We start from the raw sequence: 72,089 nt of genomic DNA on the forward strand, positions 1-72,089 counted from the left end.
TTTATTCTCTCTTTTCTTTTATATATTCCAATATTGAATTATCATTATTCTTATTAATAATAATATTGCTATGCTCATTATCATTACTAAGTTTTTTATTAGTATTATTATTATTATTATTATTATTATTATTATTATTATTATTATTATTATTATTGTTATTATTATTATTGTTATTGTTATTATTATTATTGTTATTATTATTATTGTTATTGTTATTATTATTATTATTATTATCATTATTATTATTATCATTATTATTACTATTATTATTATTATTATTTTCATTATTATTATTATCATTATTATTATTATCATTATTATTATTATCATTATCATTATTATTATTATCATTATTATTATTATCATTATTATTATAGTCTTTTTTTTAAATTAATGTTATTATTATCATCACTATTACTATTAATTTTATAACTATTATTATTTTATATTTTAGTCGCCTCTATTCTTTGTTTGTAAAACCTTATTTATTATATTTTATTCTATCCAATGATAGCCTACCCTTTAATCTTTTCATAATCCCATTTCATACCATCGTAATATAACCTAACACATTATGTTTCCAAATCAAATCAACTATGATTAAGTGTAATTGTGTTAACTAAATCGATTTCCATCCAATCATCCTCAGCTTCGAAACTTATTCTAGTTAAAATAAACTTAAACTAGATGATACCCCATTCCATAGATAGATCTCTTTTCCTATCTATTCTAGTTTAGCTATTCCATATCTTACCAGAAAAAATACCCCCAATTAATACTGAAAGCATACGTCAAAATCAATATTAATAGTCGCTTTACTTTTGTGTACGAATTCTCATCTATACACCAAATTCAAATGCCATTATATCATATTTAAATACCAAAGAGCATAGGAAGAACATAAGAGCTGCTGAATACTTGGGGCCATTAGAAAATCTGGTTTTAATTGAAAGCATCTTCAATTTATAGCTTTTGGCTGGCGAAAATCAAACTGAAGTAGAAATTACAAAAAAAAAAAAAAAACCAAAAATAAAGGACAAAGCGCAGCTGAGCACAACGAGTGGTAAATTGTGATTGAATACGACGGGAATTGTTGTTATCAACGGTTGCCAAAGTCCCATACTTGAAAATCTAAAGCCGAACCAAAAACCAAATGGCAAAGCAATCGAGCGAGTCGCTTAAAAACCGGCTGAAATATCCGCTGGGCACAAAAGCTAGCTAAAGCACTCCAATTAGAGCAGCAAAGCGGCGCAGGCGGCAAGGGGGGCGGCTTGGGCAGGGGACACATATGTGAAGGGGGCGTGTGTGTGGCTTAGCAGAAGCAAAAAGCTAAGAAGACAAAAAAAAAAAAACAAACAACTTAACTATTCTCCAACGAATGCTTAATACTCTTGCGGGTATCTCATAAGATAGATATATATACATATATATATATTAGAAAATGATATAAAATCCTTTAGAAGTTTGAAAAACTCGCAAATGCCAAGATATCTTGTGAATTAAATTATCTTAAAGGAAATATCGCAAAAATAGCTGAAATGACATGCGAATCGAACCAGCGTTTTCTACAAAAATGGTTTGGTTTAGAACACAAAACTCTCAAGCCCCAGTCAATGTCTCTATTCTAAGCACAAATGTATGTTAGCAAAGCAAAAAGGTAGCTGGTTCAAAGCGTTAAACTGAAAAACGCATCGAACCAGCGTTTTCTACAAAGCTGGTTTTGTTTAGAACACAAAACTCTCCAGCCACAAGGCTAACTGAGGCAGCAGCACAAGTTCATGTAGGAAAAAAAAGCAAAGAAAGAGGTTGCTGGTTCAAACCGTAAAAAGCCAAATCACTAACAATATTATATGGGCAAGACAATGGATATATTTGATGTGTTCTTCTTCGATGTCTTTTGCTAGACGTTACGCACTTTATGACAAACTTATGATACCCTGTGCAAGGCTGTGCAAAATGGATGCTGTGCTCGGGGCAGACAAAGCAAATAAAAATATGACAGAGTTGAATGTTACACAAGGCTGACAGACACACACACACACGCACGCACGCACAGCTCATGCATATGCAAGTGTGTGTGTGTGTGTGTGTGATTGCAAGTGTGACAATTGCGCGCCGCTGGCTATGACTGCTCATTTACACTTTTGCGCACATGTCCTGCGTTCCCGAACTGCCGAGTCCAGTGTACAAAATCAGCAGAAAGCTGACAGGGACGCAAAAAAAAAACGAGAAAGAAAGGCTATCTTCGGCACGCCGAGGATCTAATACCCTTGCAGACCCAACCTTTTCATAATGCTTTTAGTGCCTTGCCCGTATCTAAAAAGCACAGGGAAAATAGTTAATGCCGAGTTTGGGCAAGATATCTTGATAAGCAAAATGTTTTCCATACAACAACTTAATTTTCGACTGACCGTTCCTATAGCAGCTATATGATATAGTGGTCCGATCTTAATAGGATTTTGCATATATATGAGGAGTATAGTAAAACTAATTAATGCCGAGTTTGGTCAAGATATCGTGAAAAACAAAAAAGTTTTCCATACAACAACTTAATTTTCGACCGATCGTTCCTATGGCAGCTATATGATATAGTGTTCCGCTCCAGCTGGTTTTGACACATGTGCTGTGTGCAACAGAAAGAGGGACTTCTGCAAAGTTTCATTAAGATAGCTTTAAGACTGAGACTCGGCTGTTGATGCTAATCAAGAATATATATACTTTATGGGGTCGGAGATGTCTCCTTCTATGCGTTACACATTTCACGACAAAATTAGAATACCCTCTGCAAGGGTCTTAAAATGAAGGGCGGCAACTGTAGCTATGGAGTCTATTATATTTATATATGTATAAGCACTGTGTGTGACAAAGTTTGTGTGTGTGTGTGCGGGTGTGTGTGCGGCTAAACAAATACAGTTAGTAGACGTTTGCCAACTTTTGCTGACCAAAAAAAAATGTACTATGCGAAATGTCCACACGAAAAATAAATAGGAAAAAAATATGTATCTAAATAAAATAAAGGCGTGGCAGCAGCCCCCAAGATACATATATGTAGGTGGGTGGTGTTGGAAGGGGAGAGGAGTGGGGGGGGGAGGGGCGGTTGGCAGGCCGCGGGGTGCAGCACGTTTTCAACATTCGATTGGCCCGTTGTCATTTAGTTGACTTCTAAGCCGGCTTTCCCCTCCCCAACCCTCTCTCTACACTCCTCTATCCACCTCTCTTTCTCCCCCTCTCTCCCTCCCTCTGTCCGCTCAGTCTTTCACTGTTTCCATCTCTGTGTTTAATTTAGTTTACTTTCAAGCAAAACTTCTCCCGCATTCCCAAGTGTGTAATTTTAAATGTCAGCAACAATAAACACACATGCCAATAAACACACACACACACACACACGCACACACACACACACACACACACACACACACGCACACACACACGCACACACACACACGCACACACACACATGTTTTAAGCTGCTTGACAATTTTCCTTTGGTCCTTTCGACCAACTTATTTACTTTAAGTTGCAGACAGAAACAGAAACAAAAGTCTGAAGGCAAAACAAAATTGAGAAAAAAATTGCACGAACCGGTTCACGAACTGTGGTTCAAAATGTGTGCGCGCTTAGGCTAACAAATTTTAAGTTTTTAAAGCTAAAAGTCTTTATTCGTTTTGCCTGCGCGTCTGCCCATACGTATTCAAGCTAACGCACCGGTTCAAAAGTGGTTCAAAGTCAGAAAACAGTTAATAGAAAGAAAGTTCTACCAGCTTAAATATAATGAACTAGTTGAAAAGCAGTAAGTGGATGAAGTGAACCGGTTCAAAAGCAAGCTAAACCGGTTCGCTTAAGAATCCATAAGACAACGCACTGGTTCGCGCCGTGAACCGAAACAGCTATATTTATTATTGAGGTTTCTGCCCTGGTTCACATTTAGTTGCCTTTTATCAAAGTGGTTCACAGTTAAGTCTGAACCGGTTCAAGTTGGGCGTGAACTTACACTTACTTATCTTTCGCTTAAACTGGTTTCCCCTCTTCAGGTTCGGTTCAAAATGGGATATCCAAAAGGTTCAAAAGTGCTTTTCATGAATTTAATTAAAGTCATTCAAGGTCTTTAAGCTTTTCGAAAAATGTTCTTTGCATAGAAAAGTGCTTTGAATTCCATTTACTCGTCTATTCGTAGGTTAATTTCGTGACGTAACGGCAACAAATAAATGGAATTCATAATTGCAGCTGGCAAGTGAATTTGATGTGTCAAGAATTTCAAATATGCAAATTCATAATTTAATTCAGACAGCAGAAAAAAACAAGTAAGAGGTTCTAGTCGGGAGCTCCCGACTAGGGGATACCCTGAACCCTGAACCCTCTTCTTCCAACATCAAATGCATATATATATTCTATTCTAGAAGCTATTTGTCAAGTTTGGTGACTCTAGCTCTTATTATTTACCAAAATTGCCCAAAAAACAGGATATCAATATCGATATTTTTATCGATTGCTTGGAAACGGAGTAAGTTATCGATTATCGGAAACAAACTCGATCTGCGCGGGAACTAGGAGCACTAGGAGCCCGCAGGTGTCTAGCTCTTATAGGTTTTGAGATCCTTTCGACAGACAGACGGACATGGCTAGATCGACTCGGCTATAGATGCTGATCAAGAATATATATATACTTTATGGGGTCGGAGATGCTTCCTTCTGCCTGTTACATACATTTGCATTTTGCACAAATACAATATACCCTTTTTACCCATTTTTAATGGGTTCAGGGTATAAAAATGCAAATATTTGGCCAACAACTCGTCTTTAAGAGTTACAAGTACGAGAAACGCACGAAATACCTTTAACATGCCTGCATTTGAATTTCATTTAGTTGCTTCTCAATTAAAAATGCAACATTCTATTTAGTTTTTATTCGCAAGCAGCACGTAGTTCGTCTGTCTCAATTGCATTTCAATTAGCTTTTCAGCCACGGCCTGAAATGACTGCGAATTGACAACAACTTAAAGTCCAACACCATGTTTAACGTATGGTTGACCCCAGAAGAAAAGTCGTTGGTTCGACTTGCCAACTACTTGCCTTGAGGTTCGATTTGGTTCGGTTCGTTCACCTGGCTTTCGGCATGAACTTGAACTTTAGATAGGATACACCTTGAAAATACGTCAAAGCGGTATATTGGTTTTGTGCTACGGTATGTAACAGGCAGAAGGAAACAACTGCGACTCCTTAAAGTATATATATGCTTGATCCGTCCGTCCAGCCGAATGTCCATCATAGGAGCTCGAGAAATTTTGAACGCAGCTGCAAGTTTCCTTTCGATAATCGATAGCTTGCCTCGTTTTCAAGCAATCGATAAAAATCGATACATGAAAATTCTGTTTATAGAGCAAATCTCTTAGGTTTTAGGAACTAGAGTCACCAAATTTGAGACGTAACTTCTAGAAAAGTATATACAGATTAAGTATCTTTCATTTTTTAGCTATTCGAATCGGTTCAAGATACGTTAAATATATCGATAAATTGAGTTGAGTTGAGCTTAAAGCTTATTTTGATCCGTGATTTGCCATCACGCGTGTGCTCGAAAGTAACATGGATTACTGTAGGTCGTTTTACATTCCCTTGCTCAGAGGGCGCATCAAGTTTTAGCTTATTTGACTATTTGATTAGCTTTTGGAAAGAGCTGACCCTTTGCTGAAAGTAAATAGACAACCACTCGACTAAGTAGTCGCGTCTTGCGTAATCCGTGTCGTAATGTTAATGTATTGAAAGAGCTGTGCCAGTGCCAAAAAGCAAACCAGGACACAATTATGACACACGAAAAAAAAAATGCAACTATGTATGCTGTAAGCGGGTGTAATCGACTAGCAGATACCCTGAGACCAGCAACAACAAAAATTTTGAACTGTGCTTTCACTTGCCTTGGCCTCAGACTTAAGGCAAGGCTTTCTTGAAGAACTTCGGTGCTTAGAGTCCGATCTTGTGTTGTGAACTTTTCAGCACATAAATATGGCATGCAAGGTTCTGAGCATGAGAAAGCAGAAGAAAAGGCTTTAGCATGTGCAATAATTACTCAATTAAGATAAGCATAATAATGTTATTTGACATACGATATATTATGGAATCATGTATATCGATTATTTATCGAAATGCAGCTATTAACATAGGAGGAAACCTGAATAAAATAGAATCGATGAATACAAGAGAGAATAATAGAAGCTCATACACAAAACCAAATACATACATATCAAGCTCGTCAAATTTTCAAGTTTTGCCTGTGGAAAGCATGTAATAAAATCGATTTTTATCGATATTTTTATTATTTTTTATATTTTGATTTGCTTTATAATATATTCAATTGATATATAGTTTATAACAGCAAAACCCTCATACCCTTGCAGCCCATTGTCAATGGACTGAGGGTAAAGCAAGCATGTGCCTAAAAAAAGTAGATGTGTAGATCGAGACGAAAATACGTTGGATTTGAACCAATATTCAAGTGCACACAAAGGACACGTTCTGATGTAAATGATGACGGGTTGGGGAGTGCTGCAAGTTGGTTTAGTTAGCTTTTCGAATGGATGCGATAGATAGGACACGTATCTAATAAAATGGCTAGCACGCGTGTGTCCCTTGTCCTTTACACACACACACACACACACACACGTAGTCTAATGTGGCACAAACTTCGATCTGGCACTTGCAGAGCTTGCACACGGACGCAAATATTTGGCCAAGTTGGCAGCGCTCGCTTTGTGAGCTCATTAAATTTTGTTAAATGTAAATATGTGTGCGTGTGTGTGTGTGTGTAGGGGGAGGGGGTTGGGGCAGCGTGCAACACGTAGCTGGCATTGGCATTGTCGCAGCCAAAGGACAGCCGGGCAAATGCACTTCCTAGCACACTTCCTGTTGCCAATCGCCCCAGATCCTGTTCGTCCTGCTCGTCCTTGCGAATTTATTACGTGCAAATGTAAATAGCGGCACGTGCAGGCAGCCCATAGTCAGACGCGGAGCCCGACTCGCAGCCATTCCCAAGATGAATGCGCGACCGCGTCCTCTGCTGGCAATAAAAATGTTGTCGTCGCCAAACAAAGGCGAGGCACACACAGCGAGAGAGAGAGGGAGAGAGAGAGACGCTTTGTCAATAGATAAACCATCTACAAGTTACAGATACTTTGCCACAATATGCAATATTTGGTTTATTTGCTTGCCAATACTCCTTTTCAGCTTGGCTGGCATTCACTTTATTTTTTAGCCGACAGCAAATTTGACAGCTCAATGCAAGCAGTAAAAAACGTAGACCTGATGCGCTTCAATTTGTCGCATTAGCTCAAACAGGCTGGCTGGCCCAATAAAAGCCAAATGAATGCATTTGCAAATATCAAGTACTCAATTGCATACTGAATCATTTGAATACTACAACAAATACAATGAGTACCTTAACAGTTAGTCGCAAAAGCAAATACCTATTCGATAATAATGAATGAATGCAAGTATTCACAATCAATTTATCGACTCGATACGAGTGCAGCTTTCGGCAAATACAAGCAATGAGTACATTTATACCCTGTTGAAAACCCTAACATATATCGATATACATATTGTTACATATGGGAATATATCGATACATGTATCGATAAAAATAGCAATCCTTCAGTCCTACAAAGATCATCAATATTATAGACTATTTGAAGAGCAGCGTAGAGCTAACCCAAAACACAGGGAAAGCGCCAAGTCTTTTAGTCTCAATCATTTTGAAGTCAATCAAGTATTTAAGATTTAAAGAGATTATGTATCGATAGAGTGCCGATAGGCAGCTGAATGAATCGAACAATTTCTAAACAAGAAAGTCACAACTGGTAACATTAGCATAACTCAATTCTTCACTTAACCAATTCACAGCGGCCAGTGAGGAGAGTCGAGCGACGAGTCATCATCATCAAACGCGTAAAGCAATGCTAATGGGAACTAAAACAGGCTTATGATGACGATGATGATGATGATGATGATGGCCCAACAAAACGGCGACCAAAGCGCCAACAGCATTCGCAATCGCAGCAAACTGTATCGCAGCGAAAACTTCAAGTTCCACAATATCAGCAGTTGGATGCCGAGAGTGGGACGACGGGTAGAGCGACAGCGACAGCGACAATTAGAGACCATTAGCCAGAGGCAGACCAATCAATCCATATTCAGACAGAAGCTGGCGCATTTTCAATTTGCAGGCACGGGCGTGGGCGTGGCCAATGGAGGCGGACGATTGCAGATGTTGCTGTTGCTATTGATTTGCAATTGCATTGGTAAGTGCAAAGTGCAGTAAGTTTTTGATAAATAACCAGTTATCGATAATTATTCTTGTTATCGAGCTATCGATAATTGTCACATCACGTTTATCGAACTAGCTATAACTATCGTTAATATATATTTAACAATAATTTCAAAATTTGTATGAGTTTGAGCTTGTTAAATATCGATCATTTTTGTTGTTATCGAGTTATCGATATCGTTTATATATATTTAACAAAAAACTCTAACGAATGGTTTATCAACAATTGTATGCATTGCGCAAAATGTTTAGCTTGATAAATAATCAATTATCGAAATTTATTATTGTTATCGAGCTATCGATAGTTGTCACATAACGTTTATCGAACTAGCTGTAACTATAGTTTATATATTATATCAATAATTGCATTCAATTAATTGTTATCGATATTTGTCGATATTTATCGATCGATAACAAGACGCTTTGCTTTGTTCTTGCGTTAACTATATTTGATTGCGCTGCACTATCGATAACATACCCAAAGACAATCGGAAATCGATAACGCTTGCTTGGTTTATTTTATAGCCTGCCGTATTAATCGATATACGTACGATTTTTGTTTCGATAACTGTACATTTTGGTTCAGACTGCCGATATGACAAGATATATACATAAATATTTTTAATCAAAAAAATTCGTTAACTGTTCAATCAATGTTTTTCTCTTCATGGCAATTAACCATTGAAATGAAGATATTTCCGTTTCAAACAAAATCTCCTCAGTGGGCGCCTTCGAGCCGGACTTTGTGATCCCATTGGAAAATGTGACCGTTGCCCAGGGCCGGGACGCGACATTTACCTGTGTGGTCAACAATTTGGGCGGTCATCGGGTGAGTGGTGACGGTGCGTCAGTTCCAGCCAAGGTATGTATCGGTTTTGAAAACGCAGCGTTTCAATTTATTACCAATCGTTTATCGTTTCATTTCTCGATACGTTTCGTTTTCGTTCACGATTCGCACCAGTTTCACAGTTGAAAGTGCACAGTATTTTTTTTTTTTCAGTATATTCATTTTGAATCCGATAATAAATAATAATACTGCACAACAATCACGATTATTATGTTAACTCTTAAGCGCACCTACCTACTACATATATCAATATATTATATTTAAGTAAATATATCATACTATATATTATAAAAATAAAAATATATATATATATATAAATATATATTAATAGCACTTTGCATATTTCAAGCACCAAATGCACTAAAAACAAATCAGAAAAAAAAAATCCTACAATAACATAAATTGCAACAAAATACCCATTATTTCGACTAATAATACCAACAAAAGATATATAAGAGAAAGTAAATACCAGAAAATGCCATAAATACCAATTGGTTCAATGGAATATACAAAAACAATAAAATAAACCTATCTGTACATATGCATAGCCTTATATTGTTTTTATCATCGTATTATTATTAGAACCCGCCTTTAATTTACAACAAGCCAGCGGAGAGAAAGAGAAGGCAATACATCGCGAGAAAGAGATAGCCAACTGTATATATCGATATATTTACGCATATTAAAGTACACGAGAATTATTCGCAATTGTTGTTAAGAGCAATAAACAATTGCATGCAAATAAATTTAAAACAACAACAAAAAATACAGACATTAAAATAAACAAAATTACGTAAAAAATTATACAAAATAAAGAAGCCGCAGCACAACAATGAAAACGAGTTAAATAAAGGAAAAAATAACACAAAACGTTGCGCAAATATAAGAAGAAGACCACGCGGCGATTAAAATTACGTTTATTTAAAACGAGAAAGAAAGGCTATCTTCGGCACGCCGAAAATCTAATACCCTTGCAGACCCAACCTTTTCATAATGCTTTTAGTGCCTTGCCCGTATCTAAGAAGCACAGGGAAAATAGTTAATGCCGAGTTTGGGCAAGATATCTTGATAAACAAAATGTTTTTTCATACAACAACTTAATTTTCGACCGATCGTTCCTATGACAGCTATATGATATAGTAGTCCGATCTTAATAGGATGTTGCATATATATGAGGAGTATAGTAAAACTAATAAATGCCGAGTTTGGTCAAGATATCGTGAAAAACAAAAAAGTTTTCCATACAACAACTTAATTTTCGATTGATCGTTCCTATGGCAGCTATATAATATAGTGGTCCGATCCAGCTGGTTTTGACATATGTGCTGCGTGCAACAGAAAGAGGGACTTCTGCAAAGTTTCATTAAGATAGCTTTAAGACTGAGACTCGGCTGTTGATGCTGATCAAGAATATATATACTTTATGGGGTCGGAGATGTCTCCTTCTATTCACGACAAAATTAGAATACCCTCTGCAAGGGTATACAAAAATAAATATACGATTTATCCTTTTATCCTCGTAACCCGTGAATCAACAAGATTATGAGACAATAGCGCCAGAAATATTACAATAAATGAAATTCAACGAACCGAAGCTAGATGGAAACATGACTTCCTGTTTCTATCGGTATCGATATCGATAACAAATTTGATACTGAGAGTAAAAATATGCGATTTATTCTTGAAATATTATAGAAATTAATGAGTACAACGATCTGAAGCTAGATGGGCATATGACTTCTTGTTTAAGGACTTCGTGTGTTTCTATCGGTATCGATATCGATAACAAATTTATATCAAGAAAAAATATACATTTATTCTTGAAATATTATTGCATTAAATGAAGCTAGTTGGGCACATCACTTTCTATCGACATCGATCGCAATTTGTGTTCAAAAAATCGAGGCTTTATCTTTATAATAATATTGCAATAAATGAAGTACTACGAAGCTAACTGGTTGGTAGACTTCCTGCTGAGGGAACTACTACATCTACTATTGATATCGATGTCAAATTCACATTGAAAAGAAATCTAAGAATTATTCTTGTCGCATGATTTCCTGTTAATGAACGTTTTTATTTTCCATCGGTATCGATAACGATAGCAAAATTATATCGAACGCCTTATCCTTACAGTAATATACAATTACATGCTGTATATATTTATTATTATGACTGGGAAAGATTGGAGAAGGCGCTCTTCTCGTTTACAATAGTCAATAGCAATAGTTGGACACAAGTCAATGGCATGTTTGAAATTTGAATCTTTTAGAGTTTGCCAAGAAACAAGCAAACATCTAGTGTTGGAAATCGTGTGAGGTGTGTAATTTAACAATACTGCCCTTTGCCAGTCAAAGAGCACGAAGTCAAAATGCATCGTCAATATTATTTTGTTTGTAGCCTTGAGCAAAAACTGTGTTTAAGGGATTCTATGAAATCGCCTTTAAATGTAAATGAAATTTGATATAGTCCGAGTTTTATTTTCATTCATTTTGTTTTTACTGTGTGCTTGACTCTTGTTTTATGCGTTTCACACAATGAAATGCATTTTGTTTGCGCGTTGCCAACAATATCTGAATCAGGGTGTGTGTGTCTGAGTGTGTGTGTTTTTGCATTGTGCAAGGCACGTCAAAGAGTGTTAATCAACGAAATGGCATCATAAATAAAAATGCCATTTCATATAAATCCTGTGATGCTTCAATCAAACAAAAACAACACAACAATTAGAGAGAGAGGGAGAGAGGGAGATAGGGAGAGAATCGATACTCAATTTCATTTTATTTAAACAATAAATAAATAAATAAAATATTATCAACATAATAAAATAAATTGCATTCGCTTGGAAAACAAAATGAAAGTAATTGAAATATACGAATATGAAATGCCCTAAGCCAAAGTTGACTAAAAGAAAAATTGAAAAGCATCAAAAGAAAATTGCAAATAAAATGCATTTTTTATATACATTTTCAAATCAATCAAATTCAATAAAATACACATGAAAAGTCGGGCAAAAAATGCATCACAAAATTGATTTTATCAATCAATAAATCTAAGAAGCTTTAACACAAAGCTTAAATCAAATTTCTTTTCGGCTTAATCGTATAAGTTTCAAGAAAGAATTATTCTTGACAAGCAATCTTTTGGAATGACTTGCAAGCGTTTCTTTCGCCTTGCCCCCGCATTGAGGTTAGCTGCTTTTAAACGAGTTGGCAGCACCCAAAATATGCTTCAAGTGCAAAGCAGATTAAGTAAAGTTTTGCTTAAAAAAAGAAACTTTTTAGGCTTGAGTTAATTCGAACTTTATTAGCAAGCTGTTGGCAAAATCCTTGGCTTAAGTTTAACTTGAGCCCAACTCACAGGCTAGACAATTTTCTGCAGATAAATTGGCAGCACTGACTTCCATTGATTGAAACGGAAATACGGCTAGAAATACCAGTTTGAAGGCATTCCAGCTTTATTTTGTTGAAGCCTTCTGATATACTTTTTCAAGCTTTAAGTTTTGCAAGTCGTAGGAAACACAGTTTAGATAACATGTGCTTTTCAGTTAAGCGTAAAGTTTAGCTCAAAATAATAGTAAAAAAAAAACCAAAGCCTAGTCTTAAGCTGACAATTTCCTGTGTATATTTGTGAGCATTCCAACAAGATGATGCTCGACGGAGCTAAGGATATGTCAGAACGGATTGTTGAATATAAAGCAAATGAATGCAGAATGGAAGATGAGATGTATCTCATGCCCAGCGAAAGGTTGTCTTCGCGCTTGCTCAACAACGACTTCAACAAAAAGCAGCGAGTAAAACAAAGGCAGCGAGTAAAACAAAGGCAGCGAGTGCCGGCAACAACGAGTACGACAAAAGAATCGCATAATTGTCGCATTGTTTTTTCAGCCGCGTTTCATTTATTTTTATCGTAATTTAATCTCCATTACATTTTCGTTTTTTTTTTAATATATATATCTCTTTTCATTTGACATTATTTTTTTTTTATTTTTTTTTTTGGAAACAGAAATTTAAATAAAAATAAATTCAAGCGCACCGAGTTGAAACCGAAACAAACTTTGCACCATTTTCATAAATATGCATACGTGTATGTATGTGATTGTATGTGTTGTCCTCTATGTATGTGTAGAGTTCCTGTAATGGTCCTTTTGGTCCTTTTAGCGCCGTAGTCCTGTATTTAGTGCTTTTGTATCCTGACTTTATGACATTTGCTCGCCGCTTTTTTTGCATTTACACAGAACAATTTCTTTTTTTCTGCATTTTTCTTCCTTTTTTGATATTTTTTGGTATTTTTTGGTATTTTTTATATATATTTTTGGTATTTTTTAGTATTTTTTAGTCACATTCACAATCGGCACAATCCCTGGTTTTCGACTGGGTGGCAACTTCATGCCCTTCCTGCTCCCGCAGCATTACTCAATAAATTTGCTTTATTGAGTAAATAAATAAAGTGACAGTCCGGCAAACGGACAGCCGTACCCATGTCCCGCACAATTGCCTGTCCTTTCCTGAATCGCTATTTATGGGCTTATAGCCATTTTTCCAACATCACTATTGACACGGCCCAAACACTGGACGGAGGCGTGGCAGTTGTCAGCATAGTCGCAGCTGCATTTGCATTCACTTTGTTTGCCTGTTAACTCCGGCAGAAATCTACGTATGACAGAGATTTTGCCTTTGTTTTTTTTTTTGCTTTAGAGCCCTGCTTTACCACAATTGGGTCTCAAAGTCGACTTAAAGCTCTGCCGTGCTCCGTTATTATTTAAATAGAATTTTGACTTGTATTACCTTATTCCGTTTGGCTTCCAGCTGAATTTGTCTCAAATTTTGCCTACACATATTTGCTCTTATTTAATTTTTAACTACATTTCAGTCTATCTTAGCTCAGTTTAAGATTTTAGTAAGAAATTTTACAAATTTAAATTTGTTTTGTAGAAATATATTAAAAAACTATACTATTAGCTTGATGTTTGTTTTAAACATATTCTTTGTTGACATTCAAATCAATTAAGGGGCAAGATAAGCTTTATATTTATATATATGGGATTCTTGAACCTATTAACACTTTGGCATGTTTTGATTCTGGCAAAATTGTTCAACTAAACTAAACTTAACTTCAAATAACATGAAAGTCTTTCGTTTAGAAAGTTAGTGTTGGTCAGAGATTCAAAAGATCTGACACGTTTTGCAACACTATTCTGCCAGTGTTGCAAAAGAGACCATTTTTTACCAATAGACGCAAAATCTAGCACAAGTTCACATATTTTCTTTTCGAAGGATGAGAAAGCATTACATGATAATATCTAGATAATTTCCGCTTACAACAAATATTCTTTGTTGCAAAAAAATAAAGTAGAAAAACAATAATTAACAGTTACCGACAACTTGTAACCACTGTGCGCAAAACAAAACAATAGAGAGAGAGGGCGAGAGAGAGAGAGAGAAACTTTAATTATAAGAGAAATGTTAACGAAGCGTTAAATTTGCCATCTCTGTTGTTTGCATTTGAGGCTTTTGACTTTGACGCGTCGGCAGCGACGCCGGCAGAGGCTAGATGCCGTTACGACTGCAGCAGCAGCAGCAGCAGCTTAAAGCTTTTAACTAAACTCAAAGAGACAGACGGACGAGCGCACAGTGAGATTAGCACACACACACACACACACACACACGCACAGACACCCAGTCTCTCAGACTCTCTGGGATTAAGAGAGAGAGAGAGAGAGAGCATTCTTGTTCTGTGTGTATGTGTGTGTGTGGAGTAAACAGTGCCAGTTGCTGTTATTAGGCATTACGTTAATGAAAACTGTCCAGCGACTGTTAAAATGTGCGGCGCCCCTCAAGGTAGGCAACAGTTTCTTTTTGTTTTGTATTTGCGTTTGTATTCCCATTGAATATGCATGAAATGGGGTGTATTACAATTTCGCACAGGTATGTAACAGTCCGCAGAGAGGGTATATATAAATGTTCAATACATGTAATAGGCAAAAGAGAGGGTATATACATATACATATATGTTAAATGTATGTAAGTCAGAAGAGAGGGTATATATATAAATGTTTAATACATGTAATAGACAAAAAAGAGGGTATATATTTATATATATTCATTTATAATGAAGTCCATCTTCAACTTTTCTATCTTAAGTAAATATAGATTTTGTTTGGGGTCTAAAGCTAGCTAAAAGATTTCAAAATATTGCAAATTTTTCAAAGCCATATCCCGCCGTGCCGCTTTAAAGAACGTTTGATTACAGTACAGGGTAGCTTCTAGTCGGGCTTTGCTTTTATTACTATGATTTTCCTTTTATTTAACGTGCGTGTGTGTGTGTGTGTGTGTGTGTGTGTGTATGCTCGTGTTAGTTGTCTTTTGCATGCCTTAGCCTCGCCTCTAGCAACTGCACCTGAAACTCCACCCCCCCCCCCCCCTCACTACCCCCCGCCTGCCCACCCTCGCACATTTATACAAAATATATATATATATAATTTATACTTTCGATGGATTTTCTTCAGTTTCGTTTGCCAAATATCTATGATTTAAGCAATGAAAAATGCGGCCACAAATGTTAACTAATTTTTGTATGTTATCTCTTCTTCTTCAAAAACACACACACACACACACACACACACACGCACACAACAATCTAATACAATGGGCAACCGCAAAACCCAATTCCACTAATTGCACTTGAAATATCCGTTAACCAAAAACGAACAACTTGCAAAAACTTGCGGCAACAACAACAACAACAACAACAACAACAACAATGAACAATGAACAACAACAATGAACAATGAACAACAACAATGAAAATGGCGTCAAATTGCGCTGACATCTGACGACAACACCAAACGCTGCCGCCTGCAACCGGATTTTGGTTCTTGGGTTTGGTTTTGGGTTTTTCTGTCTCTGGCAACTGGCAACTGGCAACTGGCAACTTTTTGGCCATTGTCAACGACACCGACACCAAACGACAACTTTTGTATCGCTGACACAAAAAACAAATCCCCCCCCCCCCTCCCTCCCTTCCGCCTATTCCCCATCCAACTGATGCCGCCGCAACGAAACTTTCAACTAAATTCTAATATATCCGCAAATCGATTTCAACGAACTAACAAAAAACACAAAAAAAAAACAAAACAAAAAACAAACTAACTAAACGGAAATTGGTGAATGCGACGTTGACCAATAACTGCAACAACAACGACAACAACAACAACAACAACAACAACAACAACAACAACAACAACAACAACAACAAACAACTCGACTGCAATTTAACGTTTTCACGTTTGACAATGACAATGCGGCAAATCGGAATGGTTTGGCATTACCTATATGACATGATGATGTTGATGATGATGATGATGTTGATGACACCCTGATAATGACTCGCTAATGACATCGCACTGCAATCCACAACCCAACAACAATTTCCACACAAATGAACAACCGTCAAATGAAACGATGGAAATGAAACGCCATAACTGCTACGACGGAATTGAAACAACTAAACATTTACTGCAAATAACAACTTAAATGGAACATTTGGAAATGGAACATTATCTGCGCTGAAAAACAACTGTCAAATGAAACGATGGAAATGAAACGCCATAACTGCTACGACGGAATTGAAACGAATAAACCTTTACTGCAAATAACAACTGTAAACAACAACAATGAAAATTGTAAATTGTCAAATGGAACATTTGGAAATGGAACATCATCTGCGCATAACAACTGTCAAACGTAACGATATGAATCAAACGCAACGTCTGAAACGATGGAAATGAAACACAATGCAACACATGAACATTGACCCAACCATAACTAATTAAAAAAATGCAACAATGTGAACTGAAACAATGGAAACGAAACACTGAAACAACAACGAAATGAAACGCCAACGACATCAGGTCGCTTGGATTAAGGCCGATGCAAAAGCAATTCTGGCCATACACGAGCACGTGATAACGAACAATGATCGTTTATCGGTGACGCACAACGATTACAATACCTGGACCCTGAACATACGCGGCGTTAAGATGGAGGATGCCGGCAAATACATGTGCCAGGTCAACACAGATCCCATGAAAATGCAAGTAAGTATGCAAAAACTAATCATTATCACAATAAAATCATGTCCCGATTATCGATAACACGGCGCGTCTCTGTTATCGATAACAGATCGAAGAACAAAGCATGTACGTTAAGTATAATTATTTTTAACTTTTTACTTAAATAACTCAAGCGGCTGCTGTTATCGATAACAGCAAACATCGATTTAAACGCATGTGCTTTAAGCGATATATATCGATGCTATCGATAACAATTAAGTACTGCGCAAAATGAGCAAAATTCAAATTTAAAAAAAAAGAAATGATATAAAAATAAAAACAAAATCAAATAGAATATTTGCTAAGGCGCCACAATAAATTGTTGTCTTATAGTTGGCCTATCGATAAATCGAAAAATTTACAAAAATTTACGAAATTGTTGTAAATTCTATGTCAGAGCAGTCAACTCATTTCAAGTATGAAAATGTAAATAAGTACACACGATTCGAAGCAAACATAGACAAATTTCTATGAAATCCCATTATTAAGCTATGCACTTGCCAGGTGCATAACGAAGTTGTATTTAAATTGTGAAATAGAAACCCTTGCTGTCCGCCTCAATGCTATCAAATTTGCTTCGAAATGTGCCCAGAATATGCAAAAGAACAACAGCCAAAAATTGAGCTCAAAACAAGATTTGGAGTGTACCCGACTATAAAGTATATTTACCACCGTTTTCAATCAAAGTTCCAATTCAAATTCGATGTGTCTAGCTCTGAAAATCATCGAACTCGATCGATTTTATGAATATTCCAGAAGTTGAAGGAGATAAAAATATATATGCGTAAGGTGTTACATACATATGCATAAAAACAATATACCCCTTGCCGCGCATATTCGATGGGTAAAAAAAGCAAAAAGACGAAATGGAATGAAATGAAATTACTTTGGGCCTGCACTTGTCACATGCTTCTGAAGGCATTTGGCAACACTGGCGCTTGATTGCTGTGCGTGTGTGCGTGTGTGTGTGTGTGTGTGTGTGCAAGAGGTAAGGGTTAAGGCAGTTTGCTGGCATTTAAAACACGCTATTTAAACAATGAAACGCTTAAATGATACAAATAAATAACAAACAATGTGTGCGTGTGTGTGTGTGTGTGTGCAGCGCGTTGCCAGACCGTCCATTGAATGCGCCTGGATATGTGCAGCATGCAGCTTGCGTTCATTCAATTTCATTTCGTTCCGTTACGTCACGTTTCATTTCGCCGCGCAGCGCCCCCTGGCGGCAGCGACGGCGGCTGGTAATAAAATCAAGCTAACCAAGCGAATTGAGTGAAAGGCAAATATGAGACAAATAAAATGCAAACACACAGGCGGCCGCACGCAGCCAGCCGAAATCTAGCGCGACTGCCTTTTAAGCCTTTTTCGCCGTTACGTTTGCTTTCTTTTTTCTTTTTTCCCACGTCTCTTTTCTCTTCGCTTGGCGCTTTTTCGGTACGTTGGCTTGATTTTATGACGTAACTGTCAACAGCAGAAGCAGCCGCAACAACAACAACAACAACAACAGTGCCAAAAATAATTTACAATAAAAAGCAAATGACACAGGCAAATACACCAAACGTCACACAAACATACGAATTTTACAGTTAGCCTGAGTGCCGATTGCAGCAGCATAATCATGCACATACACACATACATATGTATGTATGTACGCGTATGCATGCGAAGCGTGGCTTGATCAAGGCAGATAAGCAAGTGCGAGAGCAGTATGCATACATACATGTATGTACACATGTATGTATGTATATACATGTATGTATGAGATGTTACAGTTATCTGTCGCGCAGCGCTTGAGCCGAAGGCAGCATAGGAAAAAGAAGAAAGGCAAAACGAAAAATATGTATGTATAGCAAAATATTTTTGTGATCCATGCGAGTTTTTGCCAAACTAACTTTCGCAAAAGAATATGAATACAAGTCAGATAATATCCAATTGCGACGTGCGCATTAACACACACACACATATGTATGTACATAGCTAAATGGCAAATTGGTTTTATGCTTATAAGACCTACCTAGCTTTATGACGTCACAGAACACAGCAGCGCGATCATTCATGCATATATTAGGATACACGCAATATTTTACTGCCAACATTGTGGGCAACTTTATAAATAATACTATTAATTATGTTAGGCACAAAAAAAAAAATATCACACACACACACACACTTGCACACGCGAAACACTGTTAGACCGCGAAACACTTATCGAAAGAAACGCAGTTTAAGGAAAACAACCGAAGCTGCTCGCTCTCGAGCAATTACTAACATCTAATCGCGCGTTCGCCGCCAATGCTGCGCTCTAGGACGAATATGGGATGAGAGAGAGAGAGAGAGAGAGAGAGAGTGAGAGAGGAACAATAATTACTTACCAGTGCAAACGCGATGCAAGCTGCCGCTCTTACATTTTGTCATCTGCTTTGCTATTTCTCTTCTTTTTTTGTTGTTTTTTTTTTTTTGCCTACGACAAAGATCGTGCCGCTAAAGTTTGGCCTTGGCTATGTTAATGAGCGAGCGAGAGCGAGAGAGAGATATGACATGTAATTCGCACAGTAGAACAAAGTTGCTGAAACTGCAATGAAAATAAAGTTGTTTTTAAAAAATACATATGTATATGTTAATTAAGTTTATTTTATAAAAAATAAATATAATTATAAAATAAGATTTATTGCTTAGATTAACATTAAGATGTAGATGAAAACCAAGCGAAAATCAAAATGGAATTATGCATCTATAAAAAAAAACCAGCTTGAAAAATGCAAAAATACTAAAATACCAACATTTGTTCAATTCTGTTGTTAAAGACAGCCACACTGGAGGTTGTTATACCGCCGGACATAATAAACGAGGAGACTTCCGGCGATATGATGGTGCCCGAGGGCGGCTCCGCCAAGCTAGTTTGTCGCGCCCGCGGCCATCCCAAGCCGAAGATCACCTGGCGGCGCGAGGACGGGCGCGAGATAATAGCACGCAATGGCGTGCATCAGAAAACCAAAGGTGAGTCGAACAGTGTGGCCGTCGCGCTACAATAACAAACTGTGTGACCGCATGTCAAACTCGGGCAATTTTCTGTTCCATTTTCACGCAAACTCAGCCATCTTGGTGGAGGGCGAAATGCTGACGCTGTCGAAAGTCACGCGATCCGAAATGGGCGCCTACATGTGCATCGCCTCCAACGGGGTGCCTCCCACTGTCAGCAAACGCATGAAGCTACAGGTGCACTGTGAGTATATGCCACATAATCCTTTCCAAGCTAGCCGTACTCTTATATACACTGTCCCGGAAATTTTAACTATATACATACATATGCTCCTGCATCCTATGCAACAGGAGCTTATTTCTTCTGTCGATAGTATAAATCGATAAATATCAATGAATATCGATATGGATATCATGTAGTTTATGTAGATATGCAACAAGGTTTCCATCGAAATTATATTGTCTAAAAGCATACTTTTTCGATAGCAAAACCTATCGATATATATCGTTTTAAAATAAGAGTCCTTCGATAGTACAAATCGATATAAGACACTGAATATCGATTTGTGGCTATTGTAGATTACATGAGTTTAAAACGGCAAAGGGTACAAAGCGAAATTAGATTGTCTTAAGCCAACAATTTTTTTCTATAGCTACTCATATCGATAAATATCGATTGGAAATAGATCTTGTATGACAATGACAATGACAAGACAATGACAATGACAAGTGACAATGACAATGACAATGACAATGACAATGACAATGACAATGACAATGACAATGACAATGACAATGACAATGACAATGACAATGACAATGACATGACAATGACAATGACAATGACAATGACAATGACAATGAATGACAATGACAATGACAATGACAATGACAATGACAATGACAATGACAATGACAATGACAATGACAATGACAATGACAATGACAATGACAATGACAATGACAATGACAATGACAATGGACAATGACAATGACAATGACAATGACAATGACAATGACAATGACAATGACAATGACAATGACAATGAAATGACAAGACAATGACAATGACAATGACAATGACAATGACAATGACAATGACAAGACAATGACAATGACAATGACAATGACAATGACAATGACAATGACAATGACAATGACAATGACAATGACAATGACAATGACAATGACAATGACAATGACAATGACAATGACAATGACAATGACAATGACAATGACAATGACAATGACAATGACAATGACAATGACAATGACAATGACAATGACAATGACAATGACAATGACAATGACAATGACAATGACAATGACAATGACAATGACAATGACAATGACAATGACAATGACAATGACAATGACAATGACAATGACAATGACAATGACAATGACAATGACAGTGACAGTGACAGTGACAGTGACAGTGACAGTGACAGTGACAGTGACAGTGACAGTGACAGTGACAGTGACAGTGACAGTGACAGTGACAGTGACAGTGACAGTGACAGTGACAGTGACATGACAATGACAATGACAATGACAATGACAATGACAATGACAATGACAATGACAATGACAATGACAATGACAATGACAATGACAATGACAATGACAATGACAATGACAATGACAATGACAATGACAATGACAATGACAATGACAATGACAATGACAATGACAATGACAATGACAATGACAGTGACAGTGACAATGACAATGACAATGACAATGACAATGACAATGACAATGACAAAAGTTATAACAAGAGCATCTGCTAGTCGGTCAGTGTACAGTCTTCTGTTGCTTCTGCTGCTATTGATAAATGACTTTTTGGCTGGCTGCTAACAAATGCTTTGATTTATAACCCAGGCAGGCGCTACAATAATAATCATAATGTCTCGGATGTGCGTGCAAGTCTTTTCCAACAGCCTAGCTACACCCTACCTCAGCCTAGCTACACCCTACTTTAGGCGGCGGCAACCGCAGCATAGCGCAATAACGCGAACTGCAAGTGTTTCCGTTTCGATTTCCGCTGCCTTTCGTGGCGCCAAACTTGCATTAGGACAGCGGCTAGCTGTAGGGTAGCGCGAGGCGGATGGGTGAAAGGAGGGGGGGTGGGGGGGGGGGGGGAGGAGGGGAGTCTAGACGGAGTCTAGAGAAACGTCACGTTTCTGTTGTAAAAGTTGAGCAGCTTTTGGCCCGTGTATCATGTGACCAGGGGCAGAGCATACACCCCCTCAACCCCTCTTCCCCTCACCATCTAGCCCAAAACCCCTTTCCCCCCCTCCCCCGCTGCATGCCAGCGGCTGCTGCAGCGCATTAAACTTAATGAAATTTTTCTGCAAAGGGGCAACAACAGCAGAAAAAAACAAATTTAAAGAGGAAGAAATAGCGTGTGTACACATGTATGTATGTATGTATGTATATGTGTGACTGGGTAGGGTAAGGGGGCGTGGGCGTGGGCGTGGGCGTGGGCGTGTGCTTGTCGCGCAGGTAAAAGATTCTATCTGCAAATTATATTGACACGCCCAAAATGTTCGCACCTCAATGGGCGGCAGCTGCTGTGCGAGTGTGTGTGTGTGTGTGTGTGTGTGTGACACACTCTCTGCCCTACTCAAATGTGCCCCCCCCCCCCTCCACCACTCTGGCAAAGCGTCTGTCGCCGCCGCCGCAAAAATTAATTTCCATTCTTTTTTTCTCTTTCTCATTTGCCTTTTTTTTCATTTCATTTTTTCTTATCTTCTTTTTTTTTTTTTTGATTTCATTTCATTTTCGTGTCCTCTTCTGTCTGTCTATCAGTCATTCGTCGCCCCGCACCCCGCGCCCACCCCCCCCCCCCCCCCTGCTGCTTTATTGCTTTTGGCTTTTGCGAGTGCGTCTCAATTTCAATTTAAAAACTCCATATGCTCGCATACCGACCCATCCCCCCACCCCCGCGCCCCAAACTCACCACACACCATTCACCACTCACCACTCACCACTCTCCGCTCTCCGCTCGCGCAGCGCAAGCTTCTCTTTTACCACAACTTCGCCCTCGCTGCACAGAAAACCCCCTTCCCTGATTTCTTTTGCTCTTTGACGTTGTTTTCGTTTCTTTTTTTTTTTTTTTGTTTCCTCTTCTGCTCGCGTCTTGTTGTCTTAACCTGACAGCAAGAGCCACCACCCCTTTGGCGGCCCGGCTGCCCCCTCTGGGGCCTGTCCTTGGCGCATTTACCGCTTGATTTCTTAAGCGCTTTGCTTGATTGATTTTAATCAGAAAATTAAGTGGATCCTTGGCTTTTAAATTTCTCCAGTACAAATAAAAGGCTGACAGGCTGTCAGCAGGGGATGAGCACAAGGCGAGACAGACAGACAAAAGAGAAATAAAAAGAGATAGTCGAGGTGAGAGCATTCATTAAAACTACAGTTTGCATTTACCCAGAGACACTTTAAGAGCTATCCTATTTTCTCTTCTTTCGTGGACGCCTTTAAAAAGTAAAGGAAAATGTTGCCCGCGTGAGAAAATTGTAGGTCAAAATAAACTAAGAAAATGGGTTTTAGGGCAAAATATTTGCTACAATTTAGAAAATGCACTTTTGTCATTGTCATTGTCATTGTCATTGTCATTGTCATTGTCATTGTCATTGTCATTGTCATTGTCATTGTCATTGTCATTGTCATTGTCATTGTCATTGCATTGTCATTGTCATTGTCATTGTCATTGTCATTGTCATTGTCATTGTCATTGTCATTGTCATTGTCATTGTCATTGTCATTGTCATTGTCATTGTCATTGTCATTGTCATTGTCATTGTCATTGTCATTGTCATTGTCATTGTCATTGTCATTGTCATTGTCATTGTCATTGTCATTGTCATTGTCATTGTCATTGTCATTGTCATTGTCATTGTCATTGTCATTGTCATTGTCATTGTCATTGTCATTGTCATTGTCATTGTCATTGTCATTGTCATTGTCATTGTCATTGTCATTGTCATTGTCATTGTCATTGTCATTGTCATTGTCATTGTCATTGTCATTGTCATTGTCATTGTCATTGTCATTGTCATTGTCATTGTCATTGTCATTGTCATTGTCATTGTCATTATCATTGTCATTGTCATTGTCATTGTCATTGTCATTGTCGTTGTCATTGTCATTGTCATTGTCATTGTCATTGTCATCGTCATCGTCAATATCATTATCATTTCAAAATATGGTAGTCTCTTAAGCTTTTCAGGATCGTAATAATAGCTCTATATGATTTCTATCTATTTATTATTAATTTGCTTATGCTCCCTGGCTTATTTCAATTTCTATATAGAATAATAACCAAAATATTACATAAAAAATAAGTTTCATACAAGTACTTCCTAGTTTATTCATCTTTTTCTTAAGTTTTCTCTGTTTTGGTTTTTCACCTGAACGCATGTCAAGTCGCCGTTAGAACAAATAAACACGAAAATCAAATAGACGAACAGCTGTGTTATTGGACTCAACTCGGACGCGATCTGTGCAGGTCGCTTGGGTAAACACAGACGAGAATGTGAGCGAGAGGGAGAGAGATTAAGAAAGCGGGGGGAAAATAGAGATAGAGGGTTGATGACGCAATTGTTTTTGCCATTGAAGAGCAGAAAGCGAGCAGCTAAGCATACAGCACATGACGTAGAGCCTAGGCATAAGAGGCCAAAGCGTTTGACTATAAAACCCCAAAGAACTGGGCTAAACCCAAGTCAGTTCCCAACTGCGAGTCAGAGAGTATGCGCACCTACATCCTTGTCACATTGTTCGCCGTAGTGGCCGTGGCAGCTGCACAGGGCCCAGGCGGCGGACGCGGCGGTCCAGGTGGTGGACGCGGCGGTCCAGGAGGTCCTGGTGGTCGCGGCGGTCCCGGTGGCGCTCGTGGCCCGGGTGGTCCCGGTGGTCGCGGTCCAGGTGGTCCAGGCGGTCCTGGAGGTCCACCTGGTCGCGGTCCCGGCGGTCCAGGTGGTCCTGGCGGTCCTCCTGGTCGCGGTCCAGGTGGTCCAGGCGGTCCAGGTGGTCCTGGAGGTCCACCTGGTCGCGGTCCAGGTGGACATGGTGGACACGGCGGACATGGCGGACACAAGCGTACCACCACCACCGAGAGCAGCACATCCACTGGCACTGATAGCACCACTGTGGCTAGCACCACTCTGGCCAGCACCACGGAGGCGAGCACCACAGTCGCCAGCACCACCCTGGCCAGCACCACGGAGGCGAGCACCACTGTGGCCAGCACCACCCTGGCCAGCACCACAGAGGCGAGCACCACCCTGGCTAGCACCACGGAGGCCAGCACCACAGTCGCCAGCACCGCAGCTGACAGCACCACCGAAAGCAGCACCGCGAGCCCAACCACCGGTTAAGCTGCTGCTTTCTCATCTTTGGCATTTTTGAATATGTATTTGAATAAACGCATAACAATTCTTATGTGGAAACCTTTTTGGTTTTATTTATCTCTAAACTCTCCAAACTGCACGTAGAGATACCCTGTTTTATATTTCGTTAATGAAATCTTTGAGCCAAAATTTCCATATAGAAGCATTCGATTTTGCGAAAAACGTAACTAATACATTTTGTACAAAAATCGCTGCAAAATGATTTTGAAGCCAAAGCAAAAAAGTTGCTAACTTCTCGCCAATTTTCCACAATTGCGGGTGGAACTTTCAAATTCGAAGAGGCGCGGATTATGTGATAAATTTGAAACACACCACAAATGTATTTGAACAGAAATCTTTGAGAATTAGTCAGAGATGCCCACAACTGCCTGTTACATACACTTGCACATAACTGGTATACCCCATTACCCATATTAAATGGGCTTAGGGTATACAAATTACACATACGCCGCGTGTGACGCTGCTGCTGCTGCTGCCGTAACAGCTGCAAGACTCTATTAGAACAAATTGCATTTTCAATAAGTGATAGGCAATGCAACAACAACAACAACAACAACAACAAGAAACAATAACAAAACACAAGTAGAAGAAGAAGAAGACGGGCAACAACAGCGAAAGTGAAGCTAAGAGATTGGAGCAGAGATTACAGCACAGGCGACGCTAACAGCACATGACATATGCTACATTATTTGGAGAGTCACACACACACACACACACACACACACACACACACACACACACACACACACACACACATGGACACACACAAACATGAAAGGCATGCACAAATCCAATAAATTGACCAATAATGAACGGTTGAACGCAAACAATGCCAGAAGCCAGCGGGAGCTGACAGTTGCAACGCGAAGAGAAGAAGAAGAAGCAACAAATACAAATAAATAAATAAAAGAAAGCACAAAAACATGAGAAACCAAAGTTGAAAAGCCAAAAACAATGATGGTCAGTGGCAAAGCCCAAGACAGACCCAAAAAAAAACGACAGAAAAAGAATCGAAAAAAACTCAAAAAAAACCTCAAACTGACACGAAAGCGAACACAAAAGCAAGCAGAACGCCAAAAAACATGCAAGTCATGCAACAGCAGCTGAACGAATGCGCAAATACCCTACCTAGGCTCACGTAACAGAATGCTAACAGTGTGTTTTAACAGTAGCTCACAGCATGTTAACAGTGTGCTAACAGAATGCGTACAGTATGTTAGCGAAAAACAGGTTAAGCAAGGCGTGTTGCCTTAACATCGATGTAACAGAATGCTAACAGAGTGATAACAGTATGTTAAACTAAATTAAGTTTGATTTGATTGAGATAGCATAACAGCATGTTAACAGCAGTGTGCTAACAGAATGTTTTCTTTTACTGTAAGCTGCGTAACATAACTCTTACATAATGTTAATGATATGTTGTCTAAATGCAGCCTTACTTACAGAGATAAGTGACATTAAAATAATAATAATTTATTGTCGCTTTTCCTACCTAACAGAATGCTAACGGACTGTTAAGTGTATGTTATCGAAAAAACCATTATTTATAACTTATTTTTTTTAAACACTTTTTGGCTTGCCTTGACAATGAGCTCTTTAACAGAGTGCTAACAGCGTGCTAACAGTATGTTGTCGAAAAGTAGCTTAACTTGGCCAGCTCAAGAGTTTAGCCGTAACAACTGGTCACACTGCAGCCAGTGTTGGTTAACGAGCGCAAATCAAGTTAATACAACTAACATTTCAAGAAAGCGAACAAATTTAACTTTTTCCAGTTGTTAATAGGCGTGATGTTTGGGCTCAAGCGAACCGAACCCACTGAACTAATGTAGCTAATATGCCCGCTCAAGCTAAATGTAATGGGTATAACCACAGAGACACTGCGTGGCGAGGGCGAGGGGCGCTACTAACAGCAAAATAATTCATTTTCAATTAAAATCGTATCAGTTGCCGTTGCTGCCATTAACAAAATAACAGCATTTCACAGGGTTTATCACAGCATCAGAATCGCCTTTGAACCAATGCGCTGGTTCGCAAGCTAATTGCCCGCCATGTCCGGGCGAAGGGCAGGACTTGGTTATCTGTTGCAGCCAGTTGGCAGCTAGATGATTATGTTTCTCTCTCTCTCTCTCTCTCTCTAACTGTCTCTGATATTCTCTCTCTCCCTCTCTCCCTGTCTGTTCACAGTTCATCCGCTGGTGCAAGTGCCAAATCAATTGGTTGGCGCTCCGGTTCTAACGGATGTCACATTAATTTGCAACGTGGAGGCATCACCAAAGGCCATCAATTACTGGCAGCGCGAGAATGGTAAGTCTTCTGGCTTTGCCTTATTGGTTTATTGCCGTTTTTCTTTTTTCTTCTCATTGTATTTTCACCTTTTTTTTTGTGTTAAAAACTCGCCACGTCGCATACCCTGTACACATGCAAAATGGTTCGCAGACAAGGTTGACAACTCTGTAGAAAGTTGCCAATTTGTCGGCATGGCAAAATATATGACTACTTTTTGATCTATCGATATATTATCGATACATTGCGATATATCAAAATGAAGAATCGATATATAACACATTTCATATCGATATATGTTAATTCGCCTGGCTCACTCTTGAAGCTAAAACTTGAGTTTTCAATTCATCGATAAATCGATTAATTTTTGTCGTTTATATCAAACGCCTATCGATAGAAGCTCCTATAACATGTTTCTATATGTATTCTCACTTATTCTGTTTCGTAACTGTTGCGACTAGTATACGTAGTGCATCGATAAATCGTTTAATTGTAGCAAGCACCTGTTATCGATAATAGTTGTTATCGATATTATACCGATTTATTCCTTAAACTTTCTTCCCATTTGTCATATCAGACACAGTATGGGATAAAAAACGATATACATCTGAACAATATTCGAATCGAATAAGTGCAGTTGCTTTTATCAAATTACTTATCGATATGTCGCTATTTCTTGCAAGATATCGATAGTCCTTTATCGCTAATCGATTTTTCCAACTTTCAATCAAAGTTCTCAATTTCCAATCTGAAACTAAGCACAGGTATTTTTGGAGTCGTGCTCGTCTAGCTCGGCTTTCAGTTTTACTCTTTCAAATGGCTTTTTTTGTGAGTTTTCCTCTTTTTGGTCGTTGATTTTGAGAAAGGGAGCGAGGGGTAGAGAGAGAGAGAGAGAGAGCGGGGAAGAGGCAGAGAGACAGCTGAAGCTTTATAAACCCTTCAATGCCGCAATTTGTCTTTATTTGGTTCGTGTTCGATGCTCAAATATTTTCTTGCTGCCCGGCAACTTCTGGAGCCTCTGTTGCTGTTGGTTTTTCTATTTAACTCTTCTATTTTCATTTTTTGTTCTTTGGTGTCAAGTGCACTTGACGTATATTGCAAACGTGACATGGCATGGCACGAGCTGCCATCATTCAGACATTCAGTCTGCAGGCATCGCAAATGTCATCATCAAAATGGACTTTTCGCTTCAGTTGCCTCTCGCCCCCATCGTGCCACATTCCAAATTTTCATCTGCCTTATTTTTTTCTCGCAGGTGAAATGATTATTGCCGGTGATCGGTATGCGCTCACCGAAAAGGAGAACAACATGTACGCCATCGAAATGATTTTGCATATTCGGCGACTGCAGTCGACCGACTTTGGCGGCTACAAATGCATCTCGAAGAACAGCATTGGGGATACCGAGGGAACTATACGATTGTATGGTAAGTTGACAAGAGTTGACAATATGAACTAGTTCCGTGTTCAAATGAACTGAGCTTGCCAGCCCGATTGGCATCAATAGATTTTGATTCAACTTTAATTGAGGCCTTCTTTTATTTGAAATGCTGAACTAGTTCTTTTTCTTAAATTTGAATGTTAGCTGTGAACTAGTTCAGCTGTGAACTAGTCATTTGAGTTTATCTCTATCTCTATTTTATATCTCTATTTATTTTTTACATTTTGTGCTCTTCATACGAACTGGTTAATTTTTGAGTTAAAGCTGTGAACTAGTTCTTTGAGTTTTTCTTAAATTGAACTAGCATATGTTAAAAAAAATGCAGTAATTTTCTCACTTGAGCTCTTCGCACGAAATTGTGTGTTTTTTCAGTTGAAGCTGTGAACAAGTTCTTTGAGTTTTTTTTTAAGTGAACCAGCATATCTGAACATAGAGCTCGTCGTACGTAATGGTTATTTTATGCAGTTGAAGCTGTGAACTAGTTTGGTGTTTTAGCTGGAACTAGTTCTAGTTAAGTGATTCATACGTTTGTTTTTGTTTAAGACAACAGCAACTTTTTACTATTAATATCATGTTTACTCAACACGAACTTCACACTGACTCATTTGAACTGGTTCATCTCTAGTTTATTACTAAAGTTTTTGAAAAGCTTTCATTTATGTTTACCCTCAGAAATGGAACGTCCGGGCAAAAAAACGCAACGCGAGGAGGATCTTAATGAAGTGACGGTAAGCCAAGCAGATAATACACACACACACACACACACACGCACACGCACACACACGCACACACACATGCAGAGACAAAAACAGATTTTATTAAATATTATTTGTGTGGAATATGCATTTGCTTTGAAAACTGACTGCAGAAGAACGAGGTGGTGCTGAAGGAGAACCGGCACGAGGATGGGTCACGCAATCAGAATGGTCGCCTGTACAAGGACCGCAGCCAGGAGGCGGACATCGGCAGCGGAGCAGCCGCCGCCGCAGTCACAGCCGGTGGCTGGTCAAGAACAATGCAGCTAATAAAGCCATTTCTATTAGCACTATTTGTATTATTAACAAGCAAACGGGCCTGGGGCCAGCAAATGGAACTGGAACAGGAACAGGCATGGGCAGCGGAATTTTCGTCCAGAGTCGAAAGATCAACGACAAGGACAATGGGCATGGCCAGCCGGTGCCAGGGCAGTAGTCGTTTATTATAGCTTAATTAAATTGTAATTATAGGAATGCATAACAACAACAATGGGAAGATCTGCAAGCCCGCCCTCTCCACGGAATAAGACAAACAATAGTTACCGAGAGGCGAGTTCTTTTTTCTTTTGATTCAATTCAATACGAAAAAAAGTGCATAAGTAGTTAAGATTAAACTAAAAAAAAACGCGTTTAAATGTTACCTCGTTAGTGAAGAAAAAAAAAGAGAAAAACTTAAGTAAGCTATGTCAAAGTTCATATGTTAATCTTGGTTCCAGCAGGCTTTAGCTACTTCAAGTATTAAATTAACGAGAAAGCAGAACGAGCCTCGGTTCGCCGAAGATTCAATACCCTTGCAGACAGCCAAGTGCGAAAGAGCTATGCCACAATATACTCTGATTTTTGCCCTATTACAAGTAGTTGTCTGATATTCATATTGATATAGATTTTATGTCTAGTTTTTGTTTTTGTTTTTTTAAGATAAGTTGCGCAAATCAAACAAATCGCAGCTTTAGGAAGCATTAGCCAACACTAGATTTAGAAACTTGGGAGCGTTAACCAGCACTAGAACTTATTTGTCTTTGCATTGTCCATCACTTTGTATTGACTTTTGCTCCCAAGTTCCGAGACCTAGTGTTGGTTAATGCTCCCTAGTTCCGAATAATAGTGCTGGTTAATGTTCCCAAGTTCCTGGATCTAGTGTTGGTTAACGCGCCCAAGTTCGGAGATCTAGTTTTGATTAATGCTCCCAAGTTCCGAGACCTAGTGTTGGTTAACGCGCCCAAGTTCCGAAAACCTAGTGTTGGTTAATGCTCCCTAGTTCCAAATACTAGTGCTGGTTAATGCTCCCAAGTTCCTATATCTAGTGTTGGTTAACGCGCCCAAGTTCGGAGATCTAGTTTTGATTAATGCTCCCAAGTTCCGAGACCTAGTGTTGGTTAACGCGCCCAAGTTCCGAAAACCTAGTGTTGGTTAATGCTCCCTAGTTCCAAATACTAGTGCTGGTTAATGCTCCCAAGTTCCTATATCTAGTGTTGATTAACGCGCCCAAGTTCGGAGATATAGTTTTGATTAATGCTCCCAAGTTTTCAGACCTAGTGTTGGTTAACGCGTTCAAGTTCCGAAACCTAGTGTTGCTTAATGCTCTCTAGTTCCGAAAACTAGTGTTTCGAGACCTAGTGTTGGTTCACGCGCCCAAGTTCCGATTTGCGCAACTTATCCTAAAAAAAAAAATCTTGCAAATTTTATTTTGAACTAGAATCAAATTTTCGACGAAAAGTTCCTATGAGATCCACAAAAAAAGTTAAGCCCGTTTAATAAGACTTTGCCCAAATCAAAGATATTTAATTGCTCAATTTTGAAAAATATTTAGAAAAGATTCAAATCAAAATATATAATTTTTCAAAAATATTTCAAATGCTTTATATCAATGCTTGTTAATAAAAGATATTTCGCCAAGTTCCATCAGAATAACAACACGAAGAGATATGGAACAATTGGAATACCCTCTGCAAGGATATGAACGAAAGAAAATCCCAAATCACAAGCATACCATAAATAACATCTGGAATACCTAATGAACAATGACAAAACCCCCATATCAACCCATTCTAGTTGTCTAAAGTTTTATTCTTTTAGGTTTCGTAAAGTGTTTCATGTTTGTGTATGGTTAGGTTAGAGGGTGGGTGGGGGTTGGCCTGTATATACAATTAGATATACCATATCTATGAAATATTTCAGCTCAAATCATATTATTAATAAATGTTTAGGCAATTAAATGGCATACGATATTGTAAATATTCGCACCAGTAGTGTTCTACACAATTTGTTCTAGTTGATAAATATTTTCTTTTACTTTTGCTTAGTTTTGTTCAGTTTATTGATAATAACCTCTTCAAATGCTGCTAAATATTCTGATGCTTTCGCTTAAGCTCACAAGAACTGGTTCACACGCTGGTTCAAATATTGCTATGCGTAGCGAAACTAGTTCTTCTACATTCAATCAAAAGCAACTGAACTGGTTCATTGAACCTAGAATATGAATATAAAATCTCATATATTTATATCAATTGGCTCAAACGGTTTGTTCTTTCGTGTCAAACACGTTTAATGGTTGCACTGGGAAAAAGAACACAAGTTCGAATCGGAGCTAGTTCGTAAAATTCAAACTGATTTGGAACAGCACCAAGCGAACCAGTACGATGGACTTAGTTCGAAAGAACAGACGTAAAATTTGCTCAACAAAACAGAAAATGAACCAGCAATAAAGAGCCTTAGTTACGCTGAACTAGCTCAAATGAACCAATTTGCATTAGCCAATTGAATTTGATGAGCTAGTTCCACGATCTGCCGTTTTGGTTCATTAGCTCAGCTCAAAAGAACAGCAGAAAATATTTGCACAGCAAAACGAAAATGAACCAGTTCGATCTAGTTCAAATGAATCAGCTCACCTAATCAAAATGAACCAGTGCAAAGCCATACCCAACCAAATGAATCGCTCTCCCCCTAAGCTAAACGAACGAATACGTAAATGCATATGTGTCTGTATGTGTATGTGTATGTATGTGTGCATGTATATGTATGTGTATATGTATTTATGCAATAGCTAAGTGTGCACGTTCAGCTTAATTCCATGTTCAATATTGTGTATAAATATGCAAAAAGACAGAAAAATGTGCCAAATGCATCTAAACCAAACGAAAAAAAAAGAAGATATATATAAAGATATAGATATATATATATATAAAAGAGATATGTATGCGTGTTCGATATTCAATATAGCAACAATAAAATCAAATAAATGAACACATATTTGTGACTAAGTATAATAATCATTAGCCCGAACATAAACTGAGAGCAGGCAATAACAAAGAAGCTACAAGAATCGGATATGTGCTACAATTCTAGATACCCCCCCCCCCCCCCCCCCCTTACTTAAATAAAGTACTACCGATTAACCCAGACGTACTCTGACTTAATATACGTACCAAAAGATAAATCAATGTACTAGTGAAAATGGAGAACCGGCACAGCGACAGATAAAAAGAAAACAAAATTTTTAAAAATAATAAAACAAGTTTATATACCTAATATATCATACATATTATATATATATATATATATAGTATATAGGAAAGATTGAAGTTTGTTTTTTTTTTTTGAGATAAAAAAGATATCGCATAGCAAATCAAAGTTACAAATATAAGTAAAATATACATAAATCAACCAAAATGATATTTAGCAAAAATTCAAAGAGATCAACTCTGATTAAGGCTAAGTTAAAGTTAACTAAGTTCTCCATTCAAAACTATTCTAAAATATAATAAAACAGAAAAACAAAAATAAAACGTAATGCATTCAATGTCTACGCTACAGTACATCTCCCAAAAAGAAACCACAAAAATACCATACAAAATATTTATAAAAAAATACCAAAAAAAAAAAGGAAAAAATGCAATTTAAGAGTAAAAAATACTCGAAAAGTAGGCAAAAACTACTCATTGAAAAAATACACACACAAAACTATGAATTACAATAAACGCCAACGAAAACAATTTGAATTGTTGTTAACAAAATTTCAGCATTATCTGAAAAACATTTAATACTTTGTTTGGCAAGCAAACTTTCTGTCCCTATGTTCATGTATATATGAATATTATTTGTTATTTGTAATTCTTGATTGTAAATTCGGAGACCCCAAATATGCAAGCAACAAAAATTGATATTAAATAAACAACTGGAAAATAAATGCAAAATAAAGAAAAATACGTATGGCAAAAAAAAATGATGGCAATTGAATTATTTTAACACCTGCTGGTAATTGCTGCACAGTATTTTTTTTTTAATTTTTTATGCTGTTTATTAGTTCAACAACATGCCAGTACGGTACAACAACAGATTGCAAAGCTCTTACATGAGCTTTAACATGGACTTTGACATGACTTGCATATGATCTTTAGCATGAGCTGTAACGTGAGCTTGCCATGGGCTTAAAAATTAACTTAAACATGCGCTTTAACGGATATTAAAAAAGCTTTTGACATGAGCTTTACCACGAACTTTAACGTGAACTTTGACATGGACTTTACCATGGACTTTGACATGACTTGCATATGATCTTTAGCATGAGCTGTAACGTGAGCTTACCATGAGCTTAAAAATTAAGTTAAACATGCGCTTTAACGGATATTAAAATAGCTTTTGCCATGAGCTTTACCATGAACTTTAACGTGGACTTTGACATGACTTGCATATGATCTTTAGCATGAGCTGTAACGTGAGCTTACCATGAGCTTAAAAATTAACTTAAATATGCGCTTTAACGGACCTTAAGCTTTTGCCATGAGCTTTACCATGAACTTTAACGTGGACTTTAACATGGACTTTTACATGACTTGCATATGATCTTTAGCATGAGCTGTAACGTGAGCTTACCATGCGCTTTAACGGACCTTAACATAGCTTTTGCCATGAGCTTTACCATGAGCTTTAACGTGGACTTTAACATGAGCTTGACCATGAGCTTTAATATAAAGTTTGAATTCGACTTTACCATAGGCTTAAGCATTGACTTTAACATGAGCTTCACCGTAAGCTTTAACATGAGGCTTACCAGCAGCTTAAGTAGGGACTTTAAAATGGACATAAACAAGACTTTTAGCATAAGCCTTGCGCTGAGCTTCAACAAATACTCTAACATGAGCTTTTCAACTGGCGTATGCTGCGATAACGCTTGAATATTATCAAATAGAAACTTTGGATCATCAAAAAACTCGTAACTCAACAGTCTTCAGTCTTCAACGAGTGCTCATCAAATTATCTTGGAGCGTCTTGAATAATGTATGAAGTTAATAGTATCAAATTCTGATGGACACTAGCTTAAAATGAATGTTAATCTTATTTTCGGAACTAGTTCGTAGCGCAAGCAATGAAACCTTTCCTCACAAGAAGCATACAAAAATTACATATTTATAAACTTGTCACTTAAAATATGGGGAAAAAAGGGGTGGGGGGGAAGGAAAAAAACTATCAAATTGCAAGAACAGTTTGACACTGTGGCAACACTGTAAGCCCCTAAATCAACTTGGATTAAGTTTAAGTTCTGGAACTTTGACATTAAGCCCCGGCAGCAGCAGCAGCTTGACTTGGCAAGCACTTCAATTTGATGCACTTAAAGAGGACACCCCCGCCCCCGCCCCCCCTTTCCAGACAAACGGACTGCAGACATGACAACGTGGCATGGCCGCGTGGTTTGGGCGGCTTGAGTTGCGCTGGAGACGACATCAACTCATTAGCAGTGCATAAAGCATGAAACCAGACACACACAACCCCCCCCCACACACACACACACACAAACACACACACACACACATAGATATACTGATGAATTTAAACTATTAGACAAACGTGAGACGAAGTGAAGCTAATGCCACGCCCGCTCGCCCCCATCTGCTGTGCGCTTTGTCCGTCTGGATTTTGGCTCTGCCATGTCTGCTGATTCAGATTCAGATTCACATTCGCATTCCCATTCTGGTTCTGGTTCTGGTTCTGGGTCCGCTTGGCATAACCTGCACATTGTTACGTTGGCACAAACGAAATCTTTGACTGTGGCAGCTAAAATCGACTAAACCTTCCCCTCCCGCACACTCCTGCACACATCCCCCCCCCCCCACCCGGCCCAATTTAGCTGCACATGTAAAAGATGCAAATGTTAAGATATTATTTCCATTTGCATTGCCTGTGCCACCCCCCCCCCCTCCACCACCACCTCCCTACCGTAAACAAAAAACAGGAAAAAACGAGAAATAGGTATAGCCTCAGTACGCCGACGATTGAATACCCTTGAAGATATTTGAAATGATGCTCGCCAGCGCTGGGTTTTATGAAGAGGTCTTGCTTAAAAGAACATTTTACAATAGAAGAGCTCATTTTTCGACCGATTTATCCTATAGAGCTATATAACATATGCGATATAAGGGTATGAACACGAAAAATCCAACCAAAAACAAGTAAGAGTTTCTAGTCGGGAGCTTCCGACTAGGGGATACCCTGAACCCTCTTCTTCCAACATCAAATGCATATATATATTCTATTCTAGAAGCTATATGTCAAGTTTGGTGACTCTAGCTCTTATTATTTCCCAAAATTGCATAAAAAACAGGATATCGATATCGATACTTTTATCGATTGCTTGGAAACGGAGTAAGTTATCGATTATCGGAAACAAACTCGATCTGCGCAGGCACTAGGAGCACCTACCTTCAGGTCTCTAGCTCTTATAGGCTCTGAGATCCTTGCATTCATAGAGACGGACAGACGAACAGACAGACAGACAGACGGACAGACGGATGAACATGGCTAGCTCGACTCGGCTATTGATGCTGATCAAGAATATATATACTTTATGGGGTCGGAGATGCTTCCTTCTGCCTGTTACATACATTTGCATTTTGCACAAATACAATATACCCTTTTTACCCATTTTTAATGGGTTCAGGGTATAAAAAAAATGCGACTCGGAACAGGAAACGGCTACGGCTCAGGCTCTGGCAACATTGTCACACAAATTATTCATTTTGCACTCGTTTCTTTGCACTTGTCTTTCAATACCCTGTAAAGTGGGAGATGTCGGCAAATAGGCTATGCACATTTTATAGCTGCGCATGTAACAAAGATTTAGAAACGCATTTCTATTTCTCATATGTGTGTGTAGTTGTAGTAGAGAAGTGAAAACGGGACAAGTTATCGATTATCGGGAATATCGAATCTGCATTCATAATTTCCATCTCTAGCACTAATAGGTTCTGAGATCCTTGCGTTCATACATACATACGGACATAGCTGGATCGACTCGGTCATTGATGCTGATCAGGAATATATATAGAGTATACTTCATGGGTTCCCCCTTGCCCATTTTCAATGGGTTTTAAGGGGCATAAAAAAAGGAAACATTAAAGTAGAAACTCAGGATCTTTTAAGGCTAAGGCTGACAAACTTGACAAAGATAACAAGGAATACGCTCAGAACCTTTTATCGGTAATTGGATAACATAAATAAGATTCGCTAACTATGCTTAAAATGTTTGCCTGAGCTAAGCAGCTTGCTTGAGTTGTAGCTCTTACAGGGTATGCGTCAGTCGGATTACGTTACGTACTTTGCATTTGTGTGCTTGTGCGGCATACAATATAAATAACTCTGCCAGACTTGTGCATATTTTGTAACTACAACTTCAAATAAATACACACACACGCACACTCGTACACACACACACACACACACACACACACGCACACACACACACACGTGTCTGTTGTTTACCATCATTTGACCAACAAAACATACTGTAAAATATTTTTATAGTATTCTTTTTTTTCATGTTGCTAGATTTGTGGATTTGTGTGCAACACACAATTTGCATGTGTGTGTGTGTGTGCGTGTGTGTGTGTACAGTTTTCGAAACAAATCGAGCTCAAATGGCAATGACCATTGTCCTGGCATCCAAGTCCTGTCGCCTCGCACTACAACATTTGCGGTTTCTGTTTTTCAATAATCAAGGCACGTGCGTGTGTGTGGCTGTGTGTGTGTGTGTGTGTGTGTGTCCCAGGCCTCTGTCTCTGTGTGTGTGTGTTAAATGTTGCACTTTATTTAATTTTTTTTTTTTTTGGCTATTTTTTACATTTTTGCGATTGTTTTTGAGCACATACCCTGTACACAAAGTGCCAAAGGGGTATATTCAATGCGAGTTATCTTTGTCCGTCCGTTTTGTCGCTCTGAATGCAATTTTTCAGCCATGCCAAGTCCGCTTGAGATAAAGTGCCCACATATTTGGACACGCCCACTTGTAGGTATGGGGGGGGGGGGGGAGCGTTACAATGGGTAACTCTATGTCGAAACTTTTCTTAGAGCTAGAGTCATCAAATTTTGGCATTGCCTGCGCTCAGCTTACAGTTTGAGAGTCCACAAAAAACACGCAATCACGACTGCCTCAAGCGCTAACAGGGTATCGCACAGTCGTGCACACCCGACTGCGCCAGTCTAAACTGGTTTTTCTTAATGGTTTGCCGTTTGCTTTTTGCGACACCTTCAATTGACTTCTTATCACATCAAATATGAACGCCCATCTCTTTCGATTTGACACATTTGCATCAATCTTCGAGCATCAGAAATGAATTTCTATTTTTTTTTCTTGACATTTAGATGAATGTAAATTATTATCACATTCCCGGGCCAGTTAGATTTATGGAATTGTTGCATGTAAAAGGAAATTGAAAAAGATTCCAGTTCCAGTTGCAAGCCATGCCAGATGCTCAGAGCTATGGAACCTGTTGGACCTTACTTCTGAGCAGAGCTGTTCTATTATATTACAAAAAGAATCTTTCCAGATTTGGATGCCCAATTGTCTATTAAGGATATTTGAGGGCATGATTTTCACTTGAATGCCCGAAAATTATAGAAGCTAGATATATATTTAGGCTTTCGTGTAGTTCATAAAGGCCTTTGCCAAAAATAAACAAATAAAATGGTAAAAAGCTAAAGAGTTGAAAATATCATGAAGATCGGACTGCAAGCTCCGAGTTAACATATTTATTTGGGTCGCAGCTTTCAATTAAGCAAGAATCCAAATTATATACAACGACAGCTCGTGTGAGGGTATCTGCCAGTCGGGCACACCCAACTGAATCAATGCCATATTAAAGACGCTGAAAATATCATGACGATCGGACTATAAGGTCCGAGCATACTTGTTTTGTAGAAAGCAGCTTGATTCTTTTGAATGGCAGCTCTTTTTTTAGGGTATCTGCCAGTCGGGCACACCCAACTACATTGTGTACACCTTTATTTTATGAGTGTAAATTTGTTGACCATTTTGTTGTTGGCAAACGTAACCGGATTCTTATTTAAATAGTTGCCCATAAGCCTACAAACATGTCCACTTTATTTGGTGTCAATATTGATGCAGCTCCAATTGTGCGTGTGTGTGTGTGTGTGTGTGTGTGTGTGTGTGTGTGTGTGTGTGTGTGTGTGTGTGTGTGTGTGTGTGTGTGTTGTCCTGTCAGCACACACGCACAGGCAGAAAAACTGCGGCTTAGCGCCATCTGTCGCCCTTGTTGACCAACTGCAGCGGCCTATAAACAACATATATCCTATATTTGTACAAAATGTATTTGTAGAACCTACAGAACAAACCAAAAGTTGGCTGCAATAAAAAAGAAACTGCGTGTGTGTGTGTGTGTGTGTGGTATCTATAAAAGTGCTGACCGACTTTTATATGTCCCTACATCTATTCCCATGCCCATTCCCATCCCTATCCCTATCCCTGCCGACCTCTTTTACATGCACTATCTCGCTTTAGCCTCATCTCGACAGCTTTCTACGCATTGTTGTTGTTGCTTTAATACCCTGTAATTTTAACAATTTTCCAAAAATATTGTATTTTACAATTGACACTAAAGAGGAAGTATCCAATTTTATAAGTATGCTAAATACTCTACATATAACATATAGATGGTTCGCCTATAGTACACAAATATAGATAGGTTGCCTATGGGAACTCAGGAACCATAAGACGACGAGTACGCAAACTAAATTTATAAGTTTGCATGTTAATTTATTGACTCAAATACCAAATTTGCAGTCTCATGCTGGAATAGTTCCCGAGTTCCGATAGTCTATTAAAAGAGCAGACTTAAAAGAACTAAATAAAACAAGTTCAATAAATGAACTAAAGTAAAGCACTTTTGTCATGTGCTTCGAGTTATATGTAGGGTATCTGCTGTGCGATCAGCATAAAATAAATAAAGTAAAGAACTTTGTCATATGCTTCGGGATATTTGTAGGGTATCTGCTGTGCGATCAGCATAAAATGACTAAAGTAAAGCACTTTTGTCATGTGCTTCGAGCTATTTGTAGGGTATCTGCTGCGCGATCAGCATAAAATGACTAAGGCAAAGCACTTTTGTCATGTGCTTCGAGCTATTTGTAGGGTATATGCTGTGCGATCAGCATAAAATAACTAAAGTAAAGCACTTTTGTCATGTGCATCGAGGGTATCTGCTGTGCGATCAGCATAAAATGACTAAGGCAAAGCACTTTTGTCATGTGCTTCAAGCTATTTGTAGGGTATATGCTGTGCGATCAGCATAAAATAACTAAAGTAAGGCACTTTTGTCATGTGCTTCGAGCTATTTGTAGGGTATCTGCTGTGCGATCAGCACAGTTAACGCCCATCTTAAATGCATTTTTATTTCTTTTGGGTTTTTTTTTTTTGGTACAGTTTGGCGCAAATATTTGAGAATTTTAATCGTTTTGTTGTTGTCGCAGCAGCAGCAGTGCGCTCTGAGGCGTGTTGGGGGCAGGGTTAGGGAGAGGGGGGCGTGGCAGCAGTTACAGTGGGGGGGGGGGGGGCGGTGGCAGGTGGGTAAAAGATATTTGAACAATTCCAAAATGCGATAGTAAAGTGTTTTAAGCGGTTTTTGTTTGAATGCGAATGCGACGCAGCAAGTGAAGGGGGCGGCGCGGGGCGCGGCGCGGGGCGTGGCGTGGCGTGGCAGAAGGGGCGTGGCAAAAGGGGCTGGGCAGCTGCAAGCGAAGCAAAAAGCGTTGCATACTTTTAGGCTCAACTGTTTGTTTGGCTGTTTGCTTGCATGTTTTGCCCAGCACAGCGTTGTTTACACTCGCACACACACACACACACACACACACCAGCACACACACACACACTCACACACACGCTGTCTGCAATCGTGAGCTGCATTTATTTACTGTGCGCATGTTTTATTGTTAACATTTAAAATATTTGCGCCTGCAGAAAATTTTGTTGCAACAACACCCCAGACTACCCCCTCTCCCTCTCCCCCTCCCCCTCCCTCTGCCCACCTCCGCCTTTACCCTATTTTTTACGCCCACTTTTTTTTATACTGTCGCTCTCTGCTCGTTTTTTACATTGCGCATGCATTTATTTACTTGCCATTCGCTGTTGAAATTTTCGTTTGTTTGCCCAGCGGCAGCAGATGATGCAATTTTTGTTGGCATGCCAGCAATAAATTTGCTCAAAACAAATGTGTTTTTGTTTTATTTTTTTCCTTTCAATTAATAGCATTAAAACCAAATACAGGTAACAGAGCCTCGGGCATGGCATTACATCAAAATTAATCTGCTGCATTTCAATAAATTTGCTTACAGCAAGCATATCTGCGTATGTCTGCAGACATTTGCCTAAATAACAGACTGATTGACTGACAGATTGATGGACTGACTGATTGACTGACTGAATGACTGATTGACTGACTGTCTGAATGAATGATTGACTGATTGATTGACTAATAGATGATCAACTCACAACTCACTTGGAAGCTGAAATTTGCACTCTAATCGCCTTATGTAATTGAGATGCACGCCAAGACTGATTGACTGACAGACTTACTGACTGATTGACTGACTGACTGATAGATGATCAGCTCACAGCCCAAGCCATAAGAGCTACGAAGCTGAAATTTGCACTCTAGTCGCCTAATGTGATTGAGATGCATGCCAAGACTGATATACTGTCTGACTGACTGACTGATTGACTGACTGATAGATGATCAACCCACAACTCAGTCGCCTCATGTAATTGAGATGCACGCCAAGATTGATTGACTGACAGACTGACAGACTGATTGACTGACTGTCTGACTGACTGATTGACTGATTGACTGACTGACAGATGCTCAACTCACAGCCCAAGCCATAAGGGCTAGGAAGCTGAAATTTGCACTTTAATCGCCTTATGTTATTGAGATGCACGCCAAGACTGATTGACTGTCTGACTGACTGATTGACTGACTGACTGACTGATAGATGATCAACTCACAACTTACTTGGAAGCTGAAATTCGCACTTTAATCGCCTTTCGATTGAGTAGCACGCCAAGACGGGGTTTTTGGCTAAATCCACCCGCAAGAGTGGAAAAACCGTGAAAACTCATTCTCAAAGATCTTTCGTACATTTCACAAAATCCGCCCCTCTTCGATAATAAGAGCGGCCGTAAGTGTGTAAGGGCAAACTTTTTATTTTCAAAGAGTTAAATGAACATGATTTCGGGTAATTCCACCTGCAATTGTGGAAAATTGACGGAAATCGGAAACTGCATTGTTTACAATCGAAACACTTGAAAACTTTTAGTTTCAAAGATGTTTGTTAACATTTGTTCGATAAACTTTTTGCGAAATTCCGCGCTTTTCAAGCGCGGATTAAAGCATTTAATAAACGTCAGATTATTTTTGGCATTGAAGGACTTTGAACATATTTTCAAATGCAAATGCAGTTCAAAATAGTTGATATTCTTAAACAATTATTCAATTCATTTCGATTTATAAAAAGAAAGAAAAGTTTTGCCAACATTTAGTTGACAAATTGGCCAAGCTATTTGGCAAAGACTCCGCGAATATCTACGTAAAATAATAGACAATTACATTTTGCACAAAAAAAAAATATATATAATTAAAAAAAAAAAAGAACAGCTGGTCTAATTAATTGTTTGCCCGACAATTGTATTGTTCGCAAAACTGATTTGAAATACAAGTAATACAATTAAAGTTGGCAAAACAGATTTGGGCAAAAGCAAGTAATTCAATTGAACTACAAATTGTGGCAAAACAATGGAATAAAAAACAAGTAAGAGGTTCTAATCGGGAGCTCCCGACTAGGGGGTACCCTGAATCCTCTTCTTCCAACATCATATGCATATATATATTCTATTCTAGAAGCTATTTGTCAACTTTGGTGACTCTAGCTCTTATTATTTACCAAAACTGCCAAAAAACAGGATATCGATATCGATACTTTTATCGATTGCTTGCAAACGGAGTAAGTTATCGATTATCGGAAACAAACTCGATCTACGCAGGAACTAGGAGCACCTACCTTCAGGTCTCTAGCTCTTAAAGGCTCTGAGATCCTTGCGACAGACAGACGGACAGACAGACAGACAGACAGACAGACGGACATGGCTAGTTCGACTCGGCTATTGATGCTGATCAAGAATCTATATACTTTATGGGGTCGGAGATGCTTCCTTCTGCCTGTTACATACATTTGCATTTTGCACAAATACAATATACCCTTTTTACCCATTTGCAATGGGTTCAGGGCATAAAAACAGATGCATGGCGGGCCACGCCCACAGCTGATTTTGGACATGGATAGGTATGCAAAAATGGCAACGGAAATCCAACGTGTTGCCCAAAACTAGGCGCAGGCGGAAAACTAAACGCCAAAGCACTGCGCCGAAGGTAAGGCAGCGAGAGAAAGGGAGAGAGAGAGAGAATAAGGGAGAGAGAGAGAGAAATGGAGGCAGGTATTGTTGTAGTAAAGGGGAGGGGCTCAAATTTTAAAGCAGCTCCAACATTAATGTGGAGCACATTAGTGCACGTAAGTGTATTAAGGATAATGGATGCACTCATAGATATTTCGCTGTTTGACTCTCTAGCACACACACACACACACACAGACAGACAGACAGACAAACAGACAGACAGACAGACAGTCAGACATGCCCACAGAAGCTAGGAGGGGGTTGGGGAGCAGGAAGGAATAGCACACTGGTCCGGTTACATGATATGCAGGCAGAGCCCGTCTATTTCCACAATGAAAACCCCGACTTAATAGTGTGTGTGTGTGTGTGTGTGTACATAAATTATTGTATGCAGCCGTGTGTGTGTGTGTATGTGTGTGTGTGTGTGTAGCTGGGAAATTTAGCCGTGCTGTCTACTCGCATTATCTAAAAGGTGCTCCACGAAATTAAAGCAAATATCAAAGGCCATAAAATAAACGCGAAACATTATGTTAATTACGGCAATGAAAAGCCAGTCAGAATAATCGATAAATTGCATTTCAATCGAAGTATCGAGTATGCGTTGCCTTTGACTTGGTTTTAGTGTGAGGTTCTCTCTCAATGGAGCCAGAGGAACATAAAAAGCATAAATCGAACTTGTTACGCAGCAAACAAGCATCATTTGCCGAGTTTCAACAGGGGAAATCGAAGTGAAAAGGCAAAAAAAAATTAAATAAATAAAGCAGCGAGAAGCAGCGCAAGAAGCCAAGACAAAACCTAGGAGAGTCCCAAAAAAATATCAAAGACAATTTATCGATAATCGATAATCGATATCTACTAAAAGGAAACATAAAAAATGAAAGGAAATTGAAGAATTAAAACAGATGATATTAAGATGATAATATATTTATCTAAATAAAGAAGTTTCTAATGGGCTTGCTTTAACTCACCTGAGGCAATGCTGAGTTCAGCTCCTTTTCTGCCGCACATCTTTGCGTTTAATGCATGAAATGTTTAAACAAAAATGCAGTGCAGTGAAAGCTTCATTCACCGAGCAGATGCTGAAAAAGTATAATGATATAATAAAGTAAGATTAACGCTAAGTTATCGATATCAGTGTTGGGTAACGTGATTAAGATAAGAAATCAAATTATTGAAAGTATTAAACGCGTTTTTGGTGTGAACCAACTTCTTTTAAGCACGCTCTACGATTAACTCTTGCTCTTCTGTTAACATTTTAACATTCTGTTAACAGCTGCCTATCGCTAAGTTATCGATATCAGAGTTGGGTAACGTGATTAAGATAAGAAATCAAATTATTGAAAGTATTAAACGCGTTTTTGGTGTGAACCAACTTCTGTCAAGCACGCTCTACGATTAACTCTTGCTCTTCTGTTAACATTTTAACATTCTGTTAACAGCTGCCTATTCTATTAACATTTTAACATTCTGTTAACAGCTGCCTATCGCTAAGCTATCGATATCAGTGTTGGGTAACGTAATTATACGCATATGTTACTTTAGATATTGTCGTATGTTAAACACTATTAATATGCTTGGAATTATTCTTAAAGACTAGTGCATATACGTAAATACTATAAACCTTTGCTTCATAGGGTTTTAAGAAACTTTGGTAAATGGGCAATAAATTGAAAGAAGCCCAACCTAATTTTATAGTTTGCCTTCTTATTCTCTATTCTCCCTTTGAGCTGGCGCTCACATTTCTCAGAGTATTGTGAATGGGATAAACAGAAGCAGACTTTGTGCTTAGTCTAGGGTAGCTTCAAGTCGATCAGCATATGCTCGTTATCAAACACAAAGTGTAAATTTGTGTCGAGTATCTTTGTAAAACGGATTTCGAATCAAACATGAAAGACCCAAATGGGCTTTGATTACCGCGAATTGAAAGAATAAATAAATAAAAAAAAAGAAGTAGAAAAATGTGCCCCAGCTCTGGACCAAGGTGCAAGAAGACGTGTATCCGGGCAATTGTGAGTGCTGAATACTGTATGGTACTCGTATTCGATATTCAGTATTCGTTATTCGTATTCGTTATTCGTAAAGCACTTTTATTGTCATCATTGTCATCATAAATATTTGATTGTTGCATCAATAAAAGCTTATGACACATAAAATCCATAATTTCAATTGTCGCCCACTTGTGTCGAGTGTCTGGCACGGGACGCTTGCGGGAGCGGGAGGGGGCGTATGTCCTGGGAGGGGAGTTACGGATGTTTACGGAGAACTTGCGGATAAACGGGAATCGAGTCTGCCAGCTGGCATCAAGGTTAACGCAACCAAGGAGCGAACAATAAATAAAGAATCGATGCTGACACGCAGGAGGCGGCATATCCAACCCCCCCCCCTCCGCCTACCCCTCTTACGCCAACCCCTGCCCTGCCTTGGACATAAATCAGCGTCGTATTCTGCCTATTATTGTCCCATGTTCCATGTTCTATGTTCCGTGCTGCGTTTTCGATTTCGCTACAATTTCGCCTTGAATAAAGAGTACATTTTCCAAGGCAAAAACTCATTCAACCGATTCTTCCTATGCAACTGTATTTGTCACGGAATCTTGTTGAGACTTGGCATAGCTTAAATAGTAAATACCGGACTTGGTCAAGATATCTAGATGACCTTTGACCTATCTTTCCTATGGCAGACATATGATATCAGGGTCCGATCCGGCCGATTCTTGTATGCAATAATGATGCAATAGAATTGATCTATGATTATTATTAAATTGAGCTATTGTTTGTAACTGTAAATGAAATGGTGTCCTCAAAGCTTTCGTCTTGTTCAGCATTAGCGATATTGTAAAGCGGAACACCCCAGTCGCAGCAAATCAGAAATAACTCAATTCTATAATATTTACCTTTAACCTTTAACTTTTGCAATTGTGTAACGACTGTTTTTTTTTTTTAGTTTAAGCTGGTAGAAGCATAATATTGCTTCATAATTTTCACTCTGTTTTTAGGGACGCTTTTGTTGTTGGGAACATGCGAATCATTATCACAACGCTTGGCAAACAAATCGAGTGTATTTCTCTATAAGCTTGCAATTGAACGCCTTTCCAAGAAGTTCATTTCACATTCTCATCTTTGGCGATTGTCCAGTGAAACTCTTGCCTTTCCAAAAAGCTTTCGATAAAACTCAAAATTCATTCATCAGGGGCGATTTTGTTTTTTGGAGCATCCCGACAATTTCAACAGCATTTGGCATCCAGTTCGAGTGCTTTTCCATATAACTAATAATCGAGTTCCTTTTCAAAAAGTCTACTTCACATTTTCATCTTTGGCAAGTGTGGAGTAAAACTCTTTCATCAGGGGCGATTTTGTTTTTTGGAACATCCCGTCGATTTCAACAGCATTCCCATATAACTAACAATCGAATTCCTTTCGATCTTTGGCGATTGACGAGTGTATTTACTTTAGATTGAACTTAAATCACTTTCATCAGGGCGATTTTGTTTTTCGGAACATTCCGACAATTTCAACAGCATTTGGCATCCAATTCGAATGCTTTACCATATAACTAACAATCGAATTTCTTTCCAAAAATATCTTTTTCACATTCTCATCTTTGGAGCTTGTATAATTCGGAACATACCCATTCTCTTAACATAATATTTCTCTCTAGAATTTTCACTAATTTTTTTCAGTTGTGATTTTGTTAATAATGATAATTCAAGCAAATCGAGTGCATTCCCATAGAATAAACAATCGAATTCCCTACCAAAAATCGATCTCACATTCCCAACTTTGGCGTTTATATTTGGCGGAACATCCCGCTGTTCGTCAGGGCATTTGGCATGCAAATCGAGTGACACTTTTATTGAATTGAAGCGCATTGAAAACATTTTATACGTTTGTATGCGGTATACATTTAAATTAACACATTTCGCACATATTTTTTGTGATAAATGCATTTTTTTTTTTTTTTTTAAATGTTCACTTCATAATTCGCGTGTTAATTGCACATGTAATTGCAACTGTGTGTGTGTGGGTGTGTGTGTGTGTGTGTGTTGACTGCGGGCTTAATGATGTATCCATAGACTTGACCCCGTAGTTATATCTGTTTTATGCATCGTTTCATATGACAAATTAATGAAGCGCGCGCCGCACATGTATCTGATGGATGCATATGTATCTGATGGATACATATGTATCTGCGGGGGCTTTGTGTGCGTGTGCATGGCTGGCTCGGGCATAAATCAAAATTTATATGCTGTCAAACGTCAAACGCAACAATTTCAACTATTTCAGACAGCAGCAACAACAATTTGGCAAGTAATTGCGACGCCTTTCCAATAAACTGGTCACTTGCCAGGATGAGAGAGAGTGAGAGAGAGAGAGAGGGGGAGGGGATGGTTGGCTCGTGACGTGCGCTTAGCTTAAATGTTAATAGAGCCAATGCAACAACAAGAAACAACAACAACAACAAAATGTTAGATTGCAAACGTCAGGCGCAAACTTTGCGCAGAGCTCAGCAGAAACTTAGCCGCGCTGCGTGCCGTGTGTTTAAGTTCATACACTGAAAAAAATAAAACAACAACAACAAAAACGTGACGTGACAATGGCAATGGCCGACAGTTTGACAGCTGCCCGCCCATCAACTCGAGCTCAACTAATGGGCGTCAAAATATCTTCAACTAGTTCGATCGGTTGTCAGATTTCATTATATTTTGTGTGTGTGTGTGTATGTGTGTGTGTATGTGTGTGTGTGTGTGTGTGTGTGTGTGTGTGCATGTGTGTGTGTGGGTGTGGGTGTGTGTGTAATACGATGCCATAAGCACCTTATTATAGCACATATATGGCATACAAAAGTCTGTATAGAAAAAATCACAAGGCTCTGTTTAATGGGGAAAGGGGTGGGGGGAGGTATCCAAATATTTTTATCTATTTATGACTTACGAAAACCTAAAAAGCACTTTTGGTGTATCTAGCTCTCATAATTGCCGATTTATGCTTGAGAAACCCAAATCTCAGAATCGATTGGAATCGATTTTTATCCATCTTATGTAAATAGTGGGAGATATCGTAAAGTCTATAAAACCGACTCTTGCTGCTTCCCAACACTGAAGAGAAAGATAGAGAGAGAGACAGCATGCCAAATTAAGCTACTCATTCGAGCAGATAAGTATAATATAAAAGCAAGTTGCCAAATCGATATTTTATCGAAATATGGCATAAGAACAGGGGAAAAAAACGAACATTCTTGCTGATTCTCAAACTATATACTGTATAAATACTGTATTTTCATCTTTCTCGAAAACCCTTGTCTTAATGTGAATTGTTATCGATATTGTGCAAATGGGAAAAGATATCGTATAAGTAAATATATCCAAAAAGTGAAATATTCCCAAACTTGCACACTACACAGGAGTCTACAAACAAGAACCTTTCATCATGTCACAACATCGATTTTTATCGATATTTTACAAATGAAAAGATGTCGAAGAATGTAGAAAATATGTTTTTGCACAAAATCGATTCCTATCGATATTTTAAAAATGAAAAAATTTCGAAAAATGTGGAAAAAATTGTGCTGCATATCTCTTGGGCAAATATATTTGAAGTTCTAGGCTCTAAAACTTCTAGTTTTCGGATTTATACGGACTGCAATGGCTAGATCAAGTCGGATCAAGAATATTTATGCCTTTCGGTATCGGAATTGTCGCCTTCTAGGCGTTAGACAACATTTCTTGGCAACAATTAGAAGACCTTTTAATATACACTTGCTCAGAAACAATATACCCGCTTTTAAGCATTACAAGGAATTTAAGGCTAAGAAACGCCAGGGTTAATATACCATAAGAGTACGACATCTTCAATTCAATTTGGGTATTATGCATTTGCGAAACTCATTTAAATATGTAAACATAATTCAATAAAAATGTGTGACATTCGTAGGTTCGAGCCAGCGCTTACACCAGTTACAAGTTCAAACCCTCAACAAAATGAAGTTTTGACTTTCACTGAAAACCCACGTCTGTTTAGCTTAGTTAAATACTTTTGGCAGCGACTGTTTTATGCCAATTTCGATCGATTAAACGACGAATCAAGCATCGAACCAGTTAAACGATTCGCACAAGTTCAAACCCTCAGCCGAAGGATATTTCCGCATGCTCTTAAGAGTCGCATCGGTTAATGCATAATGCAGAGATAATACCCAGGCAATTATCAGTCGCGAATTATATTGTTATAGACAAACATATCTAAATCCGCAGAGCTAGCTGATAAATTGCCCGGAAGTAATCACATTGAGTGCTCCGGCAAAAGGAAAGTACTTTAAAGTACTCGATAACCTTAGGCCTTCAGCAAATTGAAAGCATATTTTAACTGATTAATTTAATTGGAAGCACTCAAAATAGTTGCCTGACTTTTCGAGTATTTTGAGTAGTTGGGCAAATGTCGAGAAGTACGCGAATCAAATGTCAAACAAACAAGCGGCAACATATCGCTAATTAGTATTTTTTTCCGGTATATTTGGTATTTTTATTTATTTATTTATTTATTTTTTTTTTTTTACATTTTATTTGCCTTTTGCTTGGCCTTTGGCCCGAACGCTCGTTGATTTTATACATATATATTTTATTTCATTTAATTTTTGTGCTCTTTGCCGCAGCTCTGTGTGTGTGTGTGTGTGTTTTTTTTTATACCCTTGCAGAGGGTATTCCAATTTTGTCGTGAAATGTGTAACGCATAGAAGGAGACATCTCCGACCCCATAAAGTATATATATTCTTGATCTCTGTCTGCTGCACGCAGCACATATGTCAAAACCAGCTGGATCGGACCACTATATCATATAGCTGCCATAAGAACTATCGGTCGAAAAGTAAGTTCTTGCATGGAAAACTTTTTTGTTTTTCAAGATATCTTGACCAAATTCGGCATTTATTAGTTTTACTATACTCCTCATATATCTGCAAAATCCTATTAAGATCGCACCACTATATCACATAGCTTCCATAGGAACGATCGGTCGAAAATTAAGTTGTTGTATGAAAAACTTTTTTGTCATTCAAGATATTTTGATTAAACACGGCATTTAAAGATTTCACTATGCTTTCTTCACTTTTGCAAAATCTTATTTACATCGGACTACTATATCATATAGCTGCCATAGGAACAATCAATCGAAAATTAAGTTGTTGTATGAAAAACATTGTGTTTATCAAGATATCTTGCCCAAACTCGGTATTAACTAGTTTCCCTGTGCTTCTTAGATACGGGCAAAGCACTAAAAGCATTATGAAAGGGTTGGGTCTGCAAGGGTATTAGATCTTCGGCGAGCCGAAGATAGCCTTTCTTTCTCGTTTTTTTGCTGTTGTTGTTGTTTTAGTATTTTAATTTTAATCCAATTTCAGCACACACACACACACACAGACAGCACAAGTGGGCGGCGAGGATGTGTGAGCGGGGCCAAACGATATTTTTTATTTATTTATTTTCGATTTTATTTTATTTATTTATTTTTTTTTTTTTTTTTTGTAACTTTTGATTCCCTTTTTTTGTGCAGCCTTTATTTTCTGGCTTGTGGCAAAATATATTAAAAGCTACTTACAAAGTGCACAACGAAACGGTTGCGTGTGTGTGTGTGTGAGTGGGTGTAACTGCACACACACACACACACACACACACACAATTACACTGCTGTGGTTTCATATGTAGCCTGTGGAGTGGAAAGGGTTGCGGTGGGTAGGCAGATGATGATGATGGTGATGCAAGTGATTCATGCGGAAAACGAGCAACAATTTTGGTTTACCAGAGAGACAACGCCAGTCGCTGGCAACAACAACAACAGCAACAACAACAACAACAACAATTGCAACAACAATGTGTAAACACATGTAAGCCGGGCTGCTGGTTCTTCCGTTTCTGTTGCCCGAACTGTTTGGCCCGCCTGCTGTTTCAATTTTATTATGAGCGCATTTTGTTTTCATGATTTTAAGCAACAATACAATATTGAGACAGCGCACAAAAGCCTCAGATTTTATTAATAAAACAATAACAACAACAACAACAACGCAAAAAAAATAGATTAAATCATCTGCAAAATGTACTTGCAGCAAGCAAAATGTTGCAGTGTGTTGCACAGGCCTGCCACGTAAATGGGCACAAAAAGTTGCTTCTAATGGACCACGTTGCGTATACGTAACGCAATTTGCAAGGCTAGAGGGAGAGAGGGCAACATGACAGGCAGGCAGGCAAATAGATAAAGAGATAGACAAAAATATATAGAAACAAGTAAGAGGTTTTAGTCGGGAGCTCCCGACTAGGAGATACCCTGAACCCTCTTCCTCCCACATCAATTGCATATATATATATTCTATTTTAGAAGCCATATGTCAAGTTTGGTGACTCTAGCTCTTATTATTTACCAAAATTGCCCAAAAAACAGGATATCGATATCGATATTTTTATCGATTGCTTGGAAACGGGGCAAGTTATCGATTATCGGAAACAAACTCGATCGACCTTCAGGTCTCTACCTCTTATAGGTTCTGAGATCCTTGCGTTCATACATACGGACAGACGGACAGACAAACAGACGGACAGACAGACGGACAGACGGACGGACATGGCTAGATCGACTCGGCTATTGATGCTGATCAAGAATCTATATGCTTTATGGGGTCGGAGATGCTTCCTTCTGCCGGTTACATACATTTGCATTTTGCACAAATCCAATATACCCTCTTTATCCATTTTTAATGGGTGCAGGGTATAAAAAGGGTAGAGGTAGGCAAAGGATGAGCGCATTTTCAAAATGAAATTTCATTTACATGGAAATCATAAACAAAATCTTTTGACTTTCAATTAAGAAGCAAAAGACAACTGAAATCTAGCCCAAAAGACGAGAACGTTTATTTTCGGCATGCCGAAGTTTTAATACCCTTACCCTGTTTATGATATATCTAAAGCTATGCAGACTGGAACTGAATCGGAAGTTTAATATTTTAACAAACATCTATGAAAATAAATTTCAAGGCGATTTGATGTTCCAATGATGGTAGGCTATAAATTTGAAAATATTCTATCCAATTTCCACAGTTGCGCGTGGAATTTCCAGAAACGCTGAAACACATAATCCACCAAGAAGGAGTGAATTTTTCGAAAAGTGTGAAATGCAACGCAAAGGAATTAGCAGAAACATCTTTGAGCATGAGTTTCGGGCTAAACAGATGGTAAACAAAATAGATTGACACAATCGTTTCGCAATACTTTCTCACCATTTTTCCACATATTTGGGTGGAATCGCCTGAAACACCGTCCTACAGTTTCCTATCTCTTTTGGGCTGTGCATCGATCGCCCAATTAATAGCTGAATCTGTCAATCAAAAAGTTCAGAGATCTGTACTTCTATACGTTATAGTCAATTAACACTGAGCACTGCCTAAGCTGTCGTTAGCTATTCGATAGTCGATAGTTTTCTGACACATCACTAGAAAAACTCTCCTCTCTAAGTTAAAGCTAACAAGCGACAAAATCGATTACATTATTTAATAAACTATTTGTCTAATGAATTCCCATTAAGGGAACTTCATTCACATGCGACCGATTTGAATAAAATAAATTTACATAAATTTACTTTACTGCCACGATATTCAAGAGGAATAAAACAAATAGTTCGGATAATATGACAAAATGTTTTGAATCAATCAACACAAGGGTTAAATCGACTCAAAAGATGTCATGTTTTTACTGGACACGTTTTCTTTCAAGTAAACACAGATAAATATAGAAATTTCATCTACATAGAAAATAAAACAGAAAATATTTATATATAATATATATAGACATCTTTGAGTAATACAATTCCCAGAAATGTTTCTGTGAACGTCCACCTTCAGAAACCACACAGATTGCGTCGAAGCCAAGCGAAATCCCGATGGAAAATATTTCAAATATATTTACTTATGTAAAAGGGAAAAAAGATACGCATATCAAATATTTGAGGCTTTGGCCAATGCGAAAGGGAAAACAACCTCAGGAGAAGGAATTAAAACGAAAAAGGATTCGTTTCAAGTATTCAGGTTTTTGTATAAGGAAAAAAGAAAGGGAATCAGAATCCTTGCAAGCAGAAATTCTTTTCACTTTTCGACAGAGCAGCAAATACTCAACTCTTCCACATGGTTAATATAAATAATAGAAAAAAATGATGCAAAAACATCATATAGTAAAAACAAAAAGATATATAAAATAGGAAAACATCGCCCATTCACGTAGACGATGTTGATTTTGTTTCGTCGCAGGTCTCAAGCCTGTTCAATATGCGTTACATAGATCTATTCCTAAAGACCACGAGGGATCTATGGACGCCGAGCAGAGTCCTAGAAAAAATGTAAAACTATCATGAAACAGAAAAAATATCTAAAGGAGAAAATCAAAAGAAATCTCCACAAAGCACAGGTCTGCAAATTAAATACAAAATAAATACAAGAGCGTGATTGGATAGTTTAAGAATAAAAATATTAAGCAAAACTTCAACAAAAATGAACAAACAAACATTTTATCGTAATGAAGTTAGGAATTTGTAAAATATATATATTCCCTCCTCATAGCCACGCTTGCATTCAGGCATTCAGGGTTTTTATTCTCTGTAAGTCAAGACACGCAACTCTTGCACATGTTAAATTGCAAACAAATTGAATTAAGAAAATATTTAACCCAAATGCTCATCGATGATATCGTATCGTATCATATCGTATCGTATCGTATCGTATCGTATCGTATAAGAATAGACTGTTTAATACGCGTTGCATAGATCTTTCCTGAGAACCACACATATGAAGCGTGGGAAATTGAAAATAAATTGAAGAAAAAAAATGCAGAACTGAGCAGAACATGCTCAGAACAGATAAATAAAAGAAACTTGCGAAACAGACGATGATGGCGAGGATAGCGTAGAGAAATACCAATGCCAAATTGATACAAAAATAATAAAATTAAAAAGAAAATAAGTCGTTTATTTAGACAAACAAATAAACCAAAAAATAAAAAAGGAACAAAAATATTTTTAAGAAAAAAGCAGATAAATAGGAGTCTGTACTCGATGAGGCTCAGAGGCAGACTGAGGACGAGGACTGAGGCCAGTTGCCTCTTCGGACCTGGAAAACGTCGACTGATTCAATGCCTACTTCGATAATAAGAAATGGGAACTGCTCAAAAGCAACCCTGCGCTGATAACGTATACGAAATCTAAAGACAGCTTATCGATAGGCAAAAAGTACTTCGACTACAAGAGGGAATTCGATAAATTTCCCTTTTTTAAAAGCCTACTGAGCTGTTGCTCAATAGAAATTGGATAATGCTGCGATAAGGTATGGGAATTTCAAGAGACAAGTTGCATCGAGGAAAGCTAAAAGCTAAAGAAAATCGTTCGTTGATTTTGAAGTACTTGTGAGCTAGTTCAGCGTGCTATTCAGGAACTAGTTCAGTTTTAAAAATGTATATATTTGCCAATTTTCCTGAGACTGGATGTTTAACCTTCTTTCGGATATTAACCTTTTGCAGCTGACTGACGAGAGAGAATTTACGAATCAAGAATTTAATGAAAACACAGAAATATTCCAAGTTTTCTTGTACAAATAATGCCCGAAACATGTGGTCGCAGCTGACGTCATCGTCTTTTATTAGATCGTATTTGATTAGTTCGGGTATTTCGAGATCTCGTATTTATAAAGCTGTCTGGCTAAGGTTCCATATATTTGCCTTACAATGCCTATTTGCGCAGTCTAATATTTGTGCTGCGTGGAGTTCTATTTGCTTTGGCTATCGATGACTCAATCGGATCCGATGCGGTTAAGTTCATTGTTAATTTGCCCAGACATAAGTTTACGAATCGCTCCGAAATTTCCCAATCCGACCTCATACAAAGGGTCCAAATTCGAGCTCGTTTCGTTGAGTCGAAAAAGCAGCCAGAAAAAATATGATGGCACACATTAGGGGTGTTCGATATAGCAACAAATCGATATATCGAACAGATGTTACATATCGAATAGTTCGATATTTCATATTTTCATATCGATAGATACGGGCTTTTCTTAAAATGTATATATGCAGACAATCCAAACAGTTATTGGTGATAATAGCTTGTTATTTGTCCCGGCTGACAGAAATTCCACCCGCAATTGTGGAAAAATCGTGAAAAAGGCTTGCATCAAAGTTTTTTTTTTACCAACCAATTGGCCTTAAAGCTATATTCAAAGCTATTTGTTCTTAATAATTAAAGGATTGCTTCACACTTTTCGGGAACAGTTCCATTCCACCTTGGCGGAAATTGATGTCTAATAACGGATTAGGTATAAATTCGGGCTCAAATTCGACAGTACGCGTGGATTAACAACTTTGCCGGACAATTTGAAATCTGGCCACTGCCAAAGAATTGCTTGATTACGAAACACAAACAAATCACATTTATATGTTTAGCGATTATCATGTTGATCAAAATAACGATGGATTTTTGTGCACAGGAATACCCCTGATGCAAACGCATAAGATACCGCTGGGCATTTCAGACCAGTTACCAGAAATGTTATTATGCAAAATAATAACAACGCAACGCACTATGAAATTAAATTTCGAATCCCAGCAGTGAGTAAACTTAAAATACAACTTATTTCAATGCCCTGCCCTGCCCTGCCATGCTCCGCCCCCCAGCTCCCCTTTCCGCCCACATGCATGCCGGCATGTGCGATGTTTGTGTACTATGTGTGTGTGTGTGTGTGTGTGTGTTGCCACATGACTGCCTCTGGTAAAGGCAATGAGTGCTTCCCATAGCCTGGCGATACCCTGCCGCAGGATACACTTGCATAGCTCTGTTAGACGATCTCTGCACAAATAGTCCATGTTAACTGGGACACATTTTAAGTTCAACTGTTGTTGAAGTATATTTCAATTTTCATGTGAACAATCCACAGTAACTGAGCTTGTTTTTTCGATGGATATATATGAAGGAATAAATAATGACCTTCATATAAGGCATATAATTAAGCTTGTTAAAGCTTAAGCAGAGCTATGGGATCTAGCTAATAGAAAAACAAGTAAGATGTTCTAGTCGGGAACTCCCGACTAGGGGATACCCTGAACCCTCTTCTTGCAACATCAAATGCATATATATGGAACAAAACTAGCTCTTTATACTTTAGCTATATGGCAGAAATAAGATATACTGCCTATATAGACTGTCTTATGTTCTTTGAAATCTGGCATTATTATAAACTTTGAATTTGTAGTGTCTTTTGGAACATGCAGCACATTTTCTAGCTTTTTTTTGGATATTAGAAAAAAAGGCTATTCGTGCAAAGAGCTAGATCTGCCAGCTTTAGGCTTTATTAATTCCATTTGCATTGGTTAAATATATCTTCAAATTTCTCTTGTCTTTTGCAGAGTACTTAAAAGTCGTTTAGCTTTTATTTGATTTTGTGAGTTTTGTGCCTGCATTTTTTATTATACCCTTGCAGAGGGTATTCTAATTTTGTCGTGAAACGTGTAACGCATAGAAGGGAGACATCTCCGACCCTATAAAGTATATATATTCTTGATCAGCATCAACAGCCGAGTCTCAGTCTTAAAGCTATCTTAATGAAACTCTGCAGAAGTCCCTCTTTCTGTTGCACGCAGCACATATGTCAAAACCAGCTGGATCGGACCACTATATCATATAGAGGCCATAGGAACGATCGGTCGAAAAATAGGTTCTGGCATGGAAAACTTTTTTGTTTTTCAAGATATCTTGACCAAACTCGGCATTTATTAGTTTTACTATACTCCTCATATATATGCAACATCCTATTAAGATCGGACTACTATATCATATAGCTGTCATAGGAACGATCGGTCGAAAATTAAGTTGTTGTATGAAAAAACATTTTGTTTATCAAGATATCTTGCCCAAACTCGGCATTAACTATTTTCCCTGTGCTTCTTAGATACGGGCAAAGCACTAAAAGCATTATGAAAAGGTTGGGTCTGCAAGAGTATTAGATCTTCGGCGTGCCGAAGATAGCCTTTCTTTCTCGTTTTATTTTTTGTGGTCCTTTTGGCTGTTTGGCTCGTTCGTTGGCCCGTTCGCTGGCGTTGGCTCAGTTTTTATTTTCGTGGGAGTTGGAAGACAAATTGATTTCATGTCTGAAACTTCTTAAGCGCCTGCAACGGGGGAATCCTTGCTGCACTACTTTCTTTTCATGGCTGTGTGTGCGAGTGTGTGTGCGAGTGTGTGTGTGTGTGCTCAAAGTTGATATCCCTCCACATTTGCTTTTTATTTAGTTTAAACTTGGCCAGAAATTGATGCGTCCGCTCGAAACAATATAACAGCAACAACAGCAAATGTGCCACACACATCTACTAAGGCAACATGTTGCAATAACCACGCCCACACACAACCACACTGCCCCTTCCCCCTCCACCGCGCCCTTCTTTATGCCAGGCATCGCATGCTTGTAGCGCATATTTTTACCGCTGAGGGCTTCTGCTGTCATAGACATGAACTCTTTGGCTCTTTCAGCTTAAATATTTGCAATTTTATTTCGATTCGCCCCCCAAAAGTGTGGCCATAAATTGCCGCCTCTAATGGCATGTCTTAATAGCGTGCTGGTCACACTTGAACCGCTGCCCTTGGCCAAACAGTTGATGGGCTTAAATACATATATACATATATATATATAGAGAAAATATCTCGATAATTCGTACTCAACTTAATAGAAAATCTCAGTAATTCTTTAAAAACAAATGCTGTTGTCGAAAATTTTTATACCCTGAACCCATTGAAAATGGGTAAAATGGGTATATTGTATTTGTGCAAAATGCAAATGTATGTAACAGGCAGAAGGAAGCATCTCCGACCCCATAAAGTATATATATTCTTGATCAGCATCAATAGCCGAGTCGATCTAGCCATGTCCGTCTGTCTGTCACAAGGATCTCAGAGCCTATGAGAGCTAGAGACCTGAAGTTAGGTGCTTCTAGTGCCTGCACAGATCGAGTTTGTTTCCGATAATCGATAACTTACTCCGTTTCCAAGCAATCGATAAAAATATCGATATCGATATCCTGTTTTTTATGCAATTTTGGTAAATAATAAGAGCTAGAGTCTTCAAACTTGACATATAGCTTCTAAAATAGAATATATATGTATGCATTTGATGTTGCAAGAAGAGGGTGCAGGGTATCCCCTAGTCGGCAGCTCCCGACTAGAACCTCTTACTTGTTATATTTTTTGCAACGCATTGAATATTGAACATTTTGAAGTTTTAATTAACATACAAGCCAGAGAGTTCAGACTTGGCTTACATACAAACAAGGTTTAAAGAGTAAATACCGGGCTAAAGAAAATAGGGAATAACTCATGAATATTTTCCATTTTACAGATCTGACAAGACCAGTGTGTTAAATTCGTATTACAAGTGTTGTAAGGCGTTTCAATAAGCTATAAAATGAAAGATACTTGTTCTGTATATATTATAATAGAAGTTAAATGTCAATTTGTTAAGATAGCAGAATATCCCATATCGATATTTATCGATTGCCTGGAAACGGGGCAAACAATCGATTATCGATAACAATTTTTCAATGGGTTCAGGGTAGAAAAAGTAAATTGGTTTTGTGGAGCATTCGTGCTGTCGTTTGGAATATTGGATATTCGTCTAGTATATTTACTGAATACATCAATTGTTAGTATACTCTGTTCACAAGGTGAGAAAAAGTATATTGGTTTTGATTTTATGTCCAACCAGCCCTACAAACGTTTAGCTTGGAATTCGGAATATATATTCGTCTAGACTTCTAAGAGCTTTAACTGCATAAGTTTGATAATTGATATATTTTCTAACGCCCACAAGGCTAGAGTTTCTCGCTTCTCTCTAGATCGAGTTAAATGTACTAAGAACATTTTAAAAAATCAATATTTACCCAAGATTGCACAGTTTGAAAATCACTTTAATTACTTGAATAGTTGTGGGATTCAACGCAAATCAATAATCAAACAGTTTTAAACGTTTATCTTATTGCGAACAGGGTATTGTGCAGTCGTGCACACCCGTTGCATTTTGCATTCATAAATTAAGCTAGCCAATTCTGTATTGCTTTAATGCATTTAGCTATTCCTTTCACTTTGTTGAACTTTCGCTGCGCTTAATTTACTTAAGCTCGACTCGAGCTCCACACACACACACACACACCTGCACACACACACACCTACACACGCACACCCTGCGCTCAGCTGAGCGCATGAAAACAAATTCCGTACAATATTTTCAATATCAATAACTCGAACGTTTTTAGTTATCAAAACAGTTTATCCATACTAAGTAAGTGCGCAGCTTTCCCCTTTGCCCTTTGCCCTTCCCCCCCCCCCCCTCCCTCCACACTGCAACTAACTAGTCTCTTTCTCCCCATCAACTGCGATAAACTATAAAATGTTGGTAAAAAGTTTACTTTTTGTTTCTTTTTTTCACACGCTGCAGTGCCCCAAACCTGCTGTCTGCCCCTCCAGCTGCTGCCCCTCCTCGACGCTCTCTGTGTCGTCCAGTGGAACACGGAGTTTGCGTGAAAATCCTGGCAACTTGTTAGCTTATCCGGTGATTACATCGATAATGCTACGTGGTGTTTTAGCTACAAAGCTACGTGCAGCCCAGACCCTTGCCCCAAGCTCCACACGCTCCATGGCGCTTGCAACGTTGCCAAGTTGCAAGTGGATACTCGCCGTGGGTCTAGAAGGCTTGCGAAATGATATGGATGCCCATATCCAACTGTGTGCAGTCCCTCTGTCTGTCTGTCCGTCTGTACGTCTGTCTGTCTGTGTTTTTCTTTTGGCACCAGTAAAAACTAAGAGCCCAGAACCTGCAACTGGAGCAACAACAATGCTACTCAGCTATTTTTCTTTGTAATACACTTGAAAAATGAGCAACAAAACTTTACCATGTACTTTGCAACCAACTTGTAAATCTACTCAATATTTTAATAGTACTTACAATAGGAATTAGGTAAAGCTCAAGGCAAATAAAGTACAGATTAGGAATTGAATGAGAAGGGCTTCAACTTTATGTGCTCTACAATATAAGAGAAAAAAAAAACTTCATGTCTTTATTTGACATGTGCTATGAATTTGACAAGTTTTCAATTTATGTACCTAATGTGGCCTTTAAATGAAAATTTTGGTTAAGTGTTGGCGAATTCGCAAACAATCATTAGATAGACAACAATATTTCTCGTTCAAAAGTAATCAGCTAGCTAAACTGGCTGGTACATTTAACAGTTGGATCAAATTTGTACCCTGAAATACAAATTAATTGCTTAGTATTGGCAAATTCGCAAATAATTACAAGGTATACAACACTAAAATATGCTAATCAGCCAGCTAACCTGGCTGGTAAATTTAACAGTCAGATCGAATTTTTACCCAAAAATACAAATTAATTGTTTAGTGTTGGCAAGTTCGCAAATAATTACAAGCTAGATAACACAAAATATCTTACTTCGCTCTTAAATATATTCGGCTAGCTAAAATGGCTGGTAAATTTAACAGTCAGATCAAATAATATAGATAAGTTGTGTTGCCAGCAAAAAAATATGATTTGCCTAATGTTGAAAAATAAGCAAAAAAACAAACACAAATAAGACATCACTATCTTTCTATCTTCTTGTTAAATAAACTGCCTTGTAAATTTGACATTCAACTCAAATAGCATAAGCACGCATTTGACTACATGCTAAAGTGGCTGTTAATGCTGACAGGCACTTGGCAAGCGTATAAGAACTTCGGCAATCGTTTTCCGTAGCTACATTTTTCGGTTCTTCGCAATTTTTTTTCCCTCCTTTTTTTGTTGAAACTCCTTGTAGTTTTTTGGCATACAAATGCGCAAAATGCAGTCGGAGGATTTGTTCAGCCGGCGCTGCGCCCGCTGGTGTCTTCTGCGTCAACTCCCACGCATGTTGTACATTTTATTGCCAGAGTCAGGACGAGCCAAATGCAAGGAACTGTGCCATCATGTGCCACATCACGGTAAGCCGTAAGCAGATACATTTGTATGTGCAAACATGTATCTGCTTGTTGCTGTTGCTGTTGCAGTTGCTTTTGCTGTTGTTACTGCATTTCAGTTGCTTTTATTCACGTGCTCAATCAATTTTTCAAGTTTTTACGGCCACAACCGGCGGCCCAGCGCTGGCATAATGTGTGTGTGTGCCAGCCAACTGCAATTGCTGCAACTGTGGCAACTCTTTCGACTGGAGCTGGCTACATGCCAGTGTTGCCAGCTTTTGCTAACAACAAATGGCCAGCTTTAAAGGGGCGAGACGAATGTTCAGACGCCCATCGAACAATTGGCGAGTCTTTGTAGCATTTATGTGTGCATACTTCTTACATACCAAGCCACACACTTTACAAAATGTACAGTTAGATAACTTTCAAATCTGTTAACCAACACTACTCACAGTTTCGTATTACATACATATGACATTCTAATGTATGTATATACCCAAAATCAAGCCAATGCCCTGAACTTTTCTTTAAGCTAGACATAACCCTAGACAACAATTCTGGCGACTCAAGCTCTTAAGATCTCAGGGAAAGGCTAAAGAAACCTTGGCTTCAAGTCGATCAAATTCGAAAGGAAGATCAAAATACACTGTCTATGATATACGAGAATATGTAGCCCAAAAATCAGTTTGCAGACTGTTAAAGTCCTCGAGCTCGACTCGAATATACTTTTTCCAGAAACAAAAGCCAGTTTTGGCGGTAAAAAGGCTAAAAAGGGCAGCAGCTGCGCTGCGTACGGTACGCTTTTTGCCAGCCAAACCACAGTTGGCAGTGCACTATTTTGTTTCGCTTGAGCAGGATTCGCTTCGTGGGGAAAGTTCGACTTGGCGTCTGGCGCTAATGATATTTCATTGGTACTGATTTATAGTTGTTATGTGTGTATGTGTGTGTGCGTGTGTGCGTGTGTGTGTGTGTGTGTGTTTCGGGCACGTTCGGGCAATTTTTGCGCTGCCAGTTGATAAGAGGTCAAAAGTTGGATTGGGTTTTTCCTTGAGACACTCGTATCATACTGAGTCGGCGGTAGTCATAAAAAGCCATGCAAGACTTTCCGCAAGAAAATTCCTGACCAAGAAGCTGTTGTACAATATCGACAACAGATGGCGCCACAATTAAGCCAAAGTTGAAATTAAAGAGTTGCTGCACTTAATGTGATCCGAAAGTCTCGAAAAATAGCTAAAAATCCACGTAAAACATTTGCTTGCTTCATTCGAATGTTGAAGCTACTGAGAATTATAAAAGAAGACAACAGGTGGCGCCACATATATGCGCAAGTTGAGGTTAGGAATTTCAGATTCTCATAACCTAAAAAGCGGACCGTGAGCTCAAAGAGCTGAAAGTCAGGGGAGGCGACTGAAGTGGTCTATAAATTAAGCAGTTCTTTCTTTTAAGAAAGTTAGAATTAGAAAATTAGACTGACAACAATTGATGGCGCCACAGCGAGCTTTAAGTTGAGGTTATGTACTCATGCTGAGATAAAGAAATCATATACACATAGTTCAAATAATTTGTAAGTTACTCAACTTTAAACCTATAAAGCCATTATTGAGAATCGATACCTGGTGTCTTCACAATTAGGCTTAACTAAGACCTAAAACTGGCCTAAACTTTACAATAACACGCAGACAGCTTAGCGCGAAGCTATAAAAATAAATTTCTCCAAAAATAAATCGAACCGTAAAATTGAGTTATAGTGAAAATTTCAGCTTCCTAGCTCTTACAGTTTGGCCTGTGCATCGATCATCAGTCAACCAATCGCTCAATCATGCGTAGTACCTCTTCTTGCCGCTAGGTGTCGTGCACGCACTGAGAACTCCCACCGCAAGCAAATGCAGTCCCTTAGCTAAAATCCGACACGAGGACACGAATTAAATTTTCTAAAAACAATTTGTGCAAAGTTTTGAGTGTCATTTCAGTTGAGTTGTTCTTCGTTTGAGTTTTTTTTTTTTTTTTTTTTTTGTTATTTGCTGCCACGCCCATTGCGTGTTTGGGGGGGGGGCGGCATGCCAGACGAGATGCTGGCCAGGCAAAAGTTGAGGGCCGCGTTATGTTAACGCAATTATTACGCATTTCTTATGATGTAATCAAACGCAGCTTGCCGAGGGTTTGCCAAATGAAAATATGCCCAGGTACCGCGGGCTTTTGTGGCAAAACTTTTGCGTGGCAAATGAGAAAAAAAAAAAAAAACAGAAGCAGCAACAAAATGGCATCCCCCTCCAGCAGCCGCAGCAAAAATGAAGCGAAATAAAACTAAATTATGGCAATTGAAAATGAAAAGCGAAAATTAAGCGCATAATGAGTCGCAGTGCGGCGGAAAAGGGGGGAGGGCGCAATGTGTGTGTGTGTGTGGGGGGGGGGGGGGGGGTGGGGGGCAGTTGGGGTAGAGCGCAGGAGCTCAAGATTAAAGCCAGGACTTTATTCAGCACGGCAACAATACAACGCATAATACAATAAGCAACAGCTAACAACAACAACAGCAACAACCTCAACAACGGCTGCCCTTAAAAGTGTGGGCGTGGCAGGGGGGGCAGACGCCCCTAATGCAGCGCCCGCACAATGAACTGACGCAGCGAAGCGAATGCCGCGTAGCGAACTCTGCGCCACTTAACGAGGGCGTCTTGTCTTTTAGGCTGAATATACTCTCTTTTTTTTGGGTGTGGGGAGTCTTAATGCGTGCCACACAAGCACTCAGACCTTCACACAGAGCGACAAAGAGAGAGAGAGAGACACAGAGAGAGAGAGAGAGAGCGAGAGCGAGAGACAGTGGAAATCGACAGCAGCAAAAGTAACTGCAAAACAGCCTTAAGAATTATGTGCCAGGCGACAAAAATGTCAACAATGCTAGAAACAAAACTCTCCACCTAGACCTTGTTTGTAGAGTTTGCTATCTTGCTGTTAAAGCTCATGTTAATTTGCCAGCAAGTGTGTGATAATTTGGCAAGTTTTTTGGCTTGCCCTGCGATCGACCTCAAGCTCATTATCAAATATGTTTGGGAAAGTTAATGTGAGACGATTTTCAAAGGATGATAAAGGAATATATACTTATTTTCAAAAGGAAGTGCAGTTCGAAATAGGCAGAAATAGATTCTTGGCGGAAGGAAACTGGGTGGAAAAGTTATATCAAAGATGTTAAGCACAAACCAAAGCTATACTAGTATATATATATACCATAATAACCAAAAGCTGGAATAAATGGTTTGTGGTGAGAATATTAAAGCCGGCAAATAAACATATATAAAAGGTATATAGATATATATAACTTGTGTTCTCTATGCATCGAAGTATAGCATAGTATAAATCAATTGAACGACAGAAAGCCAATACAGTTATGCACCCTGGCATTTAGCACTTACCTGATAAATTCTACCATGTGGATGCACCAATCATAGCCGTTTGTTTATATTTGTCGCCTGGACACGACGAACGCAGCGCTAGATGCCTGACTGCCTGGCATTTTGTGGGTAAAATAGAACAAACTGCTCTGTCACTCAAATCTGACACAAGACAAATCGCATCGAATGACGGCGAATGGAATTGATCGCATCCAATCGGATTCAATGACATTTTCAAAGTTCTTGTTGTATTTTCATGTTGTTCTCACTCTTCAGTCGCTCCACGCCATTGACTCGACTATCCAAATCCGCATTCACATGCAACTTCAGTGAATTTTGCAACACTTCAGCAATCAATTCACAATTACCTCAAGCCTCTGTTTGGGCCCCCGTCAGCCCTCTTATTGTCGGACAATTCCTGCGTCGCTCGAATGCAAAAGTTCAATTCAATCTTTCGGTTGTCACTGGCAAAAGACACAGATACCCAGAGGGAAGTTCAGTTAACAGTTGAGTTGACATTTGGTGCCGCATTCGATGACATTTCGCTGTCGCTTACAAGACGGCCTTAATGACATGTCAGCGAAGGTGTCTTGTGTCTCGTGCTATAATGAAAAACAAACATTCTAGGTTAAGCAAACGCCTATCAAAAAATGTCTCTTATGTCTATAAAATCTATTTCTAAAATGGGAAAGATAGAGAGAGAGAGAGAGAGAGAGAGAGAAAAAGAGAGAGAGAGAGAGAGTGGGTGTCGAGGAGAAAGAGAGAGGGAAAGAAAAAGAGACATAGTGAGGATGAGAAATGGAGAGAGTCAAAGGGAGAATAAGAGAGAGAAAGAGAGAGAGAGAGAGAGAGAGAGAAAGAAAGATAGAGAGAGAGAGAGAGAGAGAGAAAGAGAGAGAGAGAGAAAGAGAGAGAGAGAGAAAGGAAAGAGAGCGACAAAGACAGAAGACAAGCATGCTGACATGTCATGCAGAGTGTCCTGCAAGACGGCTTGCATGACAGGTCATCAAGAGAGTCATGCATGAACGAGACCGAGAGAGAGTAAGAAAGAGAGAGAGAGAGAGAAAGAGAGAGAGAGGAAAGAGAGCGACAAAGACAGAAGACAAGCTTACTGACATGTCATGCAGAGTGTCCTGCAAAACGACTTGCATGACATGTCATCAAGAGAGTCATGCATGAACCTATCACTAGAATGTCATCGCCTTGCAGGGCAAGGCAGCTTTCATCGAATTTCCTACTGGGATATGTCAAGGCACACACAACCTCAACAACTAGCATCTGTGACTTTTCCCTCTTACTGTCACTCTCTCTCACTCTCTCCCGCTCTCTTACTCTCGCTCTCTCTCTCTTACTATCTTTTGCTTGTTGTTTAGAATTTAAATGTTGGCACACACATGTGCATTTCGTATGCGAAGTCTAATGAAACGTGTTGAAAACAATTTGTTCACCCATATTGAATTATCCACTTGAGTGCATTTCGACTTTCTTTTCAACCAAATGGGCGGCTCTAGTACAGAGGGGCGTGGCAACAATCAAATAGTGAGGGAAACTAACATTTCGACTATAACCAACTGCAATCAACCTGCCGGCCGCAGGTGCAATGCGGGGCAGGTGCGAACTATCCAGCGAAAGGTTATTCAAGGCTTTAGTTCTGTATCGATATCGTAAATATTTGACACATATGAATTTTGTGCATTTAATATTATATTAAATTTATTTTTCATGTTTCATAGAATCAGAAACAGAAATATTCCTCCAGCTTCAAATCAATTAGGTATCGTCTCGGGCCTTATCAATCTATCGAATTTCCCTTATTATCGGAATAGTTTTTGGTTATCGATAAATTATCTTTGGCTTTCTGGCACGATATCATCGCAGGGTTGCTTTTTCATATTATCGAAGCATTGTCAAAAATTGGCTTCATTTTCAGTCTGCCTCCGAGCCTCATCGAGTACAGACTCTTCTCTTTTCATACCCTGAACCCATTAAAAATGGGTAAAGCCATGTCCGTCCGTCCGTCCGTCCGTCCGTCTGTCAGTATGTATGAACGCAAGGATCTCAGAGCCTATAAGAGCTAGAGACCTGAAGGTAGGTGCTCCTAGTGCCTGCGCAGGTCGAGTTTGTTTCCGATAATTACTCAGTTTCCAAGCAATCGATAAAAATATCGATATCGATATCCGGTTTTTTGGGGAATTTTGGTAAATAATAAGAGCTAGAGTCACCAAACTTGACATATAGCTTCTAAAATAGAATATATATATGCATTTGATGTTGCAAGAAGAGGGTTCAGGGTAATCCCTAGTCGGGAGCTCCCGACTAGAACCTCTTACTTGTTTAATTTTCTTTTGGGACTTCGCTTGGCTTCGACGCAATTTGTGTGATTCCTGAAGAAGCAAGTTCACAGAAATATTTCTGAGTTTGGAGCCTTGCGTTCGATAAATCTTTAAGATCGGTGGAGTCTTTTTTGAACTTTTACTGTGAACTTGAAATTGTATCCTTTAGCCAGAGATAAAACTAGCTGGAGCTCAGAGTGGAAGCCAGCTTGAAACTGATGCAGGCAGCTAGACAGCAAGCATTTGATAGTCTCGAGACATTTAAAAGTAAACTAAGCCCATCTGAAGCCCTTTATAAAATCAAAACAAGTTTGAAGCTACAACAAAAGCAAACCACAGCCAAAACCGAAGACTTCACTGAGCCTCAAAGTGCACCCAATGCTTTAACTGTATCGCTGAAAACTCCATACAACCTTGTCAGCCCCTTTCCACACTGAGCAGCGGATTTGCCGAAACGAGTGAATGCAATATATCGTTCGTTTTTAATGCAAAGCCTTGGAAATGAATTGCAGCTGATTGAATGAAACTTCAGCTTTGGCTTCTCGTTACCTTTGACTTTCAATTATTAACAAAAAAAACTGCATTTTCGTATTTATCTTAAACGGTATAAAAAGAATATCTTTAGCAGAGTGAATATCTTCTGAGAAGAGTAAAGCTCTTACATGCTGAGTTTGATGAAAATTATCTTGGAAAATAGAATATCTCGACCGATTGCTGCCATTGAGCTAAATTATAAAGTCAAGATATGTTGATAACCAAAAAAAGTTCTTCATACAAGAGCCTAATTTTTGATCAATCGTTTCTTTGGCACATATATAAATATATATATGTATATATTAAGGATTAAAGCCTGAAGTTAACTAGAGTTGTGTCGTTTAGTTCAGACCAAGTTCGATTGAACGGGTAATTAAAATGAACTACTGAACTTATTCAGTGATTAGTGAACTAAATCGGTCAGTTAGTTCACTCGTTCAGCTATTCAGTGGTTCATGAACGATGTATTCTCCACTCGTTCAGTCGGTCATTCTTGATACTCGTTCAGTCGATCATGAACGATGTAACTCAGCAACTCAGCAGTTCAGTCGTTCCTGAACTATACATTCTTTTGAGATGTTCAGTTCTTAATAAACATAAAAGATAGCTGGATTCTAATTTCAATTTTGATTTGACTGCATAACTGAACTAAGCGAATAGTTCGTGACCGACTGAATAGCTAAGCAGAAGTCATCGTTCATGACCGACTAAATAGCAGCTGAACGAGTGAACCAGAAAATGAACCAGTGAACTTATTCAGCAAATTGAACTAGAAATTGCCACTCTAATGTTAACTCGAAAAATTCAGCTTTAACGAAGCGAGCCTGCGAGCTGCGTTCGTCATCAATCAAACAGCTCCTCAACAATCAGTCAGTCAGTCAGTCAGTCACACATGTGCAGTCAACGATTAAAATGCTTAACATTTTTGCAGCTGGCTAAAACTCGTAGCGCATTTCTTGAGGCGCGCCTCTTTCATGTTGTCTTGGATTTATCTAGAGAAAAGTAACAAAAAAAAATTTATGCTCGGAAATTTCACTGCATTTTCTCCTGCAAAACATAAAAAGACTCGTCGCAACTCGACTCCAGTTGAGTTGAGTTGCGTTAAGTTGCGTTGATACCTTAAGCTCTTAGCCTGGATTTACCCAAATGCAAGTTGAAACTTTCACCCCACCCCAGCCCCCTCCTGGCCTTGCCCCTCACTCTTCAAATGCCACTTGAAGACAGCGGAAAAGCGTAAAACTTATAAAAATTTCTACACATGATTTCGCTTTATTGCTTTATGACACCGCTTTTGTCTGTGTGCGTGTGCGTGTGCGTGCGTGTGTGTGTGTGCGTGTGTGTGTGTGTGTGTATCTCGGGCTGGCTTGAAGCCTTTGTGGGGGCTGTTCCTAGTGTTGGGCTGGATTTTCTGTGCTTATGAATATTTCAAAGCGCATAAAAGACGGAATGCTACAGTCGACGCTTGCACGATACCCTGTTCATGTTAGGGATGGACAAACTATCGATGCTATCGATAAATTCGATAAGTCATAACCCTACTTAGTTGTCTGCATCGATATGGAAAAAGGCTATGGCTTTATTCAAATGTAAATATGCGAGTTGCAGCGAAGTTGAAATTGTATAGAAAACTTCGATGCTACGAACTTCGATAAAACTGAATTGAACGTCGCTTTTCGAGCTCAAAAATCGATTGATGGCTCTCAAACTGTAATTTTGGAAAATGTTGCCTAAAATAGATTTGGCTTAATCTTTCATTGAGGTCGTCTAGCAATATTCTAACTCCAATATGTAGAAGATACGAACATTACATCCAAACCAATATACCCTCTCAGCAGCTAGCTAACAGTGCATAAGAACTTGGATACAATAGCTTGGTAGTGTCTTTGCTGCAGCCTGGCAACCCTGTTTTCTGCACACACACACACACACACCCGTCAACCCGCCTCTCTATTCGCCTCGCACTTTTTTCACCTCTGCCCTCTCTCGTGCTCTCTTTGCTTTGTTTCATACGTTTATGAATCTATTCAGAGCAACCACAAGTGCTTGGGATTCCCCGAACCTCAGGCCGGGTCAAGGGGTAAACGTTCCCATCACCCCCCACCCCCCACCCCGCCCTTCTCCTTCACCCAATCATAACTTTTGATGTTATTTTTTTCAGAGCGCGTGCTGTGAATAGTCAATAAATAAACAATTTTTGACGCTCTAAAAATACACATGAAATCTTTTTGTGGTTCCCATTGGCACACTTTGTATTCACACATCCCCTCCCCTCCCCCCCCCCTACCCCCTCCACCATTCACAAGCATTTTCAGAAATCCCTGCAGAGTCTATACGCAAGGAGGCTTATCATGTCGATTTTGTCCTTTGTCCTTTGTCGTTTGGCCCTTTCCCAGTATATTTGTCGGTATCCTCTTTTATTGGATAAACAAGCAAAAGGCTCTAGTCGGGCGTTCCCGACTAGGAAATACCCTGAAGCCTCATCTCAATTCGGCAACATTATTTTTGGTCAAAATTCATGTAAAAAAGATACCCTCCAATATCTCATATCCCTCTAATATCCCCATAGCCTGTTCAAATATCAACAGATCTTCGTGATTTCTGGATTTTAGTTCAGAGGCTTGCCTCTAGATAATGTTATTCTCGTTCAAAATTCATGTATTTTTTGTTAAACATTTAAATCCATAAATTTCATGTTCATTTTTCTTAAGTTTTTAACTTTCCTCGATGCAACTTGTCTCTTGAAATTCCCATACCTTATCGCAGCATTATCCAATTTCTATTGAGCAACAGCTCAGTAGGCTTTTAAAAAAGGGAAATTTATCGAATTCCCTCTTGTAGTCGAAGTACTTTTTGCCTATCGATAAGCTGTCTTTAGATTTCGTATACGTTATCAGCGCAGGGTTGCTTTTGAGCAGTTCCCATTTCTTATTATCGAAGTAGGCATTGAATCAGTCGACGTTTTCCAGGTCCGAAGAGGCAACTGGCCTCAGTCCTCGTCCTCAGTCTGCCTCTGAGCCTCATCGAGTACAGACTCCTATTTATCTGCTTTTTTCTTAAAAATATTTTTGTTCCTTTTTTATTTTTTGGTTTATTTGTTTGTCTAAATAAACGACTTATTTTCTTTTTAATTTTATTATTTTTGTATCAATTTGGCATTGGTATTTCTCTACGCTATCCTCGCCATCATCGTCTGTTTCGCAAGTTTCTTTTATTTATCTGTTCTGAGCATGTTCTGCTCAGTTTTGCATTTTTTTTCTTCAATTTATTTTCAATTTCCCACGCTTCATATGTGTGGTTCTCAGGAAAGATCTATGCAACGCGTATTAAACAGTCTATTCTTATACGATACGATACGATACGATACGATACGATATGATACGATACGATATCATCGATGAGCATTTGGGTTAAATATTTTCTTAATTCAATTTGTTTGCAATTTAACATGTGCAAGAGTTGCGTGTCTTGACTTACAGGGAATAAAAACCCTGAATGCCTGAATGCAAGCGTGGCTATGAGGAGGGAATATATATATTTTACAAATTCCTAATTCCATTACGATAAAATGTTTGCTTATCCATTTTGTTGAAGTTTTGCTTAATATTTATTTTGAATTATCCAATCACGCTCTTGTATTTATTTTGTATTTAATTTGCAGACCTGTGCTTTGTGGAGATTTCTTTTGATTTTCTCCTTTAGATATTTTTTCCTCTTTCATGATAGTTTTACATTTTTTCTAGGACTCTGCTCGGCGTTCATAGATCCCTCGTGGTCTTTAGAAATAGATCTATGTAACGCATATTGAACAGGCTTGAGACCTGCGACGAAACAAAATCAACATCGTCTACGTGAATGGGCGATGTTTTCCTATTTTATATTTCTTTTTGTTTTTACTATATGATGATTTTGCATCATTTTTTTCTATTATTTATATTAACCATGTGGAAGAGTTGAGTATTT

The 72,089-nt window shown here is 38.7% G+C and overlaps 1 protein-coding gene across 1 annotated transcript; it reads left to right on the top strand.

Moving 5' to 3' along the window:
• The first annotated feature begins 7,975 nt into the window (after positions 1-7,975).
• On the top strand, positions 7,976-30,578 carry LOC115768330 (neurotrimin). Its single transcript, XM_030712889.1, has 10 exons — positions 7,976-8,291; positions 9,040-9,146; positions 17,074-17,259; positions 20,076-20,268; positions 20,366-20,494; positions 27,849-27,968; positions 29,203-29,373; positions 30,060-30,115; positions 30,256-30,375; positions 30,453-30,578. Exons 1-10 carry the CDS (start codon positions 7,976-7,978, stop codon positions 30,576-30,578), a joined length of 1,524 nt encoding a protein of 507 aa, XP_030568749.1.
• The last annotated feature ends 41,511 nt before the right edge of the window (positions 30,579-72,089 follow it).

Source organism: Drosophila novamexicana, unplaced genomic scaffold (genome assembly GCF_003285875.2).
Source record: "Drosophila novamexicana strain 15010-1031.04,08,12 unplaced genomic scaffold, DnovRS2.1 tig00001752-arrow-arrow-pilon, whole genome shotgun sequence".
Lineage (NCBI taxonomy): Eukaryota > Metazoa > Arthropoda > Insecta > Diptera > Drosophilidae > Drosophila > Drosophila novamexicana.

Bases quoted from the DNA above. Each gene is read 5' to 3' on its own strand.
- LOC115768330 (XM_030712889.1), top strand. From the start codon at position 7,976: ATGACGATGATGATGATGATGATGATGGCCCAACAAAACGGCGACCAA. The intron at 30,116-30,255 runs GTAAGCCAAGCA...AACTGACTGCAG, and splicing joins AGGATCTTAATGAAGTGACG to AAGAACGAGGTGGTGCTGAA. The intron at 30,376-30,452 runs GTCACAGCCGGT...ATTATTAACAAG, and splicing joins GCGGAGCAGCCGCCGCCGCA to CAAACGGGCCTGGGGCCAGC.